Here is a 72,089-nt window from a genome sequence, read left to right on the forward strand (position 1 = left end):
TATATATATATATATATATATATATATATATAGTACAGAGTATATGGAGAATATATAGAAGATAGGCAAATCCAAATTTCATAACTGTAGATGATTGAGTTTGGTGATTACTGTTTTTGTTATTTAATCATAATTTAAGCAAAATAAAAGATTTACTTTACACTTTCAGTTTCATATCATTTCATTCACTGTTCCATTTCAATCCATATCTGACATTACTATTCAAACACTGTATTCGAACACTGTATATGCACGATTCAATTCACTAATATCAAATACTATTATTTTATTATATTGAATTAATAGAATTACTACATTTATATATATACACCTATGTTTATGATACACAATATCACACAATCACTTCTAAGTTTACTACTACCATCTATTATTTCATTCTCTCTTCTTGTTAAGAAAATCACTCACATCTACCCTCATTTTTTTCATTCATGAATGACAACACCATCGTCATCACCATTCTTGTTGCTACTATTAATTGAGAATCAACAAATCATCATTTTATATTCGTAATTTACCTCCGGTTGTAGTTGCTATTTTATCTTGTTCCTACTTTGGTTATTCGATACACAAACAACCATCAAACTTTCTTAAATCAATCATCTCATCACACACTCGTAAAACATCAATAAAAACCAATCAACTCGCTACTAATGTTGCATTTTGTTTTCTGTGGAACCAAAAGAGAATCCAACCGCCACCTTCACTCCTTGGGTTACAACACCGTCGGCCACCATTGTTGTTGCTACTGGATTCGTTTGAAAAACTTCATAAACCGTCACCATAATAAAACTATCAACCATCACTTTAAACCATTAAACACCATCGAATACATCAAGCACCCACCATCATCATAATCACTTTGTGACTATTATTTCAATCGTAAACCCACAAGACCACCCTTAGAACCACCCACGATCACCTTCAACCATCAAACCCTTCAACCCACCATGTTCACTACCATCGAATCACTGCCCAAGAACCGCCAACCTAGCTTCACCGTCGGCTCACACACCACAATTTAACCATGAACAACCACCCTTAATCTTTCAACCAAACCGCCACCATCAATCGAACTATTGCTAATTTCTTTTATGTTGTTCACTGTAAGAAAACAAGAAAGAAAGAGATAAAGTAAATGATTGAATGGAAATTGCTTTTACAAACAAAAAGAAGAGGGGAGTGGGTCACCTAAAGTGACGTTTTATTTATTATTCCTTCTATGATTATAATGATAATTACTATCCTGGGTGACGATAATAAAAACACAATGAGATGATGATGCGTATTGCTTTAATCCCAACGAACCCCACCCAATATATAATGTCAACCTACTTCATTTGCAGAGACAGAGATCAAATCGATTGGGCCAACTTTCAGTTAAATGGCTATCGGGCTTGTTAAATACAATTAATACTTGGACCGGTTCTATTATTGGGCCATGTTACAAGGTTTTGATTTCTTTTGGGTTCTAGTCCATCACGCACACATGATTAGAAATTGAGACGATTGATCTAGTGCTGTGATTATTTAATGTTATTAATAATTCGCGATAATTGAAGATGTTTATGATGTTGCTGTACGATGATGAATGTGATGAGTTAGATGATGATGATAACCTTCGATGATGATGAAGACACAAGAAGGAGATGAAGATGAACGATGAGAATGAGAAGCATTGATGATGTTAATAACGAAAGGAAGGTGATAATTATGATCATACTTCAAATTTTATTTAGTTATACAAAGTATTATTGTTGGATTGCTAGTAATCGGTCGATATGATTATGATCATAATATTAATTAATTATGATTATGATCGATGAAGATGATGATGCCCGAATATTTATGATGTTATGAATGTTATGATGATGATGATTATGATCTGTGATGTTAATAATAATGATAAAACAATGAGTTTAAAGGGTGATGATGAAGATATTAAGTGAGTGTTGTTTGGTGAAAAAGAAGAAAGCAAAGGAAACCATAAAATACGGGATATATAGAATTAAGATGTGATTTAGTTCAGGAAAGTAAGTGACAGCGGAATGGTTTAGAGTGTTTTGGTTAAGCGAGAGGTCGCGGGTTCGAGCCCGGGCAGCGACCGTTTATTTTTGAAGCTTTTCCTTTAAGGTAGTATTTATATTTATTATTATTATCATCATTATTATTATATAAGTATTGTTATTATTATTATAGGAAATATTATTATCATTAACATTAATATTATTATTATCATTTTTACTATTAATATAAGTATTATATTTATTATTATTTGTATTATTATTATTATTATTATTATTATTATTATTATTATTATTATTATTAAGTATCAGTATTAGTATTATTATTATTATTAGTGATATTATATTCATTATTATTAAAGCTATCATTTTAATAGAATTAACATTATTATTATTATTATTATTATTATTATTATTATTATTATTATTATTATTATTATTATTATTATTTTTATCATTAATATTATTACAAAAATTATCATCTAGATTATTATTATTATTATCATAATTATTATTGTTACTATGTTAGTATCAGTGTTGTAAATCTCCCGAGATCTCCCCGAGATCTTCTCGAGATCTCGTTTTTAGAAGGCAACCAAGACGAGACGTTCATCTCCCGAGATTTCTCGGTCAACGGGGTCAAACATAGTCAAAGCCATAATTTATCGGATTTTCTTGCTAATTTGTAAGATTTTCTTGTAAAATTCGTAATTTCTAAGATTTTCTCGCTCATTTCTCGAATATTTTGTAAGATATCGTAAAAACGTATATAAATATACATATATTTATGTTTTTATGTATATTTTTATTATAAAAACTATAAAGTCAAAGTAAGTCAACGTCCGAGATCTCTCCGAGATTATTCCGAGATGGCGAGATCTCCCTAAAAAAGTCTAAACGAGATCTCTCCGAGATCCGAATTCTCCAACCTTGGTTAGTATTATAAATATTACTTTAATAAACAAAGGACATTTATGTAACAATATATTGTATATCTATATCAATATTAGATACTATTTTGTTTTAATAAAATGTTATTATAATTAAGTTACAAATAATATATAAATATATTTTAAATTGAATGATATATATAAATATTAATATTAATAAATAACTAAATATATATAAATTTGCTCGATTACGATTATAAGTTTTAATATATATATGAATAATATAGGTTCGTGAATCCGAGGCCAACCCTACTTTTGGTCAAAGTCGTCATATGTATTTTTACTACAAAATACATTATGGTGAATTTCATTTGCCTTTTTACCCTTTATATTTTTGGGCTGAGATTACATGCGCAATTTTTATAAATGTTTTACGAAATAGACACAAGTAATTGAAACTACATTATATGGGTGAATGATCGAAGCAGAATATGCCCCTTTTGCTTGGTAACCTAAGAATTAGTAAACCGATCTACTAATTGACGCGAATCCTAAAGATAGATCTATTGGGCCTAACGAACCCCATCCAAAGTACCGGATGCTTTAGTACTTCGAATTCATTTTTATCATGTCCGAAGGATTTTCCGGAATGATAGGGGATATTCTTATATGCATCTTGTTAATGTCGGTTACCAGGTGTTCACCATATGAATGATTTTTGTCTCTATGCATGGGACGTATATTTATGAGAACTGGAAATGAAATTCTTGTGGTCTATTAAAATGATGAAAATGAATGATTATGATAAACTAATGAACTCACCAACCTTTTGGTTGACACTTTAAAGCATGTTTATTCTCAGGTATGAAAGAAATCTTCCGCTGTGCATTTGATCATATTAGAGATATTACTTGGAGACATTCATGACATATTTCAAAAGACGTTGCATTCGAGTCGTTGAGTTCATCAAGATTATTATTAAGTCAATTATAGTTGGATATATTATGAAATAGTATGCATGTCTGTCAACTTTTGATGTAATGAAAGTTTTTCTTTTAAAATGAATGCAATGTTTGTAAAATGTATCATATAGAGGTCAAGAATCTCGCGATGTAATCATATGTTATTGTATTCATTCTTATGGATTAGGACGGGTCTTTACATGTGGTATCAGAGCGGTGGTCTTAGCGAACCCGGTCTTGCATTAGTGTGTCTAACTGATAGTTGTTTAGATGAATTAGTGGGTCTGGACTTTGACCGTGTCTGCATGTCAAAAGTTTTGCTTATCATCCTTAAAGTCTAGACACCTCTTACCGCCTCTATTGCATAGACAGTGTATAGATAAATTCATATCTTAGCGTATCTGTTATTATTACCTTTGCCTGACAGCTTCCGTAGATTCCTTCGTAACTTGTGGGATTTTAGTATTATATATGCATATGTAAATTATGTATTGCAGGGTACTAATCTACATCCTATAATCTATTTTTTATCGAAAATCCTTCATCTGATCGTACGAGATGAATCCCTCAACCAGTTCGATTCCCTCAGATTTCAATAGCTATTCCGAAAGTTATTCCGGCAGCTATTCTGATATGGAGTTTCACCTAAGCTCTGAAAGCAGTGTCACCAGAATGAATCAACCAATTATCCATCCCCAATTCATCTGATGAGTTCGTAGTCGACTCAATCAACGAAAAACGAGAAGAAGGCAATTCCTTTCCACCAACCTGCACTCTTGGCAAAGAACCTGAAGCACTTACCGACGAACCTATTCGAAACACCATTCTCATATTCATTTCCAGAGTATCTCTCCACGACTATATCATAACTCAGATTCTAAACCTTATTCATTCGCCCGTTCTTACAGACAATCATCCCGGAGTAATAAGTCAACGAACTATGCGCCCGAGTTGTAGCCTTGAAAAATATGGTGCAAAACGTACCAGCTTCAGCAACATCAACGGCACCAACAGTACCATCAACATCAATACCAGTACCACCAATAACCCAAGTTCAACTTCTCACACCTCAACATCTCATTATGTACCTCGAGCATAATCATCAATCTACGAATCGTTCTACATCACTTATCTTCGTTCGACATGACGATTATGTAATCTCTAATGTTTTAGAGATTATATATTCTTGTTCTAACGGTAAATCAAATGAGTTTAATATCATATTGACTCATTAAATCCATGATTACATCTGAAGAAAATATACATGTATATATATGTTTTCATAAGGATTGTAATTAAAAATTCTTTTGTACAAACTGTTAAAGGTGAAAATATTTTAACGGGTAGGTAATACCCGAGAAATATTTAGATTTCACATTAATAAGTTATACTGTACATTCTTCGAATCTGATTCAACAGTCATTTACTATCCTACTTACATCCACTGATATACGTATTCGTTCACCACAGAATAACCATTTTCATTCAATTTCATATTTGAATTTTGACTTATCAGAACCCAACAAGTGGCATAATGAAGAAAACATTGGACAAAATAAAAATTTGTTAGAAACAAACAAATTAACCATGAGAAAATTTTATTTAAGAATCTACGCTAACAAAATTCTAGCTAACTGTTCCTAGCTAACTGTTAATTCCTTGTTACATTTTATTATCGCAATTTATTATCGAAGTTTATTTATCGCAATTTATATTCTCGCAATTTTATTTATCGTCATTTAATTTCTGTTATTTATTTTACGCACTTTATTTATCGTCATTTAAATACTATTATTTATGCATTTAAATATCGGGACACGTATACAAGGTTTTGACATATCATATCGACGCATCTATATATATTATTTAGAATAACCATAGACACTCTATATGAAGTAATGCTGGAGTTAGCTATACAGGGTTGAGGTTGATTCTACAATAATATATATACTTTGAGTTATGATCGAGTCTGAGACATGTACACGAGTCACGATACGTATTAATTAATTCGAATATTATATATTAAACTATATATGAATTATTGGACTGTTAACTGTGGACTCTCGACTATGGATTGATAACATTGGATAATTAAAATGAATTAAAATATTGATTATAACATATGAAACTAAACATTTCTTCAAGTTTGCCACTTGATCTCATCTTAAACCTCATTTGTATCTTGACGATTATAATCTGCGTTCACACCTTTCATGATTCTTGAAAACATCTCAACCGAGAGGATGAACCAACCGTACTTCATCTACGGAAGAAAAGATTGATGCATATAGTTATGCACCTGAAAACACTCGAAACCTGAGTAAACGTTTAACACGTATCTGTGCTAATTCCTTTAGTGTTATTATTACCCAAAATAACTTGGTGATTCCTTTCAAAGTAGCAAATTTTGTCACAGCTCCAACAAATCAACTTTGACTTTTCGATCGAAAAATAACCTTATTAACACCTTGATATATATGTGTGCTCTTTTATTGTTAACCGGGAACCTTTTATATCCCACCATATTATCAGTAGACGTACCAGCAACCTCGTTGCTCCTTGGCTTAAATCTCTCCGACAAATCACTATATTTATCTATTGAAGTCTTATCATGAACTCATCCGCACCTTGTAACGAGAATTGCCATACCAATTACCAGAAATCAGTGTTTAATCATCTAAAAACACAATTCTCTTAAAACCCCTCGGATTTATAACCGATTATTCAGATATGGTAGCATTAGATGCAGAGGAAACAGCAAAATCGTACATGGTCTAAATGGCCAAAAGTTTGATAATAAAGAATGGAATGTTGGGAACGCTCGATAGAAAAATTGGTACTGAAAAACAGATTGAGCTAACCATGAGGGAGACCAAGGACAAATACAAGGACCAAATCTTATATTCAAAGAATCCAGGTAATTCTGGATATAATGAAATCTTTAGGGAATACCTTGCTCTGTACTCATGTTAAAATCTTGCGGAAAATTTTTCTTCATCAACTTTCAAACTTAGAGATTCCAAAATATCATCATAAATATCTTCGATACTTCTGAGGATATTTTCATAAATATTCTTGTCTGAAATTATCTACCTCTTCGTATTTTCTGTATTCCATTATATTGGAAACTTCTGTAAAATCTAAGTATAAATTATGAATGAATTGTGGAGAAGTGTTGGGAATTGAAGCATGGGTTAGTATAATATAATGACGCCCGACCAACATGATTATATTACAGTAAGTCATGCTGAGTTTCTAATGGAACGTAATGATTCACAGATCATAACGTCATCATGTGCCATGTTACATAACTCTTTTATTCTACTTAACCTCTAAACATATCAAGAAAATATATTCTTGATAGTTCCATCCTCAGTGATTCTGGTAATTTGACAAATCAAATCGTGCTAATACATTCCTTTCTGCTTAGAATACTATAATCATTTGAAACTCCATACTTACAAATTCTAGACCATTACTCGCTTTACTAGAGGTCGAGAAGAGAATAAAAAGGTAAAGAGCTCTGAAACATAAGGGAAGATATAAAACTCGACAACAACACAGAAATCACAAACCGTGTACATTAATACGAATAGCAATATGAAGACACGGGAGTATGAAAAACACTATAATCCCAAGAGCATAGTAGAAGTAAACAGATTTCTCCAGTGGTAGATAAAAAAGAGAATGATCAATAAATGTCAGGAATATATCCAGAATTTAAACTGGATGAAACATATTGATTGATGATTTGGAAGAATGAATTAAAGTTTAGAAAATAGGAGTGATGAGAAATAATGGAACGGAAGAAGTTCATTTGTAGTGGAGATACCAGACAAAGTAATCGAGACAGATGATCCCATTTAATTAAAGAGATCCTAATTTCCTTATTCACCGAAGAATTAAATCTTGTAAATTTCGAAGATTTTCTTTTAAATCCCTTGAATTTCAGAATTCAACCAAAACAACATCAAAAGACAAGACGCACCTTATTTTCTAAATTCAACCATGACTACGTCACCGATTAAGACGAATTTACATTTACTCATTTCACTCTTTTGTGATAGCTTCACTCATACGCTTCGAATAATCAAATTATTTCATCCATATTACTAAATGGTGATAAACTCTAATTTTTAGCTCATATGAGTCATGAAAACATGCTTATTGTTAGCCATGACCACCTCACTCAAATTTCGGGACGAAATTTCTTTAACGGGTAGGTACTGTGATGACCCGGAAATTTTTGATCAAATTGAAACATAATTTTTATATGATTTCGACACGATAAGCAAAGTCTGTAATATTGAGTCTCAGAATTTTTGAACTATTTACATGGATAACAATTACCCTTCGACTGCTCTCGACTATTCACGAACAATTAATTTATGTATATATGAATAATAATTCAAAATATAATTTGAAGTATTATATGTTGTTGTTATTAAAAATTAATAAAATAAAAATAGGATATTATAATAATTATTATTTAAAATATATCTCTATATATAAATAAAGTATATTTAAAATATATATTAAATGATTGTAATACCCGTTTGATGTTTCGATTGATATTAAGCAAGTTAAATTCAAATTATATAATTTTAAAATAAACGGTGATACGAAAATGATCTCTATAAATTTTAGGCTTATTAAAAATATATTTAGGAACTATTTGTTAAGTTTTAACACTTTTTATATTTTACCCAGAATTGAGAGGGACAATTGATGTAATTTTTATTTAATAGATTAATGATCAATATTATACAATAATGACTGAAATAAATAAAGGAATTTAATTAAAGAATTTGGAATTTTTCTGAAGACTTTTTATCTGCCACTGAGTAACAACAGAGTACGATATACCAATGCGGGAAAAACCGACGGCTTAAATTGACAAGATTATGGCTGCTAATTTAATCCTCACATGTTTTTTGATTATTATTAAATTATTATTATTAATTACTATTATTAATTATTATTAAGTTGTTACCTGTCAATTTTGTTATATATATATATATATATATATATATATATATATATATATATATATATATATATATATATATATATATATATATATATATATATATATATATATATATATAGTACGGAGTATATGGAGAATATATAGAAGATAGGCAAATCCAAATTTCATAACTGTAGATGATTGAGTTTGGTGATTACTGTTTTTGTTATTTAATCATAATTTAAGCAAAATAAAAGATTTACTTTACACTTTCAGTTTCATATCATTTCATTCACTGTTCCATTTCAATCCATATCTGACATTACTATTCGAACACTGTATTCGAACACTGTATATGCACGATTCAATTCACTAATATGAAATACTATTATTTTATTATATTGAATTAATAGAATTACTACATTTATATATATACACCTTTGTTTATGATACACAATATCACACAATCACTTCTAACTTTACTACTACCATCTATTATTTCATTCTCTCTTCTTGTTAAGAAAATCACTCATATCTACCCTCATTATTTTCATTCATCAATGAGAACACCATCGTCATCACCATTCTTGTTGCTACTATTATTTGAGAATCAACAAATCATCATTTTATATTCGTAATTTACCTCCGGTTGTAGTTGCTATTTTATCTTGTTCCTACTTTGGTTATTCGATACACAAACAACCATCAAACTTTCTTAAATCAATCACCTCACCACACACTCGTAAAACATCAATAAAAACCAATCAACTCGCTACTAATGTTGCGTTTTGTTTTCTGTGGAACCAAAAGAGAGTCCAACCGCCACCTTCACTCCTTGGGTTACAACACCGTCGGCCACCATTGTTGTTGCTACTGGATTCGTTTGAAAAACTTCATAAACCGTCACCATAATAAAACTATCAACCATCACTTTAAACCATTAAACACCATCGAATACATCAAGCACCCACCATCATCATAATCACTTTGTGACTATTATTTCAATCGTAAACCCACAAGACCATCCTTAGAACCACCCACGATCACCTTCAACCATCAAACCCTTCAACCCACCATGTTCACCACCATCGAATCACTGCCCAAGAACCGCCAACCTAGCTTCACCGTCGGCTCACACACCACAATTTAACCATGAACAACCACCCTTAATCTTTCAACCAAACCGCCACCATCAATCGAACTATTGCTGATTTCTTTTATGTTGTTCACTGTAAGAAAACAAGAAAGAAAGAGATAAAGTAAATGATTGAATGGAAATTGCTTTTACAAACAAAAAGAAGAGGGGAGTGGGTCACCTAAAGTGACATTTTATTTATTATTCCTTCTATGATTATAATGATAATTACTATCATGGGTGATGATAATAAAAACACAATGAGTTGATGATGCGTGCTGCTTTAATCCCAATGAACCCCACCCAATATATAATGTCAACCTACTTCATTTGCAGAGATAGAGATCAAATCGATTGAGCCAACTTTCAGTTAAATGGCTATCGGGCGTGTTAAATACAATTAATACTTGGACCGGTTCTATTATTGGGCCATGTTACAAGGTTTTGATTTCTTTTGGGTTCTAGTCCATCACGCACACATGATTAGAAATTGAGACGATTGATTTTGTGCTGTGATAATTTAATGTTATTAATAATACGCGATAATTGAAGATGTTTATGATGTTGCTGTACTATGATGACTGTGATGAGTTAGATGATGATGATAACCTTAGGTGATGATGAAGACACAAGAAGGAGATGAAGATGAACGATGAGAATGAGAAGCATTTATGATGTTAATAATGAAAGGAAGGTGATAATTATGATCATACTTTAAATTTTATTTAGTTATACAAAGTATTATTGTTGGATTGCTAGTAATCGGTCGATATGATTATGATCATAATATTAATTAATTATGATTATGATCGATGAAGATGATGATGCCCGAATATTTATGATGTTATAAATGTTATGATGATGCTGATTATGATCTGTGATGTTAATAATAATGATAAAACAATGAGTTTAAAGGGTGATGATGAAGATATTAAGTGAGTGTTGTTTGGTGAAAAAGAAGAAAGAAAAGGAAACCATAAAATACGGGATATATAGAATTAAGATGTGATTTAGTTCAGGAAAGTAAGTGACAGCGGAATGGTTTAGAGTGTTTTGGTTAAGCGAGAGGTCGCGGGTTCGAGCCCGGGCAGCGACCGTTTATTTTTGAAGCTTTTCCTTTAAGGTAGTATTTATATTTATTATTATTATCATCATTATTATTATATAAGTATTGTTATTATTATTATAGGAAATATTATTATCATTATCATTAATATTATTATTATCATTTTTACTATTAATATAAGTATTATATTTATTATTATTGGTATTATTATTATTATTATTATTATTATTATTATTATTATTATTATTATTATTATTATTATTATTATTAAGTATTAGTATTAGTATTATTACTATTATTATTAGTGATATTATATTCATTATTATTAAAGCTATCATTTTAATAGAATTAACATTATTATTATTATTATTATTATTATTATTATTATTATTATTATTATTATTATTATTATTATTATTATTATTATTATTATTATTATTATTATTATTATTATTATTATTATTATTATTATTATTATTATTATTATTATCATCATTAATATTATTACAAAAATTATCATCTAGATTATTATTATTATTATTATCATAATTATTATTGTTACTATGTTAGTATTATAAATATTACTTTAATAAACAAAGGACATTTATGTAACAATATATTGTATATCTATATCAATATTAGATACTATTTTGTTTTAATAAAATGTTATTATAATTAAGTTACAAATAATATATAAATATATTTTAAATTGAATCATATATATAAATATTAATCTTAATACATAACTAAATATATATAAATTTGCTCGATTACGATTATATGTTTTAATATATATATGAATAATATTGGTTCGTGAATCCGAGGCCAACCCTACTTTTGTTCAAAGTCTTCATATGTATTTTTACTACAAAATACATTATGGTGAGTTTCATTTGCCTTTTTACCCTTTATATTTTTGGGCTAAGAATACATGCGCAATTTTTATAAATGTTTTACGAAATAGACACAAGTAATTGAAACTACATTATATGGGTGAATGATCAAAGCCGAATATGCCCGTTTTGCTTGGTAACCTAAGAATTAGAAAACCGATCTACTAATTGACGCGAATCCTAAAGATAGATCTATTGGGCCTAACGAACCCCATCCAAAGTACCGGATGCTTTAGTACTTCGAATTCATTTTTATCATGTCCGAAGGATATCCCGAAATGATAGGGGATATTCTTATATGCATCTTGGTAATGTCGGTTACCAGGTGTTCACCATATGAATGATTTTTGTCTCTATGCATGGGACGTATATTTATGAGAACTAGAAATGAAATTCTTGTGGTCTATTAAAATGATGAAAATGAATGATTATGATAAACTAATGAACTCACCAACCTTTTGGTTGACACTTTAAAGCATGTTTATTCTCAGGTATGAGAGAAATCTTCCGCTATGCATTTGCTCATATTAGAGATATTACTTGGAGTCATTCATGACATATTTCAAAAGACGTTGCATTCGAGTCGTTGAGTTTATCAAGATTATTATTAAGTCAATTATAGTTGGATATATTATGAAATGGTATGCATGTCTGTCAACTTTCGATGTAATGAAAGTTTTTCTTTTAAAACGAATGCAATGTTTGTAAAATGTATCATATAGAGGTCAAGAACCTCGCGATGTAATCATATGTTATTGTATTCGTTCTTATGGATTAGGACGGGTCTTTACAAGTAATTGGTTTGATGGTGTTTGGTTATAAAAGAAACAAATAATAATCGTTGCAACAGTTTGTCTGAAGCAGGATCATATCGCGAGAAAAAGAAAACGGATAGATAGTTCAATCATAATACCATATTAAACTGAATCTAGCTGAATGAAGATTAAATTGGGTGGTGATTCTTGGGTTGTCAATGAAACGGAAAAGAAAACAAATGGTTTTTGATAGTAACGATGGGTTGTGGATCATGGGTTTGTGATGGCGTTCTTGATCTTGGTTCAAACCGTAACGAAGAGAAGTAGTAGTAGCTTACGGCAGTGGTGGTGATCTAGTGGAAGAGAGGTGGTGTTGTTAAGGTTATGGCTTGGTGATCAAGGTGGTGGATGTATGGTAGTTGTTGGTGTTGGGTTTCAATGATGGGTGAAACATTGTGGGTTGGTGTCTCTAGTCATAAATAGAATAATAACTTAAACAAAGTGGTGACGAGTTTAGTTTATGCGAATAGCAGATTGATGATGATGATTCTTGGTGGTGTTGGAGGGTGGTGTATAGCGGATGGAGTGGTGGCTCGACGGTAAGGTGGAGGTTTGAGTGGTAGCCGATTGTAAGTGAAGGTGAAAGTTTTCCCCAATTTCTCCTGCATATCTATATGTATAGGTATATTTATATAATGCAAAGAATGATGTGGTGGATATAATGAAGCAAAAACAGTGACTCAATACTAAAGCCATCATAACTTAATAATTAATAATAATATATATTATTATTAATCAACAACGTGCAAATGAAAAGGAAATATCTAATTCCTATTCTGCCGACAGTTTTAATAGGATAGTATTTTGTGCCCCGTTTGTTAATCAGTGGCAGATTAAAAGGTCTTCAGAAAAATCCCAAATTTTTACAGTAATTATATTTATTTATTTTGGTCATTATGGTATAAAATTCAGTCATTAACTATTAAATAAAATTTACATTAATTATTCACTCCCAACCCTAAGTAAAATATAAAAAGTTTTAAAATTCAACAAATAGTTCCTAAATACATTTTTAGCAAGCGTAAAATTTATTGAACTCATTTTCGAATCACCGTTTATTTTAAAATCACATATATTTGTTTTTAACTCGTTTAATATCGATCAAATTACAATTGAGAGTTACTGTCGATTACAAAATAAATTCGAAAAAATATATATACATATTCAATATACTTCATTTATATATAGATACCTTTTAAATAATAGTTATTATATATTATTTTATTTTACATTATTAGTTCTAACAATTACGTCATATAATATTTCAATTTATATTTCAAATTCATATATTTAAATATATATGTATCTATTTACAAATAGTGGTTCGTGAATCGTCGAGAGTAGTCGAAGGTCAATGAATTCATGAAAATAGTTCAAATTTTTTTTTGAGACTCAACATTACAGACTTTTCTTATCATGTCGAAACCATATAAAGATTAAGTTTAAATTTGGTCGGAAATTTACGGGTCATCACAGTACCTACCCGTTAAAGAAATTTCGTCCCGAAATTTGATTGGGATGATCATGGCTAACAATAAGAATGTTTTCCTGAAGAATATGAGCTGATAAATAGAATTTTGTTACTGTTGAGTAATATGGATAAGATAATTCGACTACTCGAGTGAAGCTATCACAAAGAATGAAATGAGTAAATGCAAGTTCGTCTTAACCGGTGACGTAGTCACGGTTGATTTCCCGAATTCAAGGGAAACGGTAGAACTATCAAGATAATATGTTCTTGATAAGTTTAGAGGTTAGATAGAATATAAGAGTCGTGTAACTTGGCACATGATGACGTTATGATCTGTGAATCATCATGTTCCATTAGAAACTCAGCATGACTTACTGTAATATAATCACGTTGATCAAGTGTCATTATATTATACTAACTCATGCTTCAGTTCCCAACACTACTACAAAAACATTCATATTTTAAATTCGAATTTTCAGAGTTTAGAAACTAAAACAGTTTCCTTTCTGATGTAACACTGATATCGCGAAGAGATAAATGATTTCAGATTAGAATAGTTATGCAAATATCTTCAGAGATATCGAGGATATTTATAATGAAAGATTTGATGATATCTTAGAATTTCTAATATCGAAGGATGATGATGAAGATTTGTCCGTAAAGGTTTAGAGTCAGGAGCAAGGTATTCAATAATGACTTCAGCAGACATTGAATCATTTGGATTCTTTGAAGGCAGGTTTAGTCTTTGCGATTTGTCCACAGTCTCCTTCATGATTTGCTCAATCCGTTTTTCAGTACTAAATTTTCTTTTGAGCTTTTTCAACATATCCTTCTTTATCATCAAACTTTTGACTGTTAAAGGCATCTATAGATTTTGCTACTTTATTAGTTCTTTTGATACTCAGAGAATTGATTCGCAGGCTGGGTGTTTTTCAGAATTTCAGAATTGAAGATCGTAATTCTAGGAGATAGATGTTATATGTATACATATAATTGTTGATGTAGGAACACTGCGAGATTCAAAATACCGATTGCTAATTCTCAGTAATTGGTATGGCAATTCTCATTACCAGATGCGGATGAGTATATGATGGGGTTTTTGATAAAAATAATGATTTTTCGGAAAGACTTAAACCAATGAGTAATGAAGTTGCTGATAAGTTTACTGCTAATGTGATGGGATATAATTTTTCCGGTAATGATGATGAAGGGGCAAACGTACATATCAATGTTATAATAAGACTTATTTAAATGAAAGATCGATGTTGATTTGCTGGAGCTGTGACAAAATTGGCTAATTTGAAAAGGAATTGCAAAGTTATTTTCGGTAATAGCAACGCCAAAGGAGCTAGTACAGATACGTGTTAAACGTTTACTCAGGTTTTGAGTGTTTTCAGGTGCATAACTATATACATCAATCTTTTCTTCTGTAGATGAAGTGAGGTTGGTTCATCCTCTCGATTGAGGTGTTTTCAAGAATCATGAAAGGTTTGAACACAGATTGTAATTGTCATGATACAAATGAGGTTTAAGATGAAATCAATTGGCAAACTTGAAGAAATGTTTAGTTTCATATGTTGTAATCAATATTTTAATTCATTTTAATTGTCCAATGTTATTAGTCCACAGTCGATAGTCCACAGTTACAGTCCAATAATTCATATATAATTTAATATATAATATTCAAATTAATTAATACATATCGTGACCCGTGTACATGTCTCAGACTCGATCACAACTCAAAGTATATATATTATTTAAGAATCAACCTCAACCCTGTATAGCTAACTCTATCATTACTGCATATAGAGTGTCTATGGTTATTCCAAATAATATATATAGATGCGTCGATATGATATATCAAAACCTTGTATACGTGTCCCGATATTTAAAGTGAGTAAATTAAATAACAGAAATTAAATGACGATAAATAAAATTGCGAGAATATAAATTGTGATAAATAAATTGTGATAAATAAAATGAAATCAGTTAGCTAGGAACAGTTAGCGTGGATTCTTAACAAAATTTTTCTCATAGTTAATTTGTTTGTTTCTAACAAATTTTATTTTTTCCAATGTTTTCTTCATTATGCTACTTGTTGGATTCTGATAGGTAAAAATCCAATATATGAAATTGAATGAAAATGGTTATTCTGCAATGAACGAATTCGTATATCTGTGGATATAGGTAGAATAGTAAATGACTGTTGAATTAGATTCGAAGGATGTATAGTGTAACTTATTAATGTGAAATCTAAATATTTCTCGGGTATTACCTACTCGTTAAAGTATTTTCACCATTAATAGTTTGTACAAAAGATTTTTTTTAATTACAATCGTTATGAAAATATATATACATATATATTTTATTTAGATGTAATCATGGATTTAATGAGTTAATATGATATTAAACTCATTTGATTTACGATTACAACTAGAGTACATAATCTCTAAAACATTAGAAATTATATAATCGTCATGTAGAACGAAGATAAATGATGTAGAACGATTCATAGAACGATGATTATGCTCGAGGTATAAAATGAGATGTTGAGTCGTGTGATGTGGAAACTTGGGTTGTTGGTGGTACTGGTGTTACCGGTGCTGTTGTTGAAGCTGGTAGGTTTTGCACCACGTTTTCCAAATTGATTACTCGAGCGCGAAGCTCGTTGACTTCTTCTATTATTCTGGGATAATTGTCGATCGGAACGAGGGGATGAATAAGGTTTAGAATTGTGGATAGAATATAATCGTGTTGAGATACCCTGGAAATGAGAGAGAAAATGGTATTTCAGATAGGTTCGCCGGTAAGTACTTCAAGTTCTTCGCCAAGAGGGCAATGTGGTGAATGGAAGGGATCACCTTCTTCTTGTCTCCAATGACTAAGTATACTACGAACCCATCTCCAATTCATCCAGAATAGATGATGGCTAATTGGTTGATCCATTCCAGTCACACTACTTTCGGAGCTCGAGTGAGAATCCATATCGGAATAGCTGTCGGAAGCCGAGAAGCTTGAACTAGTTGTGAGTTCCATCTTGTACGGTTAGATAAAGGGTTTTCGATATGAAATGATTTTCGGATATTGGATGATATTCTAATTACATAGAATACATATACATAGTACAGAAAATCCCGTAACTTACGGAGGGAATTAGGGAGACGTGTAAGATAAAGTCTACAGTAACAGATACGCTAAGATATGGATTAGCAGATACGCTAAGATATGAATTTTGTCTATACACTATTCATGCAATCAATGCAGTAAGATGTGTCTAGGCTTTAAGAATGATAAGCAAATAATTTTCGACATGAAATGATAAGCAAAACTTTTGACATGCAGACACGGTCATAGTCCAGACTCACTAATGCATCTAACCAACTATCAGTTAGACACACTAATGCAAGACCTGGTTCGCTAAGACCACCGCTCTGATACCACCTGTAGTTACCCGTCCTAATCCATCTGGAAGAATACATTACATTTGGTTACATCGCTAGGTACTTGACCTCTATATGATACATTTTACAAACATTGCATTCGTTTTTTAAAAGACAAACTTTCTTCACATCGAAAGTTGACGGCATGCATAACATGTCATAATATATCCAACTATAATTGACTTAATAATAATCTTGATGAACTCGACGACTCGAATGCAACGTCTTTTGAAATATGTCATGAATGACTCCAAGTAATATCTCTAATATGAGCATATGCACAGCGGAAGATTTCTTTCATACCTAAGAATAAACATGCTTTAAAGTGTCAACCAAAAGGTTGGTGAGTTAATAGGTTTATCATAAGCAATAAAATTTGTCATTTTGATAGACCACAAGATTTAAATACAGTACACCTATCTCGTGTACGAAACTATTTTCTTAAATCTTAGTAACCGTACATATATCTCGTGTACAAAATATAATACACATAAGCTGTGTATAAAAATCATTCTCTCGATATATAACATTCACTTTACTTTCATTGCTCAGCTTGGTAACCGACCTTAACATATAATGCGCATAAATAATTTCCCCAAAAACAGAACATCTCGTCTGTATAATATATAAACCTCGAAGTACTAAACACCATGCCCACTAGCTCTTCCTTCTAGTGAACATTCTGGGTGGGGGTGTTAAACCCGGTAGCTACCTTTAGGATTCGCGTGAATTAGGGCCATACCCGATTCTAATTCTTAGGTTACCAAGCAATAATAATCACGGGAAATATTCACATCAATTGGTGGCAATTATCATGTCCACATAATTCAATAATAATCCACAGAACTTCTGTCTGCATAATAATTCATTCGAGGAATGTTTTTCTTGTGTCTATCTCGTCAAACATTTATAAAAGCATTTCAAGTATTCGTAGTTCAAAATATATTTCAAAAGCAGTTATAAAAAACAGCACATCTATTCTCAGTCCCAAAAATAATAAGAGTAAAAGGGAGCAAATGAACTCACAATACGATATTTTGTAGTAAAAATATGCATACGACGGAACTAAACAATGCAGGGTTTACCTCGGATTCACGAACCTCAAAGAAGTAGTCCTAAAAAAAATGCCTAAGTCCGGGTTTGAACCCGCGACGTCCTGCTAACCCGATAATATCCATAACCAATACTCTATCTGATTCTTTCCTGAATCATTTATTACACAAATTCTTTTAACCCGTTATTCGTATCTTCTCATTCTTCTTCATGTAATCTATCAAATAATCATCATCATTATTCTTATACATCGTATACCATACGTCATGATCATTATCTATCCTAATCCCAATTATCATTATAATCATACGCCATCTATATCATAAAATCATATCAACCTCATGTAATCTATCGAATAATCATCATCATCACTCCCATTATCACCTTTAACTAAGTGTATGTGTTTGTTGATAACGTTGACAAGAACCGGGGAAAAAATAGAACAATGGGCTTGCAATTTTCGTAATCCAAATCTCATCACAAGCCCAACCTTATTCTCGGCTCAAAAGAAAAACATATAATTGGCCCAAATAATTAATTCAAACCCAACATCATTTTATAGTTCTCGGCCCAATTGTGTAAACAATTACACAGCCCAAGTAAGCAATTAAAATCACGGCCCCATATATGCAAATAGAATCACGGATAAAAAAAATATAGTGGCCAGTTACTAATTCAACTAAATTGGTGGGTTTGGCTTTTGACTCAACAATAAAGGAAAGTGAATTCAGCATCTTTTGTACCATCGTTTTCATCATCGACATCATCATTAATATCAATCATCATCTTTTACATAATCCTTATCATCCTCTTCCATTAAATCGTCATTATCATTACCGTATAATTTCACCATGTAATATCGTCATCATCATTACTGTACACTACCACCATTATCCTTTATTTACTTTCCATTCGAAAAATAGAACATAAAAGTAAGCTTACTGCAGCAGTAACCTTAACATGGTGATGGTTAAAGAGTGGCATGTTGTTTTCTAAAAGAAGCAGAAAGCAGGAAAGAGCAGCAATTATGGGTTTCGTCTGATGACAATGATGGGTTTGTTAATTGGAATAGCAACCAATTTAATGGTGGAAATCAATTGAAACAGAAAACAGTGGCGTGCAGCAGTCTTTGGTGAACACATGGATCGTAACAGTAGGGAAGTAATTGGTTTGATGGTGTTTGGTTATAAAATAAACAAATAATAATCGTTGCAGCAGTTTGTCTGAAGCAGGATCATATCGCGAGAAAAAGAAATCGATTAGATAGTTCAATCATAATACCATATTAAACTGAAACTAGCTGAATGAAGATTAAATTGGGTGGTGATTCTTGGGTTGTCAATGAAACGGAAAAGAAAACAAATGGTTTTTGATAGTAACGATGGGTTGTGGATCATGGGTTTGTGATGGCGTTCTTGATCTTGGTTCAAACCGTAACGAAGATAAGTAGTAGTATCTTACGGCAGTGGTATGTGATCTAGTGGAAGAGAGGTGGTGTTGTTAAGGTTATGGCTTGGTGATCAAGGTGGTGGATGTATGGTAGTTGTTGGTGTTGGGTTTCAATGATGGGTGAAAGATTGTGGGTTGGTGTCTCTAGTAGTAAACAGAATAATAACTTAAACAAAGTGGTGACGAGTTTAGTTTAAGGGAATAGCAGATTGATGATGATGATTCTTGGTGGTGTTGGAGGGTGGTGTATAGCGGATGGAGTGGTGGCTCGACGGTAGGGTGGAGGTTTGAGTGGTAGCCGATTGTAAGTGAAGGTGAAAGTTTTCCTCAATTTCTCCTGCATATCTATATGTATAGGTATATTTATATAATGCAAAGAATGATGTGGTGGATATAATGAAGCAAAAACAGTGACTCAATAGTAAAGCCATCATAACTTAATAATTAATAATAATATATAGTATTAATAATCAACAACGTGCAAATGAAAAGGAAATATCTAATTCCTATTCTGCCGACAGTTTTAATAGGATAGTATTTCGTGCCCCGTTTGTTAATCAGTGGCGGATTAAAAGGTCTTCAGAAAAATCCCAAATTTTACAGTAATTATATTTATTTATTTTGGTCATTATGGTATAAAATTCAGTCATTAACTATTAAATAAAATTTACATTAATTATTCACTCCCAACCCTAAGTAAAATATAAAAAGTTTTAAAATTCATCAAATAGTTACTAAATACATTTTTAGTAAGTCTAAAATTTATAGAACTCATTTCAGATCGTCGTTTATTTTAAAATCACATATATTCGTTCTTAACTCGTTTAATATCGATCGAATTACAATTGAGAGTTACTGTCGATTACAAAATAAATTCAAAATATATATATATATATATATATATATATATATATATATATATATATATATATATATATATATATATATATATATATATATATATATATATATATTCAATATACTTCATTCATATATAGATACCTTTTAAATAATAGTTATTATATATTATTTTATTTTACATTATTAGTTCTAACAATTACGTCATATAATATTTCAATTTATATTTCAAGTTCATATATTTAAATATATATGTATCTATTTACAAATAGTGGTTCGTGAATCGTCGAGAGCAGTCGAAGGTCAATGAATTCATGAAAATAGTTCAAAATGTTTTTTTGAGACTCAACATTACAGACTTTGCTTATCATGTCGAAACCATATAAAGATTAAGTGTAAATTTTGTCGGAAATTTACGGGTCGTCACAGATGGAGACTGATTAACAAATGCTACTCAACAGGAGATAGTGAGATAGTCAAATACATTTCTCACAAGATTGAAGAGTCTTCTCAAAACAAGAGTAAACATAAGAAGATATGAGGGACTCAAAGGATTCAAATCATAGATTCATTTCAGAGGAACAAAGTTCCTTTAGATGTTTTAAATAGGATTATATTGTAAATTTCACATTTAACACTAAGGGGGAGATTGTTAGGACCCCAAAGTTGTATAGTGTTAATGTGAAACATGCTTAAATGAAGGTTCCTTAGAAGAGGGCTATATAAGGAACCTATGTAGTCCTAATTAGATAGCCATTGTATTGTAACTGAATTCTAGAAGCTGTGGAATGTAAATTTTACCGAATCTCTCTCTTACCGAGTCTATTCCTTACTTACCGAATCTCATTCTAACACGTCACATCTTCCAATCTCAACATGATCTGACCTATCAAGTGGATACTCCAAAAAAGTCTAATGGTTCATCAGATGAAGAAGGCGTTTTGGATTCCAATCCTATTAACCCTACCCCCACTCCAATTAAAGTGCAAGTTAGTCCATTTACAGCTAACACCCCGGTTACCCCTCATCCCAATTTTAACAGTCCACCCTCGAGGCCAATATATAATTTCAATAGCCCACCAAAAGAATCTGTCCAAGAAACTCCTCTACCCAACAATTGTGCATTTAATACCCCTGGAAGCCCAAACCCAAAAGAAATAATAAATGAGCCCATACAAGAGCCCACAACTGAACCAACCCCACCCTTCAAAAAACAAGATAACCCCTTACCCTTTTCCAATTTCCCTTATGTTATCGAAAAGAAGTCTATAACAGCTTTCAAAGATACCGAATCTGACGATGACCATATAGGCCTTTCCAATCCATGTTTAGTCCAATCCTTAAAACCCATATCCACTTCTGTTAACGATATCCCCACTTCCTCTAAACAAAATCCACACCATCGTATTTTCAGATTCAAATCAAAAGGTACGCTTGAAAGTAAAATTCCAAAACAATCAAACACCAAACAATACCTGAACTCCTAAACTGTTACAATTGACATCCCGAACAAAAAAAAGGAAACATTCACATGGCTCACAAAGTTCAGCAGATATCCTTCGGGCTAGCATTCGTAACTGGAACTCATCATCAAAGATTCTGAATGCAAAGGCTCAAGCTCGAACAAAAATTGCAACTAGAAAGAAGAAGACCTCAAAAAGCAAAACCAACTCAGGTAATAGCAGCATTATCGGCTCACAATCCCTCTCAGGTAAAGCTCTTAATTATGATGATGTTGGGTCGAAATTGGGACTCACTTGAGTCGACTGTCAATAAACTGATTTACCCCTCGTGTTCAATCGTTTAGTTTCCAATGAAGATAATGACATTAAATATTAGAGGCTTAGGTTTAGATGATAGATTTAAAACAAGATGGTTCAAAAATCTTTGTGATCGTGAAATCCCCAATTTAATTGCCTTACAGGAAACCAAATGTCGAAAATTCCCCGAGTCTTGGATCGAAAAAATTTGGGGAAACGATAACTATAAATATGCTGTTAAAAATTCCAAAGGAAATTCGGGAGGAATACTATTGGTTTGGGACACTAGATTTTTTATTACTAACCGTGTGGTCGAACGTGAATCCTTTATTGCGATAAAAGGAAAGTGGCTAGATGCAGGTACCGAGCTCATTTTCATTAATGTTTACGGACCTCAAACCGACGAAGCTAAAAAGAAAATGTGGAGTGATCTCAATGAGGTAATGAATTACGATGAGGCAATGTGGATCATTCTTGGTGACTTCAACAAAGTTAGATTTGCATCCGAGAGAAAAAACACTGTTTTTGTTGAAAATAGAGCGGCAATGTTCAATAAATTCATAAAAGATAATGAACTTCTCGAGGTTCCACTAGGAGGTAGACTATATACGAGAATCAGTGACAATGGCCGTAAATTTAGTAAGTTAGATAGCATTTTAATTTCCGGGAATTGTCTTCAACAATGGCCAAATCTGTCAGCAAGCATTCTTGATAAAAAGCATACAGACCATTGCCCTATAGTTTTAACAGATGGAATTTCTGATTTCGGCCCGAAGCCCATTAAATTTTTCGACGAGTGGATTAAACATAAAGATACCTTTGATATTGTTAAAAGAACTTGAGATACGAATGTTAACTCTACTAAACCGGATTGCATCTTCAGGGATAAAATGAAAAACGTCAAGTTCGAACTCCAGAAATGGTACTCCACAACACACGGCAAATTGCAATCCGAGATCGATGACCTTTCAAAGGCTGTTACCGTATGGGAATTAAAGGCTGAATATAACAACCTTGATGAAAATCAGAGACATCAGTGGATGAATGACTGTGAATGTTTGTTCCAAAAAGAAAAGACACAAATGGAAATGTTAAAGCAAAAATCACGTTTCAAATGGGCCCTCGAAGGTGACGAGAATAGCAAATTTTTTCATTCGGTCATACGTCGACGAAAACACAACAATATTCATGGCGTCAACATAGTTGGAGTTTGGTCTACTAATCCATCTGAAATCAAAAAAGGAAGCTCACAATCACTTCAAATCCTTGTTTGAAAAACCGTCGGGTAAGAAATATAAACTAAATAACTGGTCAGGCCCCTGTTTAGACAAGGTAAAAGCTGATCTTCTTGTGGCTAAGTTCAATGAAAAGGAAATTTTTAAGGCAATTAAATCTTGTAGATCAAACAAAGCACCGGGTCTCGATGGTCTCAATATCTTTTTCTATACCAATCTTTTTCTATACCAAATTTTGGGAGATCATCAAAGATGACCTCTTGAGTGCACTAAACTGGTTTTGGGAGTCATGTAATATTTCAAACGGTTGTAACGCTTCCTTTATTACTTTAATTCCTAAAGTTAACAACCCACTTAATTCCGCAAATTAGTGACCAATAAGTTTAATCGGTAGCTACTACAAAATATTGTCAAAAATTTTAGCTAATCGTATTAGGAAAATCATTCCACTTTTTATTGGAGATGAACAAAGTGCTTTTATAAAAGATAGGAACATCCTTGATGGTGTTCTTATTGCCTTTGAAACCGTAGATGAACTAAAGGTCAAAAAAGAAAAAAAAATATCTTTAAAGTTGATTTTGAAAAAGCATTCGACTGTTTAGATTAGGACTTCTTAACGGATATAGTGGGCCTTATGGGTTTTCGGAAAAAATGGATTAAATGTATCCTTTCTTGTCTAACATCTACTTCGATTTACGTACTTGTAAACGGGACACCTAGTGATCAATTCTTTCCAAAACGGGGTGTTAGACAAGGGTATCCCCATTTTTTTTTATTCTTGCAAGTGAGGGCTTAAATTATCTTCTAAATTTAGCAATTAAAGAAAAGGTTATTAAAGGTGTTGAAACCGGATCCGATAAGGTAATTGTATCTTTTTGCAATACGCAGATGATACAATCATTTTGACAAATGGAACAATTTGGAAGTTAGAAACACTCTTAAAATTCTCAAATGTTTTGAAGAACTCTCGGGCCTAAAAATTAACCTTAGCAAAAGTTGTGTTTATGGTATTTGCACCTCAAAACAGGAATTAAACCTACTTGCAAATTGGTTCGGATGCAAAGAAGGTAGCTTCCCTTTTTTCTACCTTGGACTTCCTATCGGGGCTAACCTTAAACATCACCACCATCGGCAACCAATTTTCGACAAATTCAAAAAAAGATTAGCCACTTGGAAAGCGAAATCTATATCCTTTGGAGGTGACTTACTTTAATCAAATCCGTGCTTAGTAGTCTACCTTTATATTATTTTTCATTATTCAAGGCTCCATCTCGTGTTGTGAAAGAGCTCGAAGGTACGCGACGTGATTTTTTTTGGGGCGGGTTATCGGATAGTCAAAAAGTGGCTTGGGTTAATTGGAAACAAATGTTATTACCTTACAATTCAGAGGGCTAAATGTGGGGTCTTTAAAATATAAAAATTATGGTCTTTTAATTAAATGGTGGTGGAAGTTTCTTAATAATAATTGCAACTCACTTTGGGTTCGGGTCATTAAAAGTCTATACGGGAAAAATGGTGGGTTGGGTTGCTCCACTTCAATACCCGAGTGAAATTTAAAAAAAATTTTGAGCCCCCTTGGTTCAATATTATAAAAGTAGAACACACCCTAAGCAATTTAGGGTGTGATGTCACTAATGCGTTTATTAAAGTTCTAGGTAATGGCTCCAATACCGAATTCTGGAATGACAAATGGTGCGACTCAGATTCACTTAGAGTACTACTTTCGAAATTATAAAGGTTGGAAAAGGACAAACAAGCAACCGTCAACTGCAGATTCTCAAAGAATGATTCTGGTTCGATTTTTATGGGACTGGTCCAGCTTGCCAAGATGGCGGGCATGAACTGAATTGGAAAATTTGGAATGGAAACTCTCAGCTTACTCTTTCTCGGATGACACTGCTGATAAATGGAGATAGATCTTCACCTCTAACAGATCATATCTGGTGACGTCACTGATCAATATCTTACATGAAATAGAAACTGCAAACAGTCCAATCTTGAAACCTACACAAGTCAATAGGCTAATCCCTCAAAAAATAAGGATTTTTATTTGGCGCGCAAAGCAAAATCGTCTACGTGTTAGATCCGAACTCGATAAAAGAGGCATTGATGTTCACTCCACTAGATGCCCGATATGTGATGATGCTATTGAAACTCTCGAGCATCTTCTTTTACATTGCGAAATTGCTAAAGATATTTGGAATCGCATTCGCTCTTGGTGGAAAATAGATAATTTAAATGATTCAAACCTGTCGGAATTAGCAATGGCAAAAAACCATAACACCAAAACCGCAATGGGAGCTTCAATTTGGCAATCCATTATTTGGATTACAAGTTATTATATATGGAAAAACTGAAATGATATAGTCTTTAGCAAAGAGGGTTCGTGCTCCCCCAAAATCATATCGGACATCCAAGCAAAAAGCTTCGAGTGGATTAATAGCCGTGGCAACAAGCTTAATCTACATTGGCTACAATGGATTACTCATCCTTTAGCTTTCAATGTAAACCCGACACCAAAAGAGGGAATTGGCTAATTCATTTTTTTTACCCCTTTATCTTGATCAAAGTCTTAGTTGGGTTCAAATGAGTAGAATTGAATTGCTTTAACGCTGAAGTTGCCAGCACTGTGATTTGTTTTCTTCTCAGCTTGTTATTACACATGAACGACTCAGCTTCGATTACGAAAAAGGTTAAAGGGTTTTTCCTGAATTACTTAGCCCCCGATCCTTTCAATTGGTCTAATCCATACCGATCCTTTTCGTGTCTTATTACCTTTGTTTCATATATGCCTTGTAATTGTGTATCTTAGTTGGTGTATCATAGCTCTCGTGGTGTCTTAAGTGGTACCGTTAGATATAGATGTACTCTTGTATTATTTTATATCTTAATAAAATTGTTGATATTTCAAAAAAAACTGTTTAGACAACTTTTGTTTGTGTGTTATTGTCACACCCCCTAAATGGGACCGTGGGTCATATGTGACTAACCAATATCATAACACAAGTGTAAAGCGAGAACGACTCTATATGAGACGTTTTAATTAAAAACCAATGTATCATAGCAGCGGAAAGTATTAAGTCATTACAATTGAATCCTTAAAAATGTAAATGTAATCTAAGTGTTTTAATGCAATAATATAAATGATAATATGCGGACTCCAAAAGCAGCAAAGTCCAAATAGCACACAAATCTCTAGCAATCTTCACCTGAGACAAAACATGCTTAAAGTGTCAACCAAAAATGGTTGAGTGAACAACATAGGTTTAATATAGTTTTAGACCACAAGATTTAATTATAAAGTTTAATCAGTTCGTTAGTAGTGCTGAGGTGTATGATATCGAAACTAAACAAGTTACCCCGTGATCACTTTATTCGTTAGTGTCGTTAAATCATTATTATGTATCCATTGACCAACGGTCATCAGGATAGAGACGTCACTCTCAATAGCGCTACCCACAACAATTAAGCTTGCCAAAATTCCAGCAACTAACGATATCATGGCAGGGATTAAGCATGAAACAAAGCATGTCATAGCACAGTTTGAACTAATCAAAATAAAGTTTTCGTGTACTTGTGTCTAAGCGTAAAATAGTTTGAAAAAAAGCATGTGTCTCACCCCAAAAGTTCAAAATAAGTATATATAGATAGTTAAAAATTGGGGCTATGAAGTTTACCTTAGTAGCAATCAAGTAATTTCACGCAAGCAGTATGAACGGAGTGTGTAAACGGAGATCTCAACCTAGAGATATAATGTTTAATTAGTTAATGTCTAATAGACATAAAGTTTGTTTATTAATATAGTAAACTATATTAACAGTGACGGTTTTTGAGAAAAGTTCCTATTTCTCAAAAGTATCTAGATTTGGAAACCTACTATTTATGGAAAGCTTCCACTTACAGTAAGCTTCTAGTTTAAGAAGTTCGGGTTACAATTCTTAACAAAGATGTGGTACAATCTCGCCCAAACTTCGTTGCTAACATGCAAGTCACTTAAATGATTAGTTGTATCCGAGCGGCCCAGGATCTCTTGACCAAAATCTATGTCTTGGCATTCGAGATCCACAAGCGTCGCATAATGGTAACAAGGATCACCCTAGGCCACAAGTAGTGGTGATGTTTGTAGTCTTTGTAAGCTATCTTTAATTATAACCTTCACGTTATAAGTGTATACACATAACAAGTTATTAATATACTTATTAGTTATATATATATATATATATATATATATATATATATATATATATATATATATATATACATAAGTGATAATATATTTAGTGTAATTAAGTGTTACTATATAGATTAGTGTATAAGTTATAATAATAGTATTATTATTCTTTAATTATCCCATAATTAATTAACCATTCTTATAAGACCTTATCATGTTTTATATACATACATACTATAATCTTTGTAGGTGTTAGATATATAAATAAATACCTATGTGATATATATATATATATATATATATATATATATATATATATATATATATATATATATATATATATATATTCTTTATTTATGATCACACATGTTCTTAACTATATAGTATATATATATATATATATATATATATATATATATATATATATATATATATATATATATATATATATATATATATATATATATATATATATATATATATATATTAGGTGTATATGTTACATATATATAAGTGTAAGATGATACATATACATATGCACTTATTACTTTTCTTATTATTTTTACTAACCTATTATAATACTTACATAATACACATTCATACATACAAACACACGTACATATACCTACATATATACACATACATATACACATATGTATATATTTACATATACACACACATATACCTACAATGTATGCACATACGTACGTATGCATGCATGTACATCATGATCTTTATTACTTCCTAAACAAACTCATGCACATAAAATCATATCTTTTACTCATATTCATAACCATAATACTACATAATTAATCATATAATATTCATCAACCCTAATCTTTATTAACCATAATTCTTATTCAAAATTTTTAACCCTAATCTTAATATTCATAATCAATTTTTTTTCATAATATTTATCTATACCATTAACCTTATTCATAACCCTAATCATAATTCAACATGAATTCAAAAACTTGTATTCATCATTAACTAATAATCTTTTATCATAATACTTATACATAATACTTATATCCATTAATCATTAACAATTTATTACTTCTTCATGATCATAATTTAATTTAATCATACTTATAACAATATACTTATAATCTTAAAAGTAATAAATTTAAAACAAGATTAAGATAGGGTTTAGGCTACCTTATGAGCTAGAGATCAATACTTATGATGATGATGGTGATGCAAAAAGAAACAGGAACCAGCAGGAGCAGCAACGACCCAATTGAAGGGTTTTCTTGACCCGTTTAATCACGACAGGAACAGCAAGGCAGCAGCAGGTTTGATGGCTATTTTAGGGCTGAACAGGAGCTGTAATAGCAGCAGGTTAATGGTGAATTGAGGCTGAATAGCAGCAAGATAGTAGCGAATGGCAGGAGGGTTTTGTGAGGTTGTATGTCGACTGCAACAGCAAACTTAAAGGCTGTCTTTAGTCGACTGCAGGAGGCTGGATGGTGATGATTATTGGCGATTGTAAGCTGGGCTGTGGAATGGTTTTAGTAGACTAAAAAGGGAGGGAAGCAAGGAGAGTAATCTGTCGACTAAATGCTAAGAGTTTTGTGGTGATTTTATGGAAAAATTTGATCTCCTTTTATAGTTGTGTTAGTTTCCTAATTACTCTATGATTCTAGGGATTTCCTTGGTGATCAAGAACACTAATTAGATTTAAACTAGAATTGTAAATTACTTAGGGATCAAGCTATTATTTCCTTTTTTTTTTCTTCTTCCCAGCCGATTTTTATGCATATGTGTATTATATTTTTTTTACGGCATTAATGTATTTATTTATATATTTATATATTTTTATTATTATTATTATTAATATTATTATTATTATTATTATTATTATTATTATTATTATTATTATTATTATTATTATTAATATTATTAATATTAGGGTTACATTTTATTTAATTATTAACCCCTAACTTTTATTAATTTTTATTAAGTTCATATTAATTCTTAGGGTTAAAGCCAAAAATAGGCTACAAACTTACACAAATGTATCGATGTCGCCCACGAACCCATTTCCGTCCTACTGTTGGCTACAAACTTTCAAAAAATGTGCTAATATCAACATTTTATATTTTTGACCTGTTGAATACTAAATTTGACCTGATAATTTATAAAAAATAAGATCCAATCCATGAACGACACGTGTTGATTTGATATCATTTTTAACCGGTTTAGCCAGTAGCAAGTCATTTTTGTTTACATGGGTACACTTTTTGAAAGTTTTTTTTTACATTGGTACACTTTTTGAAAGTTTGTAGGCGACATTAAGACGGAAATGAGTTTGTGGGCGACATTGGTACATTTGTGTAAGTTTGTAGCCTATTTTTGGCTTTAACCCTAATTCTTATTACTACTTAATTCTTAATAGTTTCTAAATTAGTTTTTAATTTATAATTATAACACTTAAGTTAATACATATAGTTTATATAATATAAATCACACAAATACATAAACTTTATATTAACAGAAAATATCGATCAAAAGATAATATTTATTCAAAGTTTGTTAAATAAAGTTCATGAGTACAAGAAGTCTTAATAGTGGAACAATAAAAACAGAAATGAAAATTTGAGGGTCGTCATAGTACCTCCCCGTTAATAAAAACTTCGTCTCGAAGTTTTAGGTGGACTTCTCAGATGTATCTGCGGTTGAGAATAGATGGGGATATTTCCGTCCCATTTGGTCTTCACGTTCCCAGGTATACTCGGAGCCTCATCGTGAATTCCAACGGACTTTAACAATAGGTATAGTGCTTTGTTTCAAGCATTTCTCAGTTTGATCAACGACCTCAATTGGTTCTTCTATGAAGTGCATCTTATCATCAATGCGAATGTCATCCAAAGGAATAACGAGTGTGTCATCAACAAGACACTTTTTCAGATTTGAGACGTGAAACACGTAGTGTACCTTACTAAGCTTAGCAGGTAGTTCTAATCGATAAGCCACGGGACCAATTCTTTCAATAATCTTGAAAGGTCCAACAAAACGCGGACTTAGTTTGCTTCGTTTGCCAAAATGGGTGACGCCTTTCTAAGGGGATACTTTCAACATGACTTTATCACCAACTTGGAATTCTAAATCTTTTCGACGAATATCAGCATAGCTCTTTTACCGGCTACGAGCAGTTTCTAATCGTTTCTTAATCTGAACGATCTTTTCGGTTGTTTCATGAATGATTTCCGGACCAGTTAATTGTCTATCCTCTAGTTCATCCCAGCACAGTGGGATCTATATTTTCGTCCGTACAAGGCTTCAAAAGGTGCAGCCTTAATACTTGAGTGATAACGGTTGTTGTAAGACAATTCAGCCAAAGGCAAGTGTCTATCCCAACCTTTGCCAACATCAATAACATAAGCACGAAGCATATATTTCAATGTTTAAATGGTTCGTTCGCTTTGACCATCGGTTTGCGGATGATAAGCAGTACTCATGTTGAGTTGAGTTCCAAGAGCAGATTGTAAAGTTTTCCAAAATCTAGAGATAAATCGACTGTCTCGATCGGAAATGATTGAAATAGGGACTCCATGACGTGAGACAATCTCTTTGATATAAAGTTGTGATAATTTCTTCATCTTGTCTATTTCTTTGATTGGCAAGAAGTATGCAGATTTAGTAAGACGATCCACTATGACCCATATAGTATCATTGTCATTTGAAGTCTTGGGCAACTTGGTAATGAAATCCATAGTGATACATTCCCACTTCCACTACGGAATATTCGGTTGTTGAAGTAAACCAGACGGCTTTTGATGCTCGGCCTTAACTTTTAAACAAGTAAGGCACTTGCTCACGTAATCGGCAATATCAGATTTAAGGTTAGGCCACCAATAAAACTCTTTCACATCTTGATACATTTTACTAGAGCCTGGGTGAATAGAATACCTAGTCTTATGTGCTTCATCCAAGACTAGTTCTCGAAGATTTTCGAAGATTGGGACCCAGATTCGATTATTAAAATACCTTATTCCGTTTCCCTTAAGTTCAAGTTGCTTTACGAGACCTTTAAGTCCCTCAAGTTGGACATTCTCTTCCTTCAATGCCTTAACTTGTGCTTCACGGATTTGAGATGTAAGATTCGTACGAATTCATATATTTAAAGCTCGGACTCAGATCGGTTTGGCCCGATCCTTTCTACTAAGGGCATCGGCAACTACATTCGCCTTACCAGGATGATATTTAAGCTCACAGTCATAGTCATTTAATAACTCGACCCAACACCTTTGTCTCATGTTTAGTTTCTTCTGGTCAAAGATATGTTGAAGACTTTTATGATCGGTAAACACCGTGAATTTAATCCCGTAGAGATAATGTCTCCACATCTTCAATGCGAATACCACAGCTCCTAACTCTAGGTCATGCGTGGTATAGTTTTTTTTCATGTTTCTTCAATTGTCTAGATGCATAAGCTATAACTTTGTTACGTTGCATTAAGACACATCCGAAACCTTGGTTCGAGGCATCACAATAGACTATAAAATCATCGTTGCCATTGGGTAATGATAAAATCAAGGCTGTGGTTAATTTATCCTTTAGAACCTTAAAAGCAGATTCCTGTTCTTCGGACCACTCAAACTTCTTCCCCTTGTGAGTTAGCTTAGTGAGAGGTTTGGCTAGAATAGAAAATTCTTTGATGAACCTTCGGTAATAACCAGCAAGTCCCAAAAATTGGTGAATATGTTTCGTACTCTTAGGCACTTCCCAGTTTCGAATAGCAGTGATTTTCGCCGGATCGACATGTATTCCTTCACTATCAACTACATGTCCGAGAAATTGTACGCTTTGCAGCCAAAATTCACATTTAGAGAACTTGGCATATAGTTGTTCCTTCTTTAAGAGTTCTAGAATTAATCGCAGATGTTGCTCATGCTCTTTCTCGTTCTTGGAATAGATTAGAATATCATCGATGAAAACAATCACGAATTTATCAAGATAAGGTTTGCATACACGGTTCATAAGATCCATGAATACAGTGTAGTGACCCGAACTTTTCCATGTTTATATATATATTAAATGAAATTGTTACTTACATGATTAAGTGTTTCCAACATGTTAAGCAATCAAACTTGTTAAGACTTGATTAATTAAAATAGGTTTCATATAGACATTTGACCACCCAAGTTGACCGGTGATTCACGAACGTTAAAACTTGTAAAAACTATATGATGACATATATATGATTATATATATAGTTAACATGATATTATGATAAGTAAGTATCTCATTAGGTATTTTAACAATGAGTTATATACATAAAATTGTGTTTATTGAATTAAGAAACTCGAAACGATATATATAACGATTATCGTTATAACAACGTCTTACTAATTACATATGAATCATATTAAGATATTGTTACACTATATTTAATCATGATAAATGATAAGTAAACATGTCATTATGTATATTAACAATGAACTACATATGTAAAAACAAGACTACTAACTTAAGGATTTGGAAACGAGTCATATATGTAACGATTATCGTTGTAACGACATTTAAATGTATATATATATATCATATTAAGATATATTAATATATCATAATATCATGATAATATAATAATTTAACATCTCATTAGATATATTAAACATTGGGTTAACAACATTTTACAAGATCGTTAACTTAAAGGTTTCAAATCAACATTTACATGTAACGACTAACGATGACTTAACGACTCAGTTAAAATGTATATACATGTAGTGTTTTAATATGTATTTATACACTTTTGAAAGACTTCAAGACACTTATCAAAATACTTCTACTTAACAAAAATGCTTACAATTACATCCTCGTTCAGTTTCATCAACAATTCTACTCGTATGCACCTGTATTCGTACTCGTACAATACACAGCTTTTAGATGTATGTACTATTGGTATATACACTCCAATGATCAGCTCTTAGCAGCCCATGTGAGTCACCTAACACATGTGGAAACCATTATTTGGCAAATAGCATGAAATATCTCATAAAATTACAAAAATATGAGTAATCATTCATGACTTATTTACATATAAACAAAATTACACATCCTTTATATCTAATCCATATACCAATGACCAAAAACACCTACAAACACTTTCATTCTTCAATTTTCTTCATCTAAGTAATCTCTCTCAAGTTCTATCTTCAAGTTCTAAGTGTTCTTCATAAATTCTATAAGTTCTAGTTTCATAAAATCAAGAATACTTCCATGTTTGCTAGCTTACTTCCAATCTTGTAAAGTGATCATCCAACTTCAAGAAATATTTCTTATTTATAGTAAGATATCTTTCTAATACAAGGTAATACTCATATTCAAACTTTGATTCAATTTCAATAACTATAACAATCTTATTTCGAGTGGAAATCTTACTTGAACTTGTTTTCTTGTCATGAATCTGCTTCAAGAACTTTCAAGCCATCCAAGGATCCTTTGAAGCTAGATTTATTTTTCTAATTTCCAGTAGGTTTATCCACAAAACCTGAGGTAGTAATGATGTTCATAACATCATTCGATTCATATATATAAAACTACCTTATTCGAAGGTTTAAACTTGAAATCACTAGAACATAGTTTAGTTAATTCTAAACTTGTTCGCAAACAAAAGTTAATCCTTCTAACTTGATTTTTAAAATCAACTAAACACATGTTCTATATCTATATGACATGCTAACTTAATGATTTAAAACCGGAAGACACGAAAAACACCGTAAAACCGGATATACGCCGTTGTAGTAACACCGCGGGCTGTTTTGGGTTAGTTAATTAAAAATTATGATAAATTTTGATTTAAAAGTTGATTTTCTGGGAAAATGATTTTTCTTATGAACATGAAACTATATCCAAAAATCATGGTTAAACTCAAAGTGGAAGTATGTTTTCCAAAATGGTCATCTTGACGACGTTCTTTCAACTGAAATGACTACCTTTACAAAAATGACTTGTAACCTGTAATTCCGACTATAAACTTATACTTTTCTGTATAGATTCATAAACTTAAGTTCAATATGAAACCATAGCAATTGGATTCACTCAAAACGGATTTAAAACGAAGAAGTTATGGGTAAAACAAGATTGGTTATTTTTGCTTGTTGTAGCTACGTGAAAATTGGTATCAAATCTATATTAATCATATCCTAGCTAACTTATATTGTATTATACATGTATTCTAATATATTATGTAATCTTAGGATACCATAGACATGTATGCAAATATTTTGACATATCATATCGACCCATCTATATATATTATTTGGACAACCATAGACACTCTATATGTAGTAATGTTGGAGTTAGCTATACAGGGTTGCGGTTGATTCCAAAAATATATATAGTTTGAGTTGTGATCTAGCCTGAGACGTGTATACACTAGGTCGTGGATTGATTCAAGATAATATATATCGATTTATTTCTGTACATCTAACTGTGGACAACTAGTTGTAGGTTACTAACGAGGACAGCTGACTTAATAAACTTAAAACATCAAAATGTATTAAAAGTGTTGTAAATATATTTTGAACATACTTTGATATATATGTACATATTTGTTATAGGTTCGTGAATCGACCAGTGGCCAAGTCTTACTTCCCGATGAAGTAAAAATCTGTGAAAGTGAGTTATAGTCCCAGTTTTAAAATCTAATATTTTGGAATGAGAATACATGCAGTTTTATAAATGTTTTACGAAATAGACACAAGTAAATGAAACTACATTATATGGGTGAATGATCGAAGCCGAATATGCCCCTTTTGCTTGGTAACCTAAGAATTAGTAAACCGATCTACTAATTGACGCGAATCCTAAAGATAGATCTATTGGGTCAAACGAACCCCATCCAAAGTACCGGATGCTTTAGTACTTCGAATTCATTTTTATCATGTCCGAAGGATTTTCCGGAATGATAGGGGATATTCTTATATGCATCTTGTTAATGTCGGTTACCAGGTGTTCACCATATGAATGAATTTTATCTCTATGTATGGGATGTATATTGAAATATGAAATCTTGTGGTCTATTATTATGATTTGATAATATATAAGATAAACCTATAACTCACCAACATTTTTGTTGACGTTTTAAGCATGTTTATTCTCAGGTGATTATTAAGAGCTTCCGCTGTTGCATACTAAAATAAGGACAAGATTTGGAGTCCATGCTTGTATGATATTATGTAAAAACTGCATTCAAGAAACTTATTTTTGATGTAATATATTCTTATTGTAAACCATTATGTAATGGTCGTGTGTAAACGGTATATTTTAGATTATCATTATTTGATAATCTACATAATGCTTTTTAAACCTTTATAAATAAAATAAAGGTTATGGTTGTTTTAAAAATGAATGCAGTCTTTGAAAAACGTCTCATATAGAGGTCAAAACCTCGCGACGAAATCAATTAATATGTAACGTTTATAATCAATATGAACGGGACATTTCAGTTGGTATCCGAGCGTTGGTCTTAGAGAACCAGAAAATTGCATTAGTGGCTTACCGAGTTTGTTAGGATGCATTAGTGAGTCTGGACTTCGACCGTATTTTTCTTCAAAAAAAAAAAAAAAAAAACAAAAAACCATTGCTTAACATTTTTTTGTTGGAAACTATATATTATTAACATGTAAATATTATGTGATATATTAATCTCTTAACGTGTTTGATATTGTGTGATAGATGTCTACCTCTAGTACAAATCCCATTGATTCACCTAATAATAATGAAGAGTCGAATATATTTTTGGAAGATTCACAAATTCCCGAAGAGGAACCGGAAGAGGAGGAACCGGAAGAGGAGGAACCGGAAGAAGAGGAACCAGAAGAGGAGGAATCGGAAGAGAAGGAACCAGAAGAAGAAGAGGTTCTGGAGGAAGAAATATTGATACCTATAGTAAATCGATTAAATAAAAGAAAATCCTCAACCAACGGACCAAAGTTAATAATGGTCAATGGTGTTTCCACCGAGGAAGCAAAATATTGGGAAGATTACCAATTTTTCGATGAATCAGATCCCGATGAGGATTCCGATGATGTTATAGAAATTACCTCGACCCAATTTAATAAAGCGAAAGAAAATAATAAGGGAAAAGGTATAAAATAGAGAAACCCGATTCCAACCCCGATGAACTTTATATGTATCGACAACATCCGTATTTCCTAAAATGTAACAATGACCCGGGAACCTCTAAACCACCAGGTTTTTCTAAACCATTATGGAAAACGACAGCTTGTATTAGAGGAACACCATATATTCCTAGAAAATTAGGAAAATGAACCAAGTCCGAAGAAGAAGAAACCAGTGATTCAGATTAGAAGGTTGTAATCATGCTGTGTATTATATGTATTGTAGTGTACTTGTACTTTTATGTTCTATGTAAAAATTGCTTGTATTGTTTATTAATTATCTTTTACGAATCTAATCCTTGTCTATTTTATAGTATAAAACCAAAACGGACGTTAAGGGTAGACAACCGAATATTTTAGAAGACCTACCAGAGGATATGATTGAGGAAATCTTGTCTAGAGTCGGTCAGAATTCATCAGCACATTTAGTTATGGCGAAATTAACTTGTCAAATATTTGAAACACTTTCCAAAAATGCCTTAGTTTATAAAAGGCTTTCCTTTGATAGGTGGGGTATATCACATTGGGAAGACCGTAAGTTACGCCGTGTTTTCTTTAAAGGGTTAAATGCGGGGAACCCAAATGCAATTTTATGCTACGGGTTAAGAACCTATTTTGACTCAACATATCCCAATATAGGATTTCGTGAATTAGAAAGAGCTTCTAACATGCAACATAAAGAAGCATGTTATGCTTACGGGTTAGTGATGTTCGTTTCTTACCAAAGTGAGAAAAACAACATTGGATTGCAACTTTTAAATAAAACCTTCCCACAAGTGACGGATTCAGTAGTTGGGGTGAGAAACAAGGTTTTTAGATTATTACGGGGCTGTTGGACATTACGAAACCCTCGTCCTTTTGACGACGTTACAACATGCTGCCTAGCCAATGGTCATAACGGTTATTTTCCAGAAGACCAAGGATGGGAAGTCGTCTTAGTAAAATCAGAATGCATGACTTGTTTATGGACTTATGAATTACGTGTCTTTATTTCCTTTACTGAACAACTTGCGTATTAACTAGGTTTATCTTCAAAACTGTCCTGTATCATAGTGTACTATATTTCATGTTATATGTAATATAGCGAAGTTGTAAGTTTGAAGAAAATTTGTATGTGATATATTATTATAATCAGTTTTTCATATGGAATTGTAGTAGTTGAATTGTATATTAGCTAATAAGTATGAACTTAACGGGTAGGTAGTACCCGAATTTAAACTTATAAAATGCTAATATGAAGAAAAATCTTTTATAAATGAGTTCATATTATGCTACGAAATACTATTGACTACTCTTAATATTCTGTATGATTAACTCGATTCAGTTGTCTATTTTGAAGGAAATGGCACCGACTACTCGACACACCATGAATATGAGCGAAGAGGAATTTCGTACCTTTCTTGCTGCAAACATAGCCACAGTACAGGCTGCGCTACATACCAACAATAACTCTGAATCTCGCAATGCAGCTAAAGGTGCAAGAAATTGTGTAGGATGCTCCTACAAAGAATTCACTGCCTGCAAACCTTTGGAATTTGATGGAACCGAAGGACCAATTGGATTGAAACGGTGGACCGAGAAAGTCGAATCGGTGTTTGCCATAAGTAAGTGTACTGAAGAGGACAAAGTTATGTACGCTACGTATACCTTCACAGGTACTGCGTTAACGTGGTGGAACACCTATCTTGAACAGGTAGGACAAAATGCTGCTTACGCACTACCGTGGTCGGAATTCAAGCAATTGATGAACGAGCAGTACCGTCCTAGAAACGAAGTCAATAAACTCAAGGCAGAACTTAGAGAGTTACGAACACAAGGGTTCGACGTTACCACATATGAACCACGATTCACAGAGTTGTGCCTATTGTGTCCGGGAGCATTCGAAGATGAAGAAGAGAAGATCGACGCGTTTGTAAAAGGGTTACCAGTAAGGATTCAAGAAGATGTAAGTTCACACGAGCCCGCTTCTATACAGAAGGCAAGTCGAATGGCTCATAAACTCATAAATCAGATTGAGGGAAGAATTAAAGAGCAGGCGGCCGAAGAAGCCAACACGAAACAACTCAAGAGGAAGTGGGAGGAAAACGGTGACAAGAGTCACCAGTACAACAACAATAACAATTACAACCACAATCGCAACAACTATCCCAACAACCGCAAAAACAATCGCAACAATAACCGCAATCCTAACAATAACTACAACAAACATCTCAACAACAACAACAACAACTACAACAACCGTTTCAACAATAATAACAATCCCAACAACAACCTCAATAACAACAACGGCAATAAAAACCAAAAACAGCCATGTCATAGGTGTGAAGAAAATCACCAGGGGTTTTGCACGACATTATGCAATAGGTGTAAAAGAAATGGTCATAGCGCGACAAAGTGTGAGGTCTACGGACCAAAGTTTAACAGAACTACGGGAGCAAATAATGCCAGAACAAGTAATGCCGAAATGAATAGTGTCGGAGCAAGTAATACCAATGCTGTTTGTTATAAATGTGGAAAACCAGGCCACATTATTAGAAATTGCCCGAATCAGGGGAATACTAATGGGTAGGGCCGTGGAAGAGTTTTCAATATTAATGCGGCAGAAGCACAGGAAGACCCAGAGCTTGTTACGGGTACGTTGCTTATTGACGATAAATCTGCTTATGTTTTATTAGATTCGGGTGCGAATAGAAGCTATATGAGCAGAGAATTTTGTGCTAAATTAAGTTGCCCATTGACGCCTTTGGATAGTAAATTTTTACTCGAATTAGCAAACGATAACTTAATTTCAGCAGATAATATATGTCGGGAGAGAGAAATTAAACTGGGGGATGAAACATTTAAAATTGATTTAATACCAGTCGAGTTAGGGAGTTTTGATGTAATAATTGGCATGGACTGGTTGAAAAAGGTGAGAGCAGAGGTCGTTTGTTACAAAAATGCGATTCGCATTATGCGTGAAAAAGGAAAACCTTTAATGGTGTACGCAGAAAAGAACAACGCGAAATTAAATCTTATCAGTAGTTTGAAGGCGCAAAAACTAATAAGAAAAGGTTGTTACGTCATTCTAGCACACATCGAGGAAGTTAAACCTGAAGAAAAGAACATCAGTGATGTTCCCGTCGCAAAAGAATTTCTTGATGTATTTCTGAAAGAATTAACGGGATTACCCCCACATCGATCCGTTGAATTTCAAATAGACCTTGTACCAGGAGCTGCACCAATAGCTCGTGCTCCATACAGACTCGCACCCAGCGAAATGAAAGAATTACAAAGTCAGTTACAGGAACTTTTAGAGCGTGGTTTCATTCGACCAAGCACATCACCATGGGGAGCTCCTATTTTGTTTGTCAAGAAGAAAGATGGTACATTCAGGTTGTGTATCGACTACCGAGAGTTGAACAAACTTATCATCAAGAACCGCTACCCACTACCGAGAATCGACGACTTATTTGATCAACTACTGTAACATCCCGCGTTTTTCCGTTAAATTTAATTTTAACACCGTCTTTTTTTTTTAAAACATAATCTTTCGTATTTAAATTAATAGTTTCCGTGAGTAACGTTCATTATATTTCCGCTATTTAATTTTGACATCACCCGTTTACTAGAGCGTTTTAAAAATATTCGTTTGGTTAATTCCCGCACCCGATTTGAAACTCGAGGGACTAAAATTGACACGGGGCAAACTAGTTGACTAGGTCAACTAGTCCACCCCAATCACCACCATTCAATCCCTCCATCTCTCTCTCTTTCTCTCTAGCAAGAACACACACAAACCCCAACTTCATAGAATCATCATCTAAATTCGGGATTGGAAGCAAACTTCAAAACAAATTACATATTTGGAATCCTCTCTTCATCCTCTACAATTTGATACCAACTTCATCTCGTTTGGGTAACATTTCTAAAACTCTAGATTTCTCTAAATTCGTGTTTTTGACTTGAAATGGTGTTAGTTAGTGTCTATGGCTCGTGTATAACATGAATATATGTTTTGTTTGCTCGATTCGTTGTTTTGAGTAACTAGTTTGAACATTTGAAATGGGTGTGCTAAATCTTTGATTTTGGATGAGTTAATGTTGTTAAATTGTTAAAGTTCATGTTTTAATTGTGTTACTAGTATCACTAGCTTCGTTTTGATGCGTAGGTTGATTAAGGAAACTTCAAAAACATGAATATTGATTTTTGCGGATTTTGGTTAGGGTTTGATAGACTTAAAACGAGCTTTTGATGTTTCTAATGCCATGAAATGTTATTAGTAAGTGTTTAGTTGTAATGTATGCTTCATTACCTTCAAAACGGCATATCGTATGTGTAAATTGGATTCCCGAATCATAAAATACGTTTTACGAACTTGAAACTTTGAAAATAAACCTTTCTTGATCAATTGACGAGTTTTCGGTTATTGTAAATGATGTTTTTGATTGATGATATGTGGTTAGTTGTATTCCTCGTCAAAATACCTTTTCGACGATATATGATAGGCATTATAAGTGTTTGCGGGTCAAGAATTGGGTTGGAAAAGGTTTTGGTTCGTGCACACTTGGAAAAACTGACCAGAATTCTCTGACCAGGTAGTGGCGCGGCGCGCCACATCCCCGCGCGGCGCGCAGAATCGCCTGGCCAGATTCTGCTCACTTTGTCACATTTCACGCGAAATGTTTGACTAGCTACCGACCTCCGATTCACATGAAACTTGTTTTAATATACTTGTATATGAATAACTAGCATAGAAAATTAGTTCGGGACCCGACCCGAACGCGTTGACTTTTTCGTTGACTTTGACCAAGTTTGACTTTTAGTCAAACTTAACCAAACTTTTATACAATCACTCTAGCATGCTTTTATACTTGTTTCTTGTATGAAACTTGACAACGTGATTCACATGCTATACTTTTCGAGTCGTAACGAGCCATAGGACTAATTGAACACATTTCACCCGACCTTGTATCGTAACCGGTTAATTGATACAACTTACTTGTTTAGGTCAAGGCTAAGCAACTTTCATGCATACGTTACTTTGTGAAGTACTTTTATACTCGTGCACTCGAGGTGAGATCATAGTCCCACCTTTGCAAATACTTTTATACTTTTAAATCGTGGGCTGAGAAACATATACTTTACATACATTTATACGGTTTATACTTTCATACTTTGGATACAAATGCGAATACAAGAGCAAAGATACAGACGAGTTAGAACAAAAGTCCTCAATCCAATTATCATTAGTTCCACTTGCAGGGTGTAAGTGTAAGCGAGTGATTATGTTGTGTGGCCATACGGGTTTAACGAACCCTCATTCAGACGGTTCGCTACCGTTAGTGGATGAAATATAATTTCAACGTGCATAGTGTATGTTCTAACACTATATTCAAAATTCAGAGGGAAGATTCAGTTAAGTTTTGGTAATTGGGTGCTCGTGATACAGACAACATCTTTTGGGATGTATACGCTTGATATTCACTTTATACTAAATCTTATGGTTTACAAACACATCTTTAGAGATGTATACGCCTTGATACTAAACCTTGTGATTCAAAAACATACTTTCACAAATACATTTATGATCTCACCAACGTTTTTCGTTGACAGTTTTCTACATGTTTTCTCAGGTTCATACTTGGCTACTTGATACATGCTTCCGCACTCTTTGATTACTTGATTGGAGTCAACCATGCATGCATACGCTAGGGATAGCACTTTTGGATTCAAACTTTTGTTTACATACTTACGCTATTTATAGCAACTGTGTTTTTAAACTAATTATGTCGCAAGTTATTTCATTTATACTTTATGACTTTTGTAAACTTAGACTTGTTGTCGAACGGTTTTGTAAACTAAACTTGCAAGTCTTGTACCTTTCAAATGAATGCGACATAATTTTGGTCAAACGAGTCTCATATAGGGACTACGACCACGCAACGGGACCTAAGTTAACGGCGCCGTCAATAACGGTTTTGGTCGGGTCGTTACAAGTGGTATCAGAGCGTTGGTTGTAGGGAACTAGGACGTGCATTAGTGTGTCTAACAGAGTCGTTAGGACGCATTAGTGAGTCTAGACTACAACCGGATAGTTAGCATTTGCATTCTGACATACATTTGCTATAGATAGCACTTACTTGACTACTTGTGCATTATACTTGAATCATTCTTAGGCAAACTTTTTAATGGTACCCAACCTTCATCATACGAACTCGTATTCCGCCACTTTTTGGTAACACACGTAAATTCATGATTCATACACGTATGGATGACGACGACTTCGTTAGTCACACTCGTTCTGGAACTCTGTCTCCCGGATTGTTATTTGCCACCATTTCAACTTACTATCGGTTTCCCACTGGTGTTTCTTACTATCTACTTTTGGTGTTACTACCATCACTACTCTAGGTGAGTATCGTCATCAACATTTATCACTACGGTTGTGTGCTACTCGTTATCATGACTCGTTACTCTTTTCATACCTGAATACCTTATTGTCTGACTCAAACCACATTGACGTGAACAATCATTTATACACTTCCCGCGGGGAAACGCTTCTTTAGAGTTGTAGAAACTATTTCGATTTAATACGAGTCACGTTTGAGACGTCGTTACATTTTGTTCATTTTAGATTTTCGCGATGACACGAACTTGAATCTATGGAGTGATGTGGGAATGGAGGTATGAGTTAGCATAATATAACTACACTCGATCAACGTAGTTATATTACGGTAAGACATACCAAAGTTCTAGTGACGCGTGATGGTGGTTAGACTCGATCAACCTAAACACCACCATGTGCCATGTACATGACTTCATCCTTTCATGTTTGGACATCCGAAAACTCCGAGAATATTGATAACAACCATACCGGGGACACCCCTTCGACTTTTGTCGAACTATACTTATGCTTCCGAATGAATTACCGATTCCTCTCGACTTCAACCGTATGTTACACGTGTATACTATCTCGTCCTCGCACAGTCTTATTGACTAATTACGATTTACTCGTTATGCTCGCACCGAGGCGGAAACTTCCCTCTCATCACACTCGTACTTCCGGTTCAGGAAATCTTTACTCTAAACTCTCAATGGGGGGAGAGACTCTCCACGTTATGCTAGTATTCACCTCGAGGGTGAATAGTTCCGACGAACGTTTTTCTTTCAGAAACCGATGAGAACTTGCCCCGACGAACGTTTTTGGAAACTGATAAATTTTTCGCGACACGAATTTTCTTGAGAAACTTGTCCTAACAAACTTGTCCAAATATACCTTACGGAATGTACTCCGTTTCGGACCGAGATCCTCGTTTCACTTCTAGATTTTGGAGTGCCTCACAAAAAGTCTCGGGACCACGTTTAGACATGAGTACCGCACATCAACCATAACCCGACGGACCGAACAAACATACGATTTAAGTCTTGAAAACCATAATACGAATTTGTATTACCAACTTCAAATTTACTTGAGAAAAGTATTTTCCTTAAACCGAATCCTCGTACTACAATGATTTTCATTCGAGTTTTAACGTCACTCCTTTTGAAACCACATGTGACCAGAAACGTCATTCTCCTTTGTCGAACCAAGTAAACGATGATCAATTCACCGGGGCCGAGGTTATTCATGAGCAACCGAGAAAATTTATTCATATTCAGGTAAAACCCTACGCGACTCGTAATCACCAAGAGCTACGCCGATGTTAGACGTAAACATTTCAAATAAACCGCGTCACGTTAAAAGTCGCACCTTGGAAAGGTTTAATCCGTTTTGGGAAACGTAGGAAGCTAAATCCGCGATATTTTGATCCTTTAAATTCTTGGGGCGTTTTGGACCCGTCGCTAGCCGTTTAGACTTTTCCGACTCATTTTGGGTCTCCGTTTATCCTACATTCGATGTATCAACTCAAAGACGTGTTTTGCGAAACGAGAACTTGCTATCTCCTTTGATGAACTCACTATCGACGATAAACTTCATTCCTAGGAGGGCCGGTCGAAACCATGAATCGTGAACCCAAACTCTAAGACGACGTGAAATCCCGACTGTCAAAGTTCGTTGAAATGCCCAAGGGAGTACCTTCACTTATTCGTAGAACCAACAACGCAAGATCTCGAGGAAGAAACAACAACTACTACTTCCAACTAAATTTCGGGACGAAATTTCTTTTGAGTTGTGGATAATGTAACATCCCGCGTTTTTCCGTTAAATTTAATTTTAACACCGTCTTTTTTTTTTAAACATAATCTTTCGTATTTAAATTAATAGTTTCCATGAGTAACGTTCATTATATTTCCGCTATTTAATTTTGACATCACCCGTTTACTCGAGCGTTTTAAAAATATTCGTTTGGTTAATTCCCGCACCCGATTTGAAACTCGAGGGACTAAAATTGACACGGGGCAAACTAGTTGACTAGGTCAACTAGTCCACCCCAATCACCACCATTCAATCCCTCCATCTCTCTCTCTCTTTCTCTCTAGCAAGAACACACACAAACCCCAACTTCATAGAATCATCATCTAAATTCGGGATTGGAAGCAAACTTCAAAACAAATTACATATTTGGAATCCTCTCTTCATCCTCTACAATTTGATACCAACTTCATCTCGTTTGGGTAACATTTCTAAAACTCTAGATTTCTCTAAATTCGTGTTTTTGACTTGAAATGGTGTTAGTTAGTGTCTATGGCTCGTGTATAACATGAATATATGTTTTGTTTGCTCGATTCGTTGTTTTGAGTAACTAGTTTGAACATTTGAAATGGGTGTGCTAAATCTTTGATTTTGGATGAGTTAATGTTGTTAAATTGTTAAAGTTCATGTTTTAATTGTGTTACTAGTATCACTAGCTTCGTTTTGATGCGTAGGTTGATTAAGGAAACTTCAAAAACATGAATATTGATTTTTGCGGATTTTGGTTAGGGTTTGATAGACTTAAAACGAGCTTTTGATGTTTCGAATGCCATGAAATGTTATTAGTAAGTGTTTAGTTGTAATGTATGCTTCATTACCTTCAAAACGGCATATCGTATGTGTAAATTGGATTCCCGAATCATAAAATACGTTTTACGAACTTGAAACTTTGAAAATAAACCTTTCTTGATCAATTGACGAGTTTTCGGTTATTGTAAATGATGTTTTCGATTGATGATATGTGGTTAGTTGTATTCCTCGTCAAAATACCTTTTCGACGATATATGATAGGCATTATAAGTGTTTGCGGGTCAAGAATTGGGTTGGAAAAGGTTTTGGTTCGTGCACACTTGGAAAAACTGACCAGAATTCTCTGCCCAGGTAGTGGCGCGGCGCGCCAAATCCCCGCGCGGCGCGCAGAATCGCCTGGCCAGATTCTGCTCACTTTGTCACATTTCACGCGAAATGTTTGACTAGCTACCGACCTCCGATTCACATGAAACTTGTTTTAATATACTTGTATATGAATAACTAGCATAGAAAAATAGTTCGGGACCCGACCCGAACGCGTTGACTTTTTCGTTGACTTTGACCAAGTTTGACTTTTAGTCAAACTTAACCAAACTTTTATACAATCACTCTAGCATGCTTTTATACTTGTTTCTTGTATGAAACTTGACAACGTGATTCACATGCTATGCTTTTCGAGTCGTAACGAGCCATAGGACTAATTGAACACATTTCACCCGACCTTGTATCGTAACCGGTTAATTGATACAACTTACTTGTTTAGGTCAAGGCTAAGCAACTTTCATGCATACGTTACTTTGTGAAGTACTTTTATACTCGTGCACTCGAGGTGAGATCATAGTCCCACCTTTGCAAATACTTTTATACTTTTAAATCGTGGGCTGAGAAACATATACTTTACATACATTTATACGGTTTATACTTTCATACTTTGGATACAAATGCGAATACAAGAGCAAAGATACAGACGAGTTAGAACAAAAGTCCTCAATCCAATTATCATTAGTTCCACTTGCAGGGTGTAAGTGTAAGCGAGTGATTATGTTGTGTGGCCATACGGGTTTAACGAACCCTCATTCAGACGGTTCGCTACCGTTAGTGGATGAAATATAATTTCAACGTGCATAGTGTATGTTCTAACACTATATTCAAAATTCAGAGGGAAGATTCAGTTAAGTTTTGGTAATTGGGTGCTCGTGATACAGACAACATCTTTTGGGATGTATACGCTTGATATTCACTTTATACTAAATCTTATGGTTTACAAACACATCTTTAGAGATGTATACGCCTTGATACTAAACCTTGTGATTCAAAAACATACTTTCACAAATACATTTATGATCTCACCAACGTTTTTCGTTGATAGTTTTCTACATGTTTTCTCAGGTTCATACTTGGCTACTTGATACATGCTTCTGCACTCTTTGATTACTTGATTGGAGTCAACCATGCATGCATACGCTAGGGATAGCACTTTTGGATTCAAACTTTTGTTTACATACTTACGCTATTTATAGCAACTGTGTTTTTAAACTAATTATGTCGCAAGTTATTTCATTTATACTTTATGACTTTTGTAAACTTAGACTTGTTGTCGAACGGTTTTGTAAACTAAACTTGCAAGTCTTGTACCTTTCAAATGAATGCGACATAATTTTGGTCAAACGAGTCTCATATAGGGACTACGACCACGCAACGGGACCTAAGTTAACGGCGCCGTCAATAACGGTTTTGGTCGGGTCGTTACAACTACAAGGCTCGTCTGTTTATTCGAAGATCGATTTACGTTCTGGATATCATCAAATGCGGGTGAAGGAGGATGATATTCCAAAGACTGCTTTTGGGATGCGCTACGGTCATTACGAGTTTATGGTTATGCTGTTTAGATTGACTAACGCACCAGCTGTGTTCATGGACCTCATGAACCGAGTGTGTGGGCCATATCTTGACAAGTTTGTCATTGTTTTAATCGATGACATACTTATTTACTCGAAGAATGATCAAGAGCACGAAGAACATTTGAGAAAAGTGCTAGAGTTGCTGAGAAAAGAAAAACTGTACGCTAAGTTTTCAAAGTGTGCATTTTGGTTGGAAGAAGTTCAATTCCTCAGTCACATAGTGAACAAAGAAGGTATTCAGGTGGATCTAGCAAAGATTGAAACCGTTGAAAAGTGGAAAACCCGAAAAACTCCGAAACACATACGCCAGTTTTTAGGACTAGCTGGTTACTACAGAAGGTTCATCCAAGACTTTTCCAGAATAGCAAAACCCTTGACTGCATTAACGCATAAAGGGAAGAAATTTGAATGGAAGGATGAACAAGAGAAAGCGTTTCACTTATTGAAGAAAAAGTTAATTACGGTACCTATATTGTCATTACCTGAAGGGAATGATGATTTTGTGATATATTGTGACGCCTCAAAGCAAGGTCTCGGTTGTGTATTAATGCAACGAACGAAAGTAATTGCTTATGCGTCTAGACAATTGAAGATTCACGAACAAAATTATACGACGCATGATTTGGAATTAGGCGCGGTTGTTTTTGCATTAAAGACTTGAAGGCACTACTTATATGGGGTCAAAAGTATTATATATACCGACCACAAAAGTCTTCAACACATATTTAATCAGAAACAACGGAATATGAGGCATCGTAGATGGATTGAATTGTTGAATGATTATGACCTTTAGATCCGTTACCACCCGGGGAAGGCAAATGTGGTAGCCGACGCCTTGAGCAGGAAGAACAGAGAACCCATTCGAGTAAAATCTATGAATATAATGATTCACAATAACCTTACTACTCAAATAAAGGAGGCGCAACAAGGAGTTTTAAAAGAGGGAAATTTAAAGGATGAAATTCCCAAAGGATTGGAGAAGCATCTTAATATTCGAGAAGACGGAACCCGGTATAGGGCTGAAAGAATTTGGGTACCAAAATTTGGAGATATGAGAGAAATGGTACTTAGAGAAGCTCATAAAACCAGATACTCAATACATCCTGGAACGGGGAAGATGTACAAGGATCTCAAGAAACATTTTTGGTGGCCAGGTAGGAAAGCTGTAACGACCCTGGATTTTCCAAATGTTTATTTATTAATAATTATTATTATGAATACTTGTGATTAAACGAATGTATGTTACTACATTTACTTGTTACTTTGATTGATCATACTTGACTTTAAGTGCCCGAAACGTCTTTGTGACACACGAAACTTGCACGAATAATATTTTCAAGTATTATTTACATTCATGATTAAGTTTTATTAATCATTTTGATTAACTATGGTTATTAGTTAATTACTTGGGCTTTAATTGGATTTATTTGTTAATTAATTGAACTTGGGCTTTTATTAGTGTTATGGACTCATGATATTGGACTTATAAGCCCACCCTACATCTTACAAGGATTATTTAGCCCATGTCTTTCATGTGTAAGTATCACTTTGGAATGGAACTTGTTAGTTTGCTACTTGAAGAATCTAGTCACATAATACTTACAACACCTTCCCATGCATACACCTCTTATTAACCACCTTTTAGAACCTTTACATGCAAGGACCTAGTAGACTAATCCCTCCCCCTTTTTTTTGAACCCAAACCATCGGCTAGATGGGATAGAGGGAGAGATCAAATTTTTTTTTTTACTTATCACTTGTATACTCTTCATTTCTCACACACACTTCAACTTGCATCTCAACTTCTCTCTCTTTTCTCTCTCAAATTGTAAGTAGCAAGGCTTGTGTTCTTCCTTTTCTTTTCTCCAAAAACCGAACCACACATACACATGCATCATCATCATCATCTTTTGTTACTTGTTGTTGTTTACTTACTTTGTTACTTGTTTCATGCTGTTGTTGAGTACTTACTTTGTTGTTGTTATTCTTTACCAATTACTAAGAAGCAAACTTTCTAGTTTGATTCTTCTTTTATCTTGTATTTACAAGAACACTCAAGAACTAACTTACTAGTTATGTTCTACCTTTTATTGTTTTAAAAAGAAAGAAAGTTCATGTGTTGTAACTCATACTTGAAGTTCATAAAGTAAACTTTAAAGTTTACTTTCTAAAGATCAAGACTTAGGCTTGAATCTTTAAAGTATGCAACCCATGAACTTATTTACTTGTTTACTTAGTTTACTTCTTCATATTATGCACTTTAATTTCATGTTTGTTGGTTGTTATTGGTCAAGTGTTACTAGTTAACTTCGATCTCATTAATCTTGAACTAAAGTTTACTTTAAAAGTTCAAGAACATGTAAGTAAGATTTCTTTAATTATAACTTTGTATACTTATGTTAGATCTAGACTTTTGAGTCTTGGATCTTCAAGATCAAACTAAAGAACTATGTTCTACAACTTAAGATCTTGATTTTATAAGTTCACTTTCAAGTTTGTAACTTATTATTAGTTTTAAAGTTCATGTATGTATTAGATCTAAGACTTTGAGGCAACTTTGGTTCATCAAACTTCATACAACTCTTAAGTGAGTTGTGCTACATGTCTTAGACTTACACTTGGGTTATGATGGTCAAACCTTGGTGAAAATGATGCAAACACATCAACGAGTTGTAAACTTGAAGCTATATGCATCAAGGATGAGAACCGTGATAAGCATCGAGCACCAAGACCACCGGAACCCACTATTTTTCTGTTATCTGTCTTCTGCCTATTGTTTTCTGGTTTCTGTAACAGACCAATACACCTGGGCTACTGTAAACTTTATTTTCAGATAGATCTTTTCGAGTAGATAATTTTTCATATAGGACTCGTCTTAATCCGAGTTACAGTTTAGGATTTATGGCCCTCCGATCGTCACTATGTCCTTTTAACGTTGTGCAGAAATTTCTGACCTACTCGTACTTAGACCGTCTCCACGGTCAAACGAAGACGAGTTTGCTTCTGTAAATTTTACCACACTTAAAGGACTCATATACGGAGCCATGACCACTGGTCTCACCTTAATTCAGTAAGGGTAGAGGCCGTGGTGACTGATCGAAGTCAGCTTTTATTTTAAACTACTTTCATGAACGAAATTTACTTTACGCCTTTTGTTTGATGATGAATGATGATGACCCTTAAGACCTTATTTATATACTTTTAAACCTATTCGGATGATTTACTGACTTAGTACTATTTGACTTAGGTTGAGGACCCGTTTGGACAACCTTCATTACTTGCTTACCTTCCGAGTCATACTTTACCGCTAGTTTATCATTGTGAGTTATAGCATTCCCTTTTTACTTTAACATATTTTGAGAACTGAGAATACATGCGGATTTTATGTTTTAAATACTAGGCACGAGTACTTAAACTTTATATATGTGTGGGTTATACAACGGCATAAACATTCCCTTTAGCTCGGTAACGTTTAGTCATTGGTTTTTGAACCAGTGAACGCGAATCTTAGATGTGGATCCATAGGGTTTTACATCCCCACTCGGGCTAGTAGCACTAGCATTTAATGGGTGTTTAATACTTCGTAAACATACGCACTTGCTGAAATGTCCCGTTCTTATTGATTAAAAACGTTCCATATTAATTGATTTTGTTGCGAGGTTTTGACCTCTATATGAGACGTTTTTCAAAGACTGCATTCATTTTGAAACAAACCATAACCTTTATTTCATCAATAAAGGTTTAAAAAGCTTTACGTAGATTAACAAATAATGATAATCTAAAATATCATGTTTACACACGACTATTACATAATGGTTTACAATACAAATATGTTACAACGAAATAAGTTTCTTGAATGCAGTTTTTACACAATATCATACAAGCATGGACTCCAAATCTTGTCCTTATTTAAGTATGCGACAGCGGAAGCTCTTAATAATCACCTGAGAATAAACATGCTTAAAACGTCAACAAAAATGTTGGTGAGTTATAGGTTTAACCTATATATATCAAATCGTAACAATAGACCACAAGATTTCATATTTCAATATACATCCCATACATAGAGATAAAAATCATTCATATGGTGAACACCTGGTAATCGACATTAACAAGATGCATATTTAAGAATATCCCCATCATTCCGGGACACCCTTCGGATATGATATAAATTTCGAAGTACTAAAGCATCCGGTACTTTGGATGGGGTTTGTTAGGCCCAATAGATCTATCTTTAGGATTCGCGTCAATTAGGGTGTCTGTTCCCTAATTCTTAGATTACCAGACTTAATAAAAAGGGGCATATTCGATTTCGATAATTCAACCATAGAATGTAGTTTCACGTACTTGTGTCTATTTTGTAAATCGTTTATAAAACCTGCATGTATTCTCATCCCAAAAATATTAGATTTTAAAAATGGGACTATAACTCACTTTCACAGATTTTTACTTCGTCGGGAAGTAAGACTTGACCACTGGTCGATTCACGAACCTATAACAAATATGTACATATATATCAAAGTATGTTAAAAATATATTTACAACACTTTTAATACATTTTGATGTTTTAAGTTCATTAAGTCAGCTGTCCTCGTTAGTAACCTACAACTAGTTGTCCAAAGTTAGATGTACAGAAAAAAATTTGATATATATTATCTTGAATCAATCCACGACCCAGTGTATACACGTCTCAGGCTAGATCACAACTCAAAGTATATATATTTTTGGAATCAACCTCAACCCTGTATAGCTAACTCCCACATTACTGCATATAGAGTCTCTATGGTTGTTCCAAATAATATATACACATGGGTCGATATGATATGTCAAAACATTTGCATACGTGTCTATGGTATCCCAAGATTACATAATATATTAGAATACATGTATAATACAATATAAGTTAGCTAGGATATGATTAATATATATTTGTTACCAATTTTCACGTTGCTACAACAAGAAAAATTATCCAATCTTGTTTTACCCATAACTTCTTCATTTTTAAATCCGTTTTGAGTGAATCAAATTGCTATGGTTTCATATTGAATTCTATTTTATGAATCTAAATAGAAAAAGTATAGGTTTATTGTCTGAAATATAAGTTACAAGTCGTTTTTGTAAAGGTAGTCATTTCAGTCGAAAGAACGACGTCTAGATGACCATTTTAGAAAACAAACTTCCACTTTGAGTTTAACCATTATTTTTGGATATAGTTTCATGTTCATAAGAAAAATCATTTTTCCAGAAGAACCACTTTTAAATCAAAGTTTATCATAGTTTTTAATTAACTAACCCAAAACAGCCTGCTGTATGACTACGATGGCGTATGTCCAGTTTTACAGTGTTCTTCGTGTTTCCAGGTTTTAAATCATTAAGTTAGCATATCATATAGATATAGAACATGTGTTTAGTTGTTTTTAAAAGTCAAGTTAGAAGGATTAACTTTTGTTTGCGAACAAGTTTAGAATTAACTAAACTATGTTATAGTGATTACAAGTTTAAACCTTCGAATAAGATAGCTTTATATGTATGAATCGAATGATGTTATGAACATCATTACTACCTCAAGTTTTTTGGATAAAGCTACTGGAAATGAAAAAAAATGGATCTAGCTTCAAAGGATCCTTGGATGGCTTGAAAGTTCTTGAAGCAGAATCATGACACGAAAAACAAGTTCAAGTAAGATTTCCACTCGAAATAAGATTGTTATAGTTATAGAAATTGAATCAAAGTTTGAATATGAGTATTACCTTGTATTAGAAAGATATCTTACTGTATATAAGAAAGATTTCTTGTGGTTGGATGATCACTCTACAAGATTGGAAGTAAGATAGCAAACTTGGAAATATTCTTGATTTTATGAAACTAGAACTTGTAAAATTTATGAAAAACACTTAGAACTTGAAGATAGAACTTGAGAGAGATCAATTAGATGAAGAAAATTGAAGAATGAAAGTGTTTGTAGGTGTTTTTGGTCGTTGGTGTATGGATTAGATATAAAGGATATGTAATTTTGTTTTCATGTAAATAAGTCATGAATGATTACTCATATTTTTGTAATTTTATGAGATATTTCATGCTAGTTGCCAAATGATGGTTCCCACATATGTTAGGTGACTCACATGGGCTGCTAAGAGCTGATCATTGGAGTATATATACCAATAGTATATACAACTAAAAGCTGTGTATTATACGAGTACGAATACGGGTACATACGAGTAGAATTGTTGATGAAACTGAACGAGGATGTAATTGTAAGCATTTTTGTTAAGTAGAAGTATTTTGATAAGTGTCTTGAATTCTTTCAAAAGTGTATGAATACATATTAAAACACTACATGTATATACATTTTAACTGAGTCGTTAAGTCATCGTTAGTCGTTACATGTAAGTGTTGTTTTGAAACCTTTAGGTTAACGATCTTGTTAAATGTTGTTAACCCAATATTTATAATATCAAATGATATTTTAAATTATTATATTATCATGATAATATGATGTATGAATATCTCTTAATATGATATATATACATTAAATGTCGTTACAACGATAATCGTTACATATATGTCTCGTTCCAAAATCATTAAGTTAGTAGTCTTGCTTTTACATATGTAGTTCATTGTTAATATACTTAATGATATGTTTACTTATCATAATATCATGTTAACTATATATATATATATATATATATATATATATATATATATATATATATATATATATATATATATATATATATATATATATATATATATATATATATATATATATATATATATATATATATATATATATATATATATATATATATATATATATATATATATATATATATATATATATATATCCATATATATGTCATCATATAGTTTTTACAAGTTTTAACGTTCGTGAATCACCGGTCAACTTGGGTGGTCAATTGTCTATATGAAACCTATTTCAATTAATCAAGTCTTAACAAGTTTGATTGCTTAACGTGTTGGAAATACTTAATCATGTAAATAACAATTTCATTTAATATATATATAAACATGGAAAAGTTCGGGTCACTACAGTACCTACCCGTTAAATAAATTTCGTCCCGAAATTTTAAGCAGTTGGAGGTGTTGACGTATCTTTTCTTTTAAGTGCGGGTATTTCTTCTTCATCTGATCTTCTCGTTTCCAGGTGAACTCGGGTCCTCTACGAGCATTACATCGAACCTTAACAATTGGTATCTTGTTTTGTTTAAATCTTTTAACCTCACGATCCATTATTTCGATGGGTTCTTCGATGAATTGAAGTTTTTCGTTGATTTGGATTTCGTCTAACGGAATAGTGAGATCTTCTTTAGCAAAAAATTTCTTCAAATTCGAGACGTGAAAAGTGTTATGTACAGCCGCGAGTTGTTGAGGTAACTCAAGTCGGTAAGCTACTGGTCCGACACGATCAATAATCTTGAATGGTCCAATATACCTTGGATTTAATTTACCTCGTTTACCAAATCAAACAATGCCTTTCCAAGGTGCAACCTTAAGCATGACCATCTCTCCAATTTCAAATTCTATATCTTTTCTTTTAATGTCAGCGTAGCTCTTTTGTCGACTTTAGGCAGTTTTCAACCGTTGTTGAATTTGGATGATCTTCTCGGTAGTTTCTTGTATTATCTCCGGACCCGTAATCTGTATATCCCCCACTTCACTCCAACAAATTGGAGACCTGCACTTTCTACCATAAAGTGCTTCAAATAGCGCCATCTCAATACTTGAATGATAGCTGTTGTTGTAGGAAAATTCCGCTAACGGTAGATGTCGATCCCAACTGTTTCCGAAATCAATAACACATGCTCGTAGCATGTCTTCAAGCGTTTGTATCATCCTTTCGCTCTGCCCATCAGTTTGTGGATGATAGGCAGTACTCATGTCTAGACGAGTTCCTAATGCTTGCTGTAATGTCTGCCAGAATCTTGAAATAAATCTGCCATCCCTATCAGAGATAATAGAGATTGGTATTCCATGTCTGGAGACGACTTCCTTCAAATACAGTCGTGCTAACTTCTCCATTTTGTCATCTTCTCTTATTGGCAGGAAGTGTGCTGATTTGGTGAGACGATCAACTATTACCCAAATAGTATCAAAACCACTTGCAGTCCTTGGCAATTTAGTGATAAAATCCATGGTAATGTTTTCACATTTCCATTCCGGGATTTCGGGTTGTTGAAGTAGACCTGATGGTTTCTGATGCTCAGCTTTGACCTTAGAACACGTCAAACATTCTCCTACGTATTTAGCAACATCGGCTTTTGTGATGCCCCGTACAAAACCATCGTGTACGAATCATCAACAACAGAATCATTACAAGGTTAAGTACTATATGCTGTAATAAAAGAAGTTGCATTCACGATAAAAAAGATGACGTCATAACCGACGTCAATTGTTTTACACCAACAGTATGCTTCTACGAATAGCAAGCATGAATAAATGTATGTGACCCTTAGGTCGTTACAAAACATAGTCTCAAATGCATTAAAGTTTGAATGCAAGATAAACAGTTCATGCGGTGATAACTCTAGAGCAGCGGGTGTCTACGGCAAGACTAGCACAACAGCGGAAGCAAATAACCTTAAGCACCTGAGAAAAACAATTGTTTTAAATTATTATATTATCATGATAATAGGATGTATGAATATCTCTTAATATGATATATATATATTAAATGTCGTTACAACGATAATCGTGTTGACGTTTTTAAGCATGTTTTTCTCAGGTGCTTAAGGTTATTTGCTTCCGCTGTTGTGCTAGTCTTGCCGTAGACACCCGCTGCTCTAGAGTTATCACCGCATGAACTGTTTATCTTGCATTCAAACTTTAATGCATTTGAGACTATGTTTTGTAATGACCTCAGGGTCACATACATTTATTCATGCTTGCTATTCGTAGAAGCATACTGTTGGTATAAAACAATTGACATCGGTTATGACGTCATCTTTTTATCGTGAATGCAACTTCTTTTATTACAGCATATAGTACTTAACCTTGTAATGATCCTGTTGTTGATGATTCGTACACGATGGTTTTGTACGGGGCATCACAAAAGCCGATGTTGCTAAATACGTAGGGGAATGTTTGACGTGTTCTAAGGTCAAAGCGGAGCATCAGAAACCATCAGGTCTACTTCAACAACCCGAAATCCCAGAATGGAAATGGGAAAACATTACCATGGATTTCATCACTAAATTGCCAAGGACGGCAAGTGGTTTTGATACTATTTGGGTAATAGTTGATCATCTCACCAAATCAGCACACTTCCTGCCAATAAGAGAAGATGACAAGATGGAGAAGTTAGCACGACTGTATTTGAAGGAAGTCGTCTCCAGACATGGAATACCAATATCTATTATCTCTGATAGGGATGGCAGATTTATTTCAAGATTCTGGCAGACATTACAGCAAGCATTAGGAACTCGTCTAGACATGAGTACTGCCTATCATCCACAAACTGATGGGCAGAGCGAAAGGACGATACAAACGCTTGAAGACATGCTACGAGCATGTGTTATTGATTTCGAAAACAGTTGGGATCGACATCTACCGTTAGCAGAATTTTCCTACAACAACAGCTACCATTCAAGCATTGAGATGGCGCCATTTGAAGCACTTTATGGTAGAAAGTGCAGGTCTCCGATTTGTTGGAGTGAAGGGGGGATAGACAGATTACGGGTCCGGAGATAATACAAGAAACTACTGAGAAGATCATCCAAATTCAACAACGGTTGAAAACCGCCTAAAGTCGATAAAAAGAGCTACGCTGACATTAAAAGAAAAGATATAGAATTTGAAATTGGAGAGATGGTCATGCTTAAAGTTGCACCTTGGAAAGGCGTTGTTCGATTTGGTAAATGAGGGAAATTAAATCCAAGGTATATTGGACCATTCAAGATTATTGATCGTGTCGGACCAGTAGCTTACCGACTTGAGTTACCTCAACAACTCGCGGCTGTACATAACACTTTTCACGTCTCGAATTTGAAGAAATTTTTTGCTAAAGAAGATCTCACTATTCTGTTAGATGAAATCCAAATCAACGAAAAACTTCAATTCATCGAAGAACCCGTCGAAATAATGGATCGTGAGGTTAAAAGACTTAAGCAAAACAAGATACCAATTGTTAAGGTTTGATGAAATGCTCGTAGAGGACCCGAGTTCACCTGGGAATGAGAAGATCAGATGAAGAAGAAATACCTGCATTTATTTCCAGAAGATACGTCAACACCTCCAACTGCTTAAAATTTTGGGACGAAATTTATTTAACGGGTAGGTACTGTAGTGACCCGAACTTTTCCATGTTTATATATATATTAAATGAAATTGTTATTTACGTGATTAAGTGTTTCCAACATGTTAAGCAATCAAACTTGTTAAGACTTGATTAATTGAAATAAGTTTCATATAGACATTTGACCACCCAAGTTGACCGGTGATTCACGAACGTTAAAACTTGTAAAAACTATATGATGACATATATATGATTATATATATATTTAACATTATATTATGATAAGTAAGTATCTCATTAGGTATTTTAACAATGAGTTATATACATAAAATTGTGTTTATTGAATTAAGAAACTCGAAACGATGTATATAACGATTATCGTTATAACAACGTCTTACTAATTACATATGAATCATATTAAGATATTGTTACACTATGTTTAATCATGATAAATGATAAGTAAACATGTCATTATGTATATTAACAATGAACTACATATGTAAAAACAAGACTACTAACTTAAGGATTTCGAAACGAGTCATATATGTAACGATTATCGTTGTAACGACATTTAAATGTATATATATCATATTAAGATATATTAATATATCATAATATCATGATAATATAATAATTTAACATCTCATTAGATATAATAAACATTGGGTTAACAACATTTAACAAGATCGTTAACTTAAAGGTTTCAAATCAACATTTACATGTAACAACTAACGATGACTTAACGACTCAGTTAAAATGTATATACATGTAGTGTTTTAATATGTATTCATACACTTTTGAAAGACTTCAAGACACTTATCAAAATACTTCTACTTAACAAAAATGCTTACAATTACATCCTCGTTCAGTTTCATCAACAATTCTACTCGTATGCACTCGTATTCGTACTCGTACAATACACAGCTTTTAGATGTATGTACTATTGGTATATACACTCCAATGATCAGCTCTTAGCAGCCCATGTGAGTTACCTAACACATGTGGGAACCATCATTTGGAAACTAGCATGAAATATCTCATAAAATTATAAAAATATGAGTAATCATTCATGACTTATTTACATGTAAACAAAATTACACATCCTTTATATCTAATCCATATACCAACGATCAAAAACACCTAAAAAAACTTTCATTCTTCAATTTTCTTCATCTAAGTGATCTCTCTCAAATTCTGTCTTCAAGTTCTAAGTGTTCTTCATAAATTCTATAAGTTCTAGTTTCATAAAATCAAGAATACTTCCATGTTTGCTAGCTTACTTCCAATCTTGTAAAGTGATCATCCAACTTCAAGAAATCTTTCTTATTTACAGTAACATATCTTTATAATACAAGGTAATACTCATATTCAAACTTTGATTCAATTTCTATAACTATAACAATCTTATTTCGAGTGGAAATCTTACTTGAACTTGTTTTCGTGTCATGATTCTGCTTCAAGAACTTTCAAGCCATCCAAGGATCCTTTGAATCTAGATCTATTTTTCTCATTTCCAGTAGGTTTATCCACAAAACCTGAGGTAGTAATGATGTTCATAATATCATTCGATTCATATATATAAAACTACCTTATTCGAAGGTTTAAACTTGAAATCACTAGAACATAGTTTAGTTAATTCTAAACTTGTTCACAAACAAAAGTTAATCCTTCTAACTTGACTTTTAAAATCAATTAAACACATGTTCTATATCTATATGATATGCTAACTTAATGATTTAAAACCGGAAGACACGAAAAACACCGTAAAACCGGATATACGCCGTTGTAGTAACACCGCGGGCTGTTTTGGGTTAGTTAATTAAAAACTATGATAAATTTTGATTTAAAAGTTTTTCTTTTGGGAAAATGATTTTTCTTATGAACATGAAACTATATCCAAAAATCATGGTTAAACTCAAAGTGTAAGTATGTTTTCCAAAATGGTCATCTAGATGTCGTTCTTTCGACTGAAATGACTACCTTTACAAAAACGACTTATAAACTGTAATTCCGACTATAAACTTATACTTTTATGTATAGATTCATAAAATTAAGTTCAATATGAAACCATAGCAATTGTATTCACTCAAAACGGATTTAAAATGAAGAAGTTATGGGTAAAACAAGATTGGTTATTTTTGCTTGTTGTATCTACGTGAAAATTGGTAACAAATCTATATTAATCATATCCTAGCTAACTTATATTGTATTATACATGTATTCTAATATATTATGTAATCTTGGGATACCATAGACACGTATGTAAATATTTTGACATATCATATCGACCCATCTATATATATTATTTGGACAACCATAGACACTCTATATGCAGTAATGTTGGAGTTAGCTATACAGGGTTGAGGTTGATTCCAAAAATATATATAGTTTGAGTTGTGATCTAGCCTGAGACGTGTATACACTGGGTCGTGGATTGATTCAAGATAATATATATATCGATTTATTTCTGTACATCTAACTGTGGACAACTAGTTGTAGGTTACTAACGAGGACAGCTGACTTAATAAACTTAAAACATCAAAATGTATTAAAAGTGTTGTAAATATATTTTGAACATACTTTGATATATATGTACATATTTGTTATAGGTTCGTGAATCGACCAGTGGCCAAGTCTTACTTCCCGACGAAGTAAAAATCTGTGAAAGTGAGTTATAGTCCCACTTTTAAAATCTAATATTTGGGGATGAGAATACATGCAGTTTTATAAATGTTTTACGAAATAGACACAAGTAAATGAAACTACATTATATGGGTGAATGATCGAAGCCGAATATGCCCCTTTTGCTTGGTAACCTAAGAATTAGTAAACCGATCTACTAATTGACGCGAATCCTAAAGATAGATCTATTGGGCCTAACGAACCCCATCCAAAGTACTGGATGCTTTAGTACTTCGAATTCATTTTTATCATGTCCGAAGGATTTCCCGGAATGATAGGGGATATTCTTATATGCATCCTGTTAATGTCGGTTACCAGGTGTTCACCATATGAATGAATTTTATCTCTATGTATGGGATGTATATTGAAATATGAAATCTTGTGGTCTATTATTATGATTTGATAATATATAGGATAAACCTATAACTCACCAACATTTTTGTTGACGTTTTAAGCATGTTTATTCTTAGGTGATTATTAAGAGCTTCCGTTGTTGCATACTAAAATAAGGACAAGATTTGGAGTCCATGCTTGTATGATATTATGTAAAAACTGCATTCAAGAAACTTATTTTTGATGTAATATATTCTTATTGTAAACCATTATGTAATGGTCGTGTGTAAACGGTATATTTTAGATTATCATTATTTGATAATCTATGTAATGCTTTTTAAACCTTTATAGATAAACTAAAGGTTATGGTTGTTTTAAAAATGAATGCAGTCTTTAAAAAACGTCTCATATAGAGGTCAAAACCTCGCGACGAAATCAATTAATATGGAACGTTTATAATCAATATGAATGGGACATTTCATACAGCAGGAGCATTGGTCAGACCAAAAGGCAAAACAAGAAACTCATAATGCCCATAACGTGTTCGGAAAGCAGTCTTAGAAACATCTGTTTCCTTGACTCTCAATTGATAATAACCCGACCTAAGATCAATCTTCGAATAAATACTTAACCCTTGCAGTTGGTCAAACAGGTTATCAATACATGGAAGTGGATAACGATTCTTGATGGTTTGCTTGTTGAGTTCTCGGTAGTCAATACACATTCTCAACGTGCCATCTTTCTTCTTAACAAATAGAACAGGTGCTCCCCACGGAGACGAACTAAGACGAATGAAACCTTTCTCCAAAAGTTCTTGGAGTTGGCTGGATAATTCCTTCATTTCGGATGGAGCTAATCGGTATGGTGCTTTTGCAATCGGTGCAGCACCGGGAGTTAAATCAATTTGAAACTCAACCTGTCGTTGGGGAGGGAGACCAGGGAGTTCTTCGGGAAATACTTCGGGAAAGTCTCTAACCACCGGTACATCTTCAATATGTTTCTCTTCCGGTTCAACTTTCTTAACATGAGCTAAGATAGCTTGATATCCCTTCATCAGATATTTACGGGTTTTGATATAAGAGATGATATTAAGTTTAGAACCACTCGTCTTGTAGTGACCCGAACTTTTCCATGTTTATATATATTAATTGAGATTGATATTTACATGATTAAATGTTTCCAACATGTTAAGCAATCAAACTTGTTAAGACTTGATTAATTGAAATATGTTTCATATAGACAATTGACCACCCAAGTTGACCGGTGATTCACGAACGTTAAAACTTGTAAAAACTATATGATGACATATATATGGATATATATATATATAGTTAACATGATACTATGATAAGTAAACATATCATTAAGTATATTAACAATGAACTACATATGTAAAAACAAGACTACTAACTTAATGATTTTTAAACGAGACATATATGTAACGATTATCGTTGTAAAGACATTTAATGTATATATATCATATTAAGAGATATTCATACATGATAATATCATGATAATATAATAATTTAAAATCTCATTTGATATTATAAACATTGGGTTAACAACATTTAACAAGATCGTTAACCTAAAAGTTTCAAAACAACACTTACATGTAACGACTAACGATGACTTAACGACTCAGTTAAAATGTATATACATGTAGTGTTTTAATATGTATTTATACACTTTTGAAAGACTTCAATACACTTATCAAAATACTTCTACTTAACAAAAATGCTTACAATTACATCCTCGTTCAGTTTCATCAACAATTCTACTCGTATGCACCCGTATTCGTACTCGTACAATACACAGCTTTTAGATGTATGTACTATTGGTATATACACTCCAATGATCAGCTCTTAGCAGCCCATGTGAGTCACCTAACACATTTGGGAACCATCATTTGGCAACTAGCATGAAATATCTCATAAAATTACAAAAATATGAGTAATCATTCATGACTTATTTACATGAAAACAAAATAACATATCCTTTATATCTAATCCATACACCAACGACCAAAAACACCTACAAACACTTTAATTCTTCAATTTTCTTCATCTAATTGATCTCTCTCAAGTTCTATCTTCAAGTTCTAAGTGTTCTTCATAAATTCCAAAAGTTCTAGTTTCATAAAATCAAGAATACTTTCAAGTTTGCTAGCTCACTTCCAATCTTGTAAGGTGATCATCCAACCTCAAGAAATCTTTGTTTCTTACAGTAGGTTATCATTCTAATACAAGGTAATAATCATATTCAAACTTTGGTTCAATTTCTATAACTATAACAATCTTATTTTAAGTGATGATCTTACTTGAACTTGTTTTCGTGTCATGATTCTGCTTCAAGAACTTCGAGCCATCCAAGGATCCATTGAAGCTAGATCCATTTTTCTATTTTCTAGTAGGTTTATCCAAGGAACTTAAGGTATTAATGATGTTCATAACATCATTTGATTCATACATATAAAGCTATCTTATTCGAAGGTTTAAACTTGTAATCACTAGAACATAGTTTAGTAAATTCTAAACTTGTTCGCAAACAAAAGTTAATCCTTCTAACTTGACTTTTAAAATAAACTAAACACATGTTCTATATCTATATGATATGCTAACTTAATGATTTAAAACCTGGAAACACGAAAAACACCGTAAAACCGGATTTACGCCGTCGTAGTAACACCGCGGGCTGTTTTGGGTTAGTTAATTAAAAACTATGATAAACTTTGATTTAAAAGTTTTTATTCTGAGAAAATGATTTTTATTATGAACATGAAACTATATCCAAAAATTATGGTTAAACTCAAAGTGGAAGTATGTTTTCTAAAATGGTCATCTAGACGTCGTTCTTTCGACTGAAATGACTACCTTTATAAAAACGACTTGTAACTTATTTTTCTGACTATAAACCTATATTTTTCTGTTTAGATTCATAAAATAGAGTTCAATATGAAACCATACCAATTTGATTCACTCTAAACGGATTTAAAATGAAGAAGTTATGGGTAAAACAAGATTGGATAATTTTTCTCATTTTAGCTACGTGAAAATTGGTAACAAATCTATTCCAACCATAACTTAATCAACTTGTATTGTATATTATGTAATCTTGAGATACCATAGACACGTATACAATGTTTCGACCTATCATGTCGACACATCTATATATATTTCGGAACAACCATAGACACTCTATATGTGAATGTTGGAGTTAGCTATACAGGGTTGAGGTTGATTCCAAAATATATATAGTTTGAGTTGTGATCAATACTGAGATACGTATACACTGGGTCGTGGATTGATTCAAGATAATATTTATCGATTTATTTCTGTACATCTAACTGTGGACAACTAGTTGTAGGTTACTAACGAGGACAGCTGACTTAATAAACTTAAAACATCAAAATATATTAAAAGTGTTGTAAACATATTTTGAACATACTTTGATATATATTTATATATTGTTATAGGTTCGTGAATCAACCAGTGGCCAAGTCTTACTTCCCGACGAAGTAAAAATCTGTGAAAGTAAGTTATAGTCCCACTTTTAAAATCTAATATTTTTGGGATGAGAATACATGCAGGTTTTATAAATGATTTACAAAATAGACACAAGTACGTGAAACTACATTCTATGGTTGAATTATCGAAATCGAATATGCCCCTTTTTATTAAGTCTGGTAATCTAAGAATTAGGGAACAGACACCCTAATTGACGCGAATCCTAAAGATAGATCTATCGGGCCCAACAAGCCCCATCCAAAGTACCGGATGCTTTAGTACTTCGAAATTTATATCATATCCGAAGGGTGTCCCGGAATGATGGGATATTCTTATATATGCATCTTGTTAATGTCGGTTACCAGGTGTTCACCATATGAATGATTTTTATCTCTATGTATGGGATGTGTATTGAAATATGAAATCTTGTGGTCTATTATTATGATTTGATATATATAGGTTAAACCTATAACTCACCAACATTTTTGTTGACGTTTTAAGCATGTTTATTCTCAGGTGATTATTAAGAGCTTCCGCTGTCGCATACTTAAATAAGGACGAGATTTGGAGTCCATGCTTGTATGATATTGTGTAAAAACTGCATTCAAGAAACTTATTTTGTTGTAACATATTTGTATTGTAAACCATTATGTAATGGTCGTGTGTAAACAGGATATTTTAGATTATCATTATTTGATAATCTACGTAAAGCTTTTTAAACCTTTATTGATGAAATAAAGGTTATGGTTTGTTTTAAAATGAATACAGTCTTTGAAAAATGTCTCATATAGAGGTCAAAACCTCGCAACGAAATCAATTAATATGGAACGTTTTTAATCAATAAGAACGGGACATTTCAGTTGGTATCAGAGCGTTGGTCTTAGAGAACCAGAATTTTGCATTAGTGTGTCTTATCGAGTTTGTTAGGATGCATTAGTGAGTCTGGACTTCGACCGTGTTTACTTGAAAAATGATTGCTTAACAAATTTTGTTGGAAACTATATATTTTTAACATGTGAATATTATGTGATATATTAATCTCTTAACGCGTTTGATATTATGTGATAGATGTCTACCTCTAGAACAAGTCCCATTGACTCACCTAATAATAATGAAGAGTCAAATGTAAATTGGAATGATTCGTGGACTGATTCACAAGTTCCCGAAGAGGAACCGGAAGAAGAGTCGGAACCGGAAGAAGAATCGGAACCGGAAGAAGAATCGGAACCGGATGAAGAAATAGAACCGGTGGGGGAAATAATAAAATGGTTAAGTAAAAGAAAATCCTCAACCAACCGACCAAGGTTAATTATGGTCAATGGTGTTTCCGCCAAGGAAGCAAAATATTGGGAGGATTACCAATTCTCCGATGAATCGGATTCCGACGAGAATTCCGATGATGTTATAGAAATTACCCCAACTGAATTTAAAAAGGCAAAAGAAAATAATAATTGAAAGGGCATAAAAATAGAGAAATCTAATTCCAACCCCGATGAACTTTATATGTATCGTCAACCCCCGAAGTCCTTAAGTTGTAACAATGACCCGGGAACCTCTAAACCACCAGGTTTTTCTAAACAATGTGGATCACGATGGCTCGTATTAGGGGAACATCATATATCCCTAGAAACTTGGCAAAACGAACCAAAACCGAAGAAGAAGAAACAAGCGAGTCAGAATAAGATAGTTGTATTCGTGTGGTGTAATATATGTAATATAGTGTGCTTATGCTTTATGATATATGTAAAAATTGCTTGTATTAATAAGTATTTTTTTTATGAATCTAACTCTTGTCTATTTTACAGTATAAAAACACAAAATGGATAGACAACCCAATATTTTAAGAGACCTACCCGGAGACATGATTGATGAAATCTTGTCTAGAGTCGGTCAGAATTCCTCGGCACAACTATTTAAGGCGAGATCAGTTTGTAAGACATTCGAAGAACGTTCCAAGAATGTCTTGGTTTATAAGAGACTTTCGTTTGAAAGATGGGGGATATCACATTGGGAAACCCATAAGTTACGATGTGTTTACTTTGATGCATATATTGCGGGGAACTCAAATGCTATTTTACGCAACGGGTTAAGAAATTATTTTGACTCAATGTATCCGAATATAGGACTTCATGATTTAGAAAAAGCGGCTAACATGCAACATAAAGAAGCATGCTATGCTTATGGGTTAGTAATGTTCGCTTCTCACCAAAGTGAGAAAAAGAACATCGGGCTACAGCTATTAAACAAAACGTTCCCACAAGTGACGGAGTCGGTAATTGGGGTAATAAATGAGGTTTTTAGATTGTTACGGGACTGTTGGACATTACGTAACCCTCGTCCCTTTGACGACGTTACAACACGCTGTCTTATCAACGGCCATAACGGTTATGTTGCACAAGATCAAGGATGGGAAGTAGTCCTAGTAAAACCAGAATGCATGACTTGTTTCTGGACGTATGAATTACGTGTCTTTATTGCCTTTGCTGAACGACTTGTGTACTAGCTAGAATTATCTTCACAACTATCTTGTATCAAAGTTATTGTGTGCTATATTTCATGCTTTATGTAAAATAAGCGGTATTGTAAGTTTGTAAAATATTGTATAAAAGTTTGAACGTGAAATATTATTATAATCAGTTTTTCATATAGAATTGTAGTAGTTGAATTGTATATTAGCTACTAAGTATGAACTTAACGGGTAGGTACTACCCGAATTTAAACTTATAAAACGCTAATATGAAGAAAAAGCTTTTATAAATGAGTTCATATTATGCTACGAAATACTATTAACTACTCTTAATATTCTGTATGATTAACTTGTTCCATTTGACTATTTTGAAGGAAATGGCACCGACTACTCGACACACAATGAATATGAATGAAGAGGAATTCCGTACTTTTCTAGCTTCAAACATAGCCGCAGTACAGGCTGCGCTACATACCAACAATAACCTTGGATCTAGCAGTACAGGAAATCGTGTAGGATGCACCTACAAAGAATTCACTGCCTGCAAACCTTTGGAATTTGATGGAACCGAAGGACCGATCGGATTGAAATGGTGGACCAAGAAGGTCGAATCGGTGTTTGCCATAAGTAAGTGTACTGAAGAGGACAAAGTGAAGTACGCTACGCATACCTTCACAGGTTCTGCGTTAACATGGTGGAATACCTATCTAGAGCAAGTGGGACAAGACGATGCGTACGCACTACCGTGGTCAGCATTCAAGCACTTGATGAACGAGAAGTACCGTCCCAGAACCGAGGTCAATAAGCTCAAGACAGAACTAAGAGGGTTACAAACCCAAGGATTTGATATTACCACGTATGAAAGACGATTCACAGAATTGTGCCTATTGTGTTCGGGAGCATTCGAAGATGAGGAAGAGAAGATCGACGCGTTTGTGAAAGGATTACCGGAAAGAATCCAAGAAGATATAAGTTCACACGAGCCCGCCTCCATACAACAGGCATGTAGAATGGCTCACAAACTAGTGAACCAGATTGAAGAAAGAATTAAAGAACAGACTGCTGAAGAGGCCAATGTGAAGCAAGTCAAAAGAAAGTGGGAGGAAAACGGTGATAAGAATCACCAATACAACAACAACAGCAATTACAACAATAATCGCAGCAATTATCCCAACAATCGCAACATCAATCGCAACTACAACAAACGGCCCAACAACAACAACAACAACAACTACAACAATCATCCCAACAACAATAATAACCGCAACAACAACAACAATCAGAAGCAGCTATGCCAAAGGTGTGAAAAGAATCACTCGGGGTTCTGCACCAAATTTTGCAACAAGTGTAAAAGAAATGGTCATAGCGCGGCGAAGTGTGAGGTCTACGGACCAGGGGTTAATAGAACGAAAGGAATAAATGGTGTCGGAACGAGTAATGGCGGAGCAAGTAGTGTCGGAGCAAGTTATGCCAATGTAGTTTGTTATAAATGTGGAAAACCGGGCCAAATTATTAGAAATTGCCCGAACCAGGAGAACACGAATGGACAAGGCCGTGGAAGAGTTTTCAATATTAATGCGGTAGAGGCACAGGAAGACCCGAAGCTTGTTACGGGTACGTTTCTTATTGACAATAAATCTGCTTACGTTTTATTTGATTCGGGTGCGGATAGAAGCTATATGAGTAGAGATTTTTGTGCTGAATTAAGTTGTCCATTGACGCCTTTGGATAGTAAATTTTTACTCGAATTAGCAAATGGTAAATTAATTTCAGCAGATAATATATGTCAGAATCGAGAAATTAAACTGGTTAGCGAAACATTTAAGATTGATTTGATACCAGTAGAGTTAGGGAGTTTTGATGTGATAATCGGTATGGACTGGTTGAAAGAAGTGAAAGCAGAGATCGTTTGTTACAAAAATGCAATTCGCATTATACGAGAAAAAGGAAAACCCTTAATGGTGTACGGAGAAAAGGGCAACACGAAGCTACATCTTATTAGTAATTTGAAGGCACAAAAACTAATAAGAAAAGGTTGCTATGCTGTTCTAGCACACGTCGAGAAAGTACAAACTGAAGAAAAGAGCATCAATGATGTTCCCATTGCAAAAGAATTTCCCGATGTATTTCCGAAAGAATTACCGGGATTACCCCCACATCGATCCGTTGAATTTCAAATAGATCTTGTACCAGGAGCTGCACCAATAGCTCGTGCTCCTTACAGACTCGCACCCAGCGAGATGAAAGAACTGCAAAGCCAATTACAAGAACTTTTAGAGCGTGGTTTCATTCGACCAAGCACATCACCGTGGGGAGCTCCTGTTTTGTTTGTCAAGAAGAAAGATGGTACATTCAGGTTGTGTATCGACTACCGAGAGTTGAACAAACTTACCATCAAGAACCGCTACCCACTACCGAGAATCGACGACTTATTTGATCAACTACAAGGCTCGTCTGTTTATTCAAAGATTGACTTACATTTCGGGTATCATCAAATGCGGGTGAAAGAAGATGATATTCCAAAGACTGCTTTCAGAACACGTTACGGTCATTACGAGTTTATGGTCATGCCATTTGGTTTAACTAATGCACCAGCTGTGTTCATGGACCTTATGAACCGAGTGTGTGGACCATACCTGGACAAGTTTGTCATTGTTTTCATTGATGACATACTTATTTACTCAAAGAATGACCAAGAACACGGTGAACATTTGAGAAAGGTGTTAGAAGTATTGAGGAAGGAAGAATTGTACGCTAAGTTTTCAAAGTGTGCATTTTGGTTGGAAGAAGTTAAATTCCTCGGTCACAAAGTGAACAAAGAAGGTATTAAGGTGGATCCGGCAAAGATAGAAACTGTTGAAAAGTGGGAAACCCCGAAAACTCCGAAACACATACGCCAGTTTTTAGGACTAGCTGGTTACTACAGAAGGTTCATCTAAGACTTTTCCAGAATAGCAAAACCCTTGACTGCATTAACGCATAAAGGGAAGAAATTTGAATGGAATGATGAACAAGAGAAAGCGTTTCAGTTATTGAAGAAAAAGCTAACTACGGCACCTATATTGTCATTGCCTGAAGGGAATGATGATTTTGTGATTTATTGTGATGCATCAAAGCAAGGTCTCGGGTGTGTATTAATGCAACGAACGACGGTGATTGCTTATGCGTCTAGACAATTGAAGATTCACGAACAAAATTATACGACGCATGATTTGGAATTAGGCGCGGTTGTTTTTGCATTAAAGACTTGGAGGCACTACTTATATGGGGTCAAAAGTATTATATATACCGACCACAAAAGTCTTCAACACATATTTAATCAGAAACAACTTAATATGAGGCAGCGTAGGTGGATTGAATTATTGAATGATTACGACTTTGAGATTCGTTACCACCCGGGGAAGGCAAATGTGGTAGCCGATGCCTTGAGCAGGAAGGACAGAGAACCCATTCGAGTAAAATCTATGAATATAATGATTCATAATAACCTTACTACTCAAATAAAGGAGGCGCAACAAGGAGTTTTAAAAGAGGGAAATTTAAAGGATGAAATACCCAAAGGATCGGAGAAGCATCTTAATATTCGGGAAGACGGAACCCGGTATAGTGCTGAAAGGATTTGGGTACCAAAATTTGGAGATATGTGAGAAATGGTACTTAGAGAAGCTCATAAAACCAGATACTCAATACATCCTTGAACGGGAAAGATGTACAAGGATCTCAAGAAACATTTTTGGTGGCCGGGTATGAAAGCCGATGTTGCTAAATACGTAGGAGAATGTTTGACGTGTTCTAAGGTCAAAGCTGAGCATCAGAAACCATCAGGTCTACTTCAACAACCCGAAATCCCGGAATGGAAATGGGAAAACATTACCATGGATTTCATCACTAAATTGCCAAGGACTGCAAGTGGTTTTGATACTATTTGGGTAATAGTTGATCGTCTCACCAAATCAGCACACTTTCTGCCAATAAGAGAAGATGACAAGATGGAGAAGTTAGCACGACTGTATTTGAAGGAAGTCATCTCCAGACATGGAATACCAATCTCTATTATCTCTGATAGGGATGGCAGATTTATTTCAAGATTCTGGCAGACATTACAGCAAGCATTAGGAACTCGTCTAGACATGAGTACTGCCTATCATCCACAAACTGATGGGCAGAGCGAAAGGACGATACAAACGCTTGAAGACATGCTACGAGCATGTGTTATTGATTTCGGAAACAGTTGGGATCGACATCTACCGTTAGTAGAATTTTTCTACAACAACAGCTACCATTCAAGCATTGAGATGGCGCCGTTTGAAGCACTTTATGGTAGAAAGTGCAGGTTTCTGATTTTTTGGAGTGAAGTGGGGGATAGACAGATTACGGGTCCGGAGATTATACAAGAAACTACCGAGAAGATCATCCAAATTCAACAACGGTTGAAAACCGCCCAAAGTCGACAAAAGAGCTACGCTGACATTAAAAGAAAAGATATAGAATTTGAAATTGGAGAGATGGTCATGCTTAAAGTTGCACCTTGGAAAGGCGTTGTTCGATTTGGTAAACGAGGGAAATTAAATCCAAGGTATATTGGACCATTCAAGATTATTGATCGTGTTAGATCAGTAGCTTACCGACTTGAGTTACCTCAACAACTCGCGGCTGTACATAACACTTTCCACGTCTCGAATTTGAAG

The 72,089-nt window shown here is 33.6% G+C and overlaps 1 protein-coding gene across 1 annotated transcript; it reads left to right on the top strand.

Moving 5' to 3' along the window:
- Window positions 1-22,646: 22,646 nt before the first annotated feature.
- Window positions 22,647-23,645, top strand: LOC139900507 (uncharacterized). Its single transcript, XM_071883275.1, has 2 exons — window positions 22,647-22,754; window positions 22,851-23,645. Exons 1-2 carry the CDS (start codon window positions 22,647-22,649, stop codon window positions 23,643-23,645), a joined length of 903 nt encoding a protein of 300 aa, XP_071739376.1.
- The last annotated feature ends 48,444 nt before the right edge of the window (window positions 23,646-72,089 follow it).

The sequence above is a fragment of the Rutidosis leptorrhynchoides genome, chromosome 3, assembly GCF_046630445.1.
Source record: "Rutidosis leptorrhynchoides isolate AG116_Rl617_1_P2 chromosome 3, CSIRO_AGI_Rlap_v1, whole genome shotgun sequence".
In the NCBI taxonomy this organism is placed as follows: Eukaryota; Viridiplantae; Streptophyta; class Magnoliopsida; order Asterales; family Asteraceae; genus Rutidosis; species Rutidosis leptorrhynchoides.

Bases quoted from the DNA above. Each gene is read 5' to 3' on its own strand.
- LOC139900507 (XM_071883275.1), top strand. From the start codon at position 22,647: ATGCAAAGGCTCAAGCTCGAACAAAAATTGCAACTAGAAAGAAGAAGA. The intron at 22,755-22,850 runs GTAAAGCTCTTA...TCAATCGTTTAG, and splicing joins CGGCTCACAATCCCTCTCAG to TTTCCAATGAAGATAATGAC.